Consider the following 72089-nt stretch of genomic DNA (forward strand, 5'->3'; position numbering starts at 1 on the left):
AGATAATGGAGTTTTACATGAATTCATGCAGTTTTTGAGCTCAGAGTTTTACATGAATGCATGCAGTTTTTGAGCAAAGTACAATGTAATCCTGCAAGTAGAAATTTACCCCACAAAATATATGTATGTATGTGGTCTTCGTCTGTGTGTGTCTGTCTGGGTTGGGGGTTGTGAGTGTGAGAAAGTGTATGTGTGTAGTGAGTGTAGAGTGTCTTAAGTCTGTGAGAGGGTGCATGTGTGAGTGTGGGAGTGTGTGTGTCTGTAAGGGGGTGTGTGGGTGTCTGTGTGCGCGTCTGTGTATATGTGTGTCCATGTGTATGTGTGTATAGGAGTGCCTCTGTGTGTGTGTGTGTGTGTGTATAGTGCAATTGTGGTCACCTGTAATGTGGCATGAACTCATACACGCACTCATTCATACGTACATACGCACGGACACACATATACAGAGACGTGCACACAGACACCCACACACCCCCTTACAGACACACACACTCCCACACTCACACATGCACCCCCTCACAGACTTAAGACACTCTACACTCATTACACTTTCTCACACTCACAACCCCCAACCCAGACAGACACACATACACACAGACAAAGACCCACATGCACACATATATTTTGTGGGGTGAATTTATACTTGCAGGGTTACATTGTATTGTACTTTGCTCAAAAACTGCATGCATTCGTGTAAACCTCTGAGCTCAAAAACTGCATGAATTCATGTAAAACTCTGTTATCTCACTTTTTAGATTAGAATCAATCTAAACATCATGGCATAGACAGAGAACACAGGGGGCCAACACCTTCAACATATTGTCTAGTTATCATCCATTGTTAACAGCTAACTTGAGAATGCAACTCTGAAAAAAATGGTTTTGTGATTTACACATGAAAGAAGTGAAACTATCATGGTATTCAAACAGATGAAAGACTTAACAATCAATTTCTCAATGTATAATTTCAGTTACATCACACTGTAAATTTTTGCTATAAATTCTGTGTGTTAGGATCGAGCCCTCCACTACCACCTGATGAAGGAGCGACGCTCCGAAAGCCAGTGTGCTTCCAATTAAACCTGTTGGACTATAACCTGGTGTTGTGTGATTTTTAACTGTTAGGATGAGATGTGAAGGCTCAGTTAGGGCGCTTGAGGGTTACAAGGTAGCCAGGAAAGACCTAAAGAGAGCTCAGAAGAGCCAGGAGGAGACATGAGAAATTGTTGGTGTATAGGATCAGGGGTAAACCCTAAGGCTTTCTATAGGTATTTAAGGAATAAAAGAATGACAAGAGTAAGATTAGGGCCAATCAAGGATAGTAGTGGGAAGTTGTGTGTGGAGTCAGAGGAAATAGGGGAAGCACTTAATGAATATTTTTTGACAGTATTCACTCTAGAAAACGACAATGTTGTTGAGGAGAATACTGAGATATAGGCTACTAGAGTAGGTGGGATTGAGATTCACAAGGAAGAGGTATTAGAAATCCTGCAGAGTGTGAAAATAGAAAAGTCCCCTGGGCCGGATGTGATTTATCCTAGGATCCTCTGGGAAGCCAGGGAGGAGATTGCCGAGCCTTTGGCATTGATCTTTAAATCGTCATTGTCTACAGGAACAGTGCAAGAAGACTGGAGGATAGCAAATGTGGTTTCCCTGTTCAAGAAGGGGAATAGAGACAACCCTGGTAATTATAGACCAGTGAGCCTTACTTCGGTTATTGGTAAAGTGTTGGAAAAGGTTATAAGAAATTTATAATCATCTAGAAAAGAATAATTTGATTAGGGATAGTCAGCATGGTTTTGTGAAGGGTAGGTCGTGCCTCACAAACCTTATTGAGTTCTTTGAGAAGGTGACCAAACAGGTAGATGAGAGTAAACTGGTTGATGTGGTGTATATGGATTTCAGCAAGGCGTTCGATAAGGTTCCCCACACTAAACTATTGTACAAAATGCGGAGGAATGGGATTGTGGGAGATATAGCAGTTTGGATCAGTAATTGGCTTGCTGAAAGAAGACAGAGGGTGGTGGTTGATGGGAAATGTTCATTCTGGAGTCCAGTTACCAGTGGTGTACCGCAAGGGTCGGTGTTGGGTCCACTGCTGTTCGTCATTTTTATAAACGACCTGGATGAGGGCGTAGAAGGCTGGGTTAGTAAATTTGCAGACGACTAAGGTTGGTGGAGTTGTGGATAGTGACGAAGGATGTTGTAGGTTACAGAGAGACATAGATAAGCTGCAGAGCTGGGCTATGAGGCCCAGGCTCACTTTCACTGGGTCAAATTCTGAGATTCCCTCCCTAAGGACATTGTTGGTCAACCCACAGCAGGTGGCCTGTTAAGATGACAGGCTCATCACCACCTTTTCAAGGGAAACCAGGGATGGGCAATGAATTCCACCCAGCCAGCAATGCCAATATCCCACAACTGAATAAAGAAAAAGAGCTGTAGATTAAGCTCTCAAAGTTGGGAGAAAAATCAGAGACCTTCCAGCTTGAGAGGAAATAGCTAGCTGCAGTAAAGTGTACGTGGCTGAGAGAGTAATTCAAAGTGGAAGTATCTTCTCACCAATTTTTTCATAACTTTAATTTAAGAACACAGGCGTAGGCTTCCACTATAAGAGTCGATGGGAGGTGGAATGGAGCAGGAGGTGACATCTCTGTACAAGATGGTCTTTAGTTGTACCAACACAATAGGCAAAGAGGGTCTCTAGGTCTGCCTGGAGTACTGGCACTGCAGCCTGCCAGGGGGTGTCTGGTTCCAGGGTCCATCTGTCTAGCCCTGTAGTGAGGGAGAATTTGTGATGAGGGCAAGTCTGTGAGACTGACAGCGTCTAGTCAAGAAATTTCAAGTAAGATGGTGCTGGAGTAGCACTTCTGAGCCCCAGGCTTGTCTGCTTCATCTGCTTTTCTTTTCATCTCTTTTTTTCTCTCTTTGCTTTTTTTCTCTCTTTGCTTTTTTTTTCTTTTTTACTATTTAATTTTACTTATCACTTGGCGAAGAGCTGGGTTGTGGTGATGGCATCGGCGGCAATGAGTGAGCCCAGCGTGGACTTGAGTGTGCCCAAAGTGAACTCGTGGTAGAAGCTTCGAAGGCAAATTTGGGTTCCCAGCGGTTTCTGGATCGCTGGGGTGGTCCTCGTGTCAGCTCGTGGCTGCAGCAGATGTACGTTTGGGTTCCTGGTGGCATCCATGTCCAGTGCAGGTTTGTGGAGGTGTCAACAGAGATGATTTCGCGAAACACGGTGACATCAACAATGGCTGCATCGGCGAGGTAGGCCCAAAGGGACTCATGGTCACTGTGGAGTCGACTTTGGGTTGGTGTGGTACCCAGTGGCATCATTGGCATCTGCATTGGCGAGGACAAATGAGGATTCATAATGGCAACATGGCAACAAAGAGTGGTGATTTTTGTTTCAGTGGTGACACAATGAAGGGGATTGGTGCCCATGGCCCTTGAGCCATGGTGGAGCACTTAACAAGAAATAGTGTAAAGTTGAACACTTTTCTTTATTTCTTCAATTTTTTGACTTTATAGCCAACATTCTAGTTTATTTTTCTACATTCTAGGATAGTGCCAGAGCGTGGTGATAGCACTTCTCACTGTATTTTGCAACAAAATACACATGACAATAAATAAATCCATTTGAATTAAAGAATCTGCATACTGATGACATTTGCATGAAGGCCGTTTGACACTAACGTTGGGACAGAAGTCTTCCGGCGGCAGCATCTGTGACTGAGCAGCAGTTTCCGGACACGGTCTGTCCACCCCAAGTGGGGAGAGGTTAGGAAAAATACCCTAAGTTAGACTATCTCCCATTTTCCTGACCAGAGAAACACACACTTGTGGGATCACCACCTTGGTGATCAAATAAAGAAAGTTTTAGATTTTCAAACTTGGGATGTTAGAACACTCATGAATAATCTCAAATCATTATTTGGTTAAAAAAAACAAACTGCAATTGTATCATGTGAGCAGTCAAGAAGCCGAGCTGACATTGCTGCTGCAGTGCCTTCCTAGAGGAGTAGCTAAAGGAACAAACAAAGGAATGCACCTCTTACTCAAATGGAAAAATTGACAGAGGTTCTTATGTTTACAGAACTGGCGTTCCCACCTTGAACAGGATCTTGCATGGTTCACTGGAATTTCCGAGTTTTATAAATGGAGGGCAAATGAATCCTCCCCTATCACACAGCCATAGCCAATTTGCCACCATCATCAGCATTTTTGCCCTGACCTTTGACTCCAGTGAATATGTTAAGGATGTTCAATATTCTGAATTTGGTGATGTTCTCAAAGGAGGAAAAGACTACCTTTCTGGGGCCCCCTTAGTGACTGGGTTGGTAGGAAATCTAATATCTAGAGCAGAACCACTCGGGAAAAGAAATTGGGAAAAGCAAATGTAAGTGGCATCCTGCTGTTAACAAGTGTGCTCAGCATGATCTTATTATAAATACCATCTTGAGACAGAAAGAGAAATGGTAAACCACATGAGGATATCCTAAATCTGCTGGACAGAGCAGACTTGTTCAATAGATGATAAATTTCCATAAAGCACCAAGACATCGCAAGACCTGCAAGTCCAAGAGGAAGATCAATGTCATTGCACTAAAGCAGCCTAATCAGCCAGTCTGCAAAATGCTCAAATACCCAACATGATTCCAGAAGTTTGGGATCGAATAAAGTTGCAGTACCAGACAGCTACGCTCAGGCCATTGTGTTTCAATATCATCATCATTATCATAGGTGTGGTTTGATGAAGAGAGTGCTGAAATATGCAGCCTCTGAGAACAAATATTCGTGATCTTAAAATGCCTCGCAGACCAACCTAAGGTCACAAGTCAAGAAGGTAGCATCCTAAAACTCTAAGCTGATGCTAAAAAGCAAATCTGGAAGATAGAAGATGTGTTGTAGAAAGACAGCCTAAGGGATCCAACTGTCTGTCGACACTCATGATATGCAAACTTTTTTAGATGTCAACTTGGCACTATGTTAAATGAACAAAATCCCCTTTACTCATAGATGGTGTTTCTTCTCTGAGGGAAAACAATTCCAGGAAGAAGCTCGCCAACTGAATCTATGGCTAATTCTCTTCAGGCTATTCTGCAGTGGAATCCATGGGCAAACCATCATTGATGGTGCCCTATATTCAGACCAATACAGAGATGACACTAGTTTCTAGCAAGTTTACTTACAGGAATTTACAATTATCCCTGTGTTTGAATATCACAGATGAGAAAGCTGCAATAATCAATCCAAAATATGAGAATAAACAAAGCCAGTAACTTTAATGGCATTCTAGTAGTCTTTAAAGCTGTTGAAACTTTGCACATATTAAGGCTACGTATTGCGGTGCCATGGTAAATATTGTTATCTCAAATCCAGAAGTTCTAGGTTCAAATCCTATTTACTACGGCGATGTGTTATAACAAGCCTGAAAAGGTTAACTAAATAAATTTTTTCAAGAAGTGCTAACCACTGAGCCACCGTGGTTAGCACTGCTGCCTCACAGCGCCAGGGACCTGGGTTCGATTCCCACCTCGGGCGACTGTCAGTGTGGAGTTTGCACATTCTCCCCGTTTCTGCATGGGTTTCTTTCGGGTGCTCCAGTTTCCTCCCACAATCCAAAGATGCGCAGGTCAGGTGAATTGGCCATGCTAAATTATCCATAGTGTTAGGTGCATTAGTCAGGGGTAAATATAGGGTGGGGTAATGGGTCTGGGCGGGTTGCTTTTCGGAGGCTCAGTGTGGACTTGTTGGGCCGAAGGGCCTGTTTCCATACTGTAGGGTATCTAATTTTGTGCCTCATCCTACAAACTTGGCAGAATAAAAGACTTCCTGCTCCGCCCCCTCCAAATTCAGGATTCTATCTATCTTCAAGAAGGAAAGTAAATCGGTGCTGTGGAAATTGTCCTTCCCTCTTGTCCATAGGAGGGAAAATCCAAACACATATTCTCCTGTATTGTGTGCTGCTTTCAAAGAAACTGTTACTTGGTCTTTCTTCATTGACAAATCCAAGAAAAATGTTGAGAACACCACCAGACCTTTTCATTACATTAATTGAACTGGCCAAAGCCAGTAAATGAATAATAATAAAAAAGAGGCTCTGTGCAATCTGCTTGAAAGATTTGAATGTCTAAGAAACTTTTTTATTCATTCACAGGATGTGGGCATCACAAGCTAGACCAGCATTTATTACCCATCCCTAAATGTGCTTGAAAAGGTGACAGTGAACCGGTTACTTGAACTGCTCCAGTCCCCATTACACAGGCTCACCCTGAAGTGTCATTAGGGACTGAGTTCCAGGATTTTATTCCAGTCATGGTGACAGAATGGTGTATAATTTCATGTCAGGCTGGTGAGTGGTTTGGAGGGGAACTTCAGATGATGGTATTGTCATTGAACTGCTGTGTTTGTCCTTCTAGATTGTAATGGTCCTGTTTTCAAAATGTGCTGTCTAAGGAGCCTGTTGAGCCTTTGGAGCATACCTTGCAGGTGGCACAGTTTGCTGTCAGAGAGCATCAGCGGTGGAGGAAGTGAACGTTGAAAGTGATGGACGTGGTGTCAATCAAGTGGTCTGTTTTCTCCTGGATGGTATCAATTGTCTTGAATGTTGTTGGAGCTACATCCATCCAGGCAAGTGGGGAGCATTCCATCACACGCCTGATTGTGTCTTGTAGATGATGGACAGGCTTTGAGGAGTCAAGAGTGCATTACCTGTACAAACATACAGATTAGGAACACAAGTAGGCCGTTCAACCTTCTGAGCCTGCTCTGCCATTCAGTATGACTGATCTGATTGAAACCCCAAATCCACATTCCAGCCTAACCTGATAGCCTTTCACCTCTGCGTTTAACAACAAACAATTTACCTCAGCTTTAAAAAGATTCAAGGACAGTGCTTCCATCGTATTTTTAAGGAAAGAGTTCCAAAGATTTGCAACTCTCTCAGAGAAAATATTTCACTTTATCTCTGTTTTAAATGGGGAACATGTGATTTTGTAACCAGACTCAAAATAGTGTGGTTCTGGAAAAACGCAGCCAGTCAGGCAGCACCCGAGGAGCAGGACAGTCACATTTTGAGCATAAGCTCTTCATCAGGTATGCGGAGGCGGAAGGCTCAAGGGGGTTGAGAGATAAATGGGAGGGGATGGGGATGGGAGGAAGGTAGGTGGGAATGTGATAGGTTAATGAAGGTGGGGTGTGATGGTGATGGGGGAGTAGATATTTGGGAAGAAAGATGGACAGATAGGACAGTTCAAGACGGCAGTGCCGAGCTGGAGGGTTGGAGCTGGGATAAGGTGGTGGTGTAGGGGGGATGAGGAAAGTGGTGAAATCGACATTGATCCCATGTGGTTGGAGGGTCCCGAGGCCTGCTCCTTGGATGCTGCCTGACCAACTGTGCTTTTCCAGCACCACACGTTTTGACTCTGATCTCCACCATATGCAGTCCTTACTTTCTGCATGTGATTTTGTAACCACCACAGAAATGTGGCCAATGATCTGCTCTTGTACCCATGTGATTTTTATGGCTGATCCACTTCAATGTCTGGAGAATAGTAACTCCCAGGATGTTGATGGTGAGATTCAGCAATGATATTTTCCTTGAATGCACAAGCGATGATGTTTAGATTCTTTCGTCTTGGAGATGGTCATTGCCTGGCACTGTGTGTGCCACTGATCAACATAAACTTCACTTTGTCCATCAAGCTGCATCTAGCTTTGTGTCACAACATTTTAGTAATGAGGCAGAGTGGCAGCAGAGAAGGAAAGGAAGGAGGCAAATCCTGACTCTGTATTCATCAAACTTGTTGGATATCCTGCCTCATATATTGAATTGTATACAGATCAAGAGTAACTCTGTTCAGTCACAGCAAGAACTATTGCATAAACTTGTGATCCTATATGGACATTACCCTTGAACTGAGGAGAATCTGACAATAATGATCATTGTGTGCACTGTAAGACATCAGTCTTTGAACTTCCAATACTTCTTTGATCTTACCTTAACACCGTTCCACCTGGATGGAAGTCTACCATGTGTTTACAATCCTCCCGGTGAAGAATCAGATGAGATGTTTCCAGACTGAGCAAGGTTTTTCAAATTTTCTTTATTAAGTTCTTTAATATTACATGGGGCTTTTGTTAGTTAAGTCAGCATTTGTTGCCCATTGCTTGGGATGTCATATTAAGCTTGGTACAGGATGTTGGTGAGGCCTGTTCTAGAGTATAGTGTGCAGTTCTGGTGGCTCTGCTATATTAAAGATATTATTAAACTAAAGAGGGTTCAGAAAAGACTTATCAGGATGTTGCTGGGAATGGAGGGTTTGAGATATAAAAATAGACTGGAAAGGCTGGATTGTAGAAAGTTAAGGGGTGACCTTAATGAGGTTTATAAAATCATGGGGGTACAGATAAGTGAGTAGCAAGAGTCTTTTCCCTCGGGTGGGCAAGTTCAAAACTAGGGGCATATTTTCAAGGTGAGAGAAGAAAGATTTAAAAAGGATATGAGGAGCAAATTCTTTACACAGGGAGTGGTTTGTGTGTGGAATGAACTGCCAGAGAAAGTGGTGGATGCAAGTACAGTTACAACGTTTAAAAGGTATTAGCATAAGTTCACAAATAGGAAATGTTTGGATGGTTATGGGCCAAGTGCAGGTAGGTGGGACTAGTTTAATTTGAGAACATGGTCGGCATGGACTGATTGGAATGAAGGATCTGTTTCCATGTGGTATGACTCTATGACTGTATCCCAGCTGTGGGCGGCACGGTGGCACAGTGGTTAGCACTGCTGCCTCACAGCGCCAGAGACCCGGGTTCAATTCCCGCCTCAGGCGACTGACTGTGTGGAGTTTGCACATTCTCCCCGTGTCTGCGTGGGTTTCCTCCGGGTGCTCCGGTTTCCTCTCACAGTCCAAAGATGTGCAGGTCTGGTGAATTAGCCATGCTAATATTGCCCGTAGAGTTAGGTTAGGGGTATGGGTGGATTGCGCTTCGGTGAGTCGGTGTGGACTTGTTGGGCCAAAGGGCCTGTTTCCACACTGTAAGTAATCTAATCTAATCTGTAAGTAATCTAAACTGTCATTGAACTGCTAGGACCATCACAGAGGGCAGTTAAATGTCAACCATATTATCCACCATACAGCAGTATGTTAGAGGACAAAAACCAAAATATTACTGTCCCTTAAAGTGACCCATTTAGTACTTTGTACTGGAGTAACAAATCCCAGATCCTAGTGGGGAAACAGTGGCTCAGTGATTTGCCTTGCTGCCTCACAGCACCAGGTACCTGGGGTTGATTCCAGCCCTGGGTGAATGTCTGTGTGGAGTTTACACATTCTCCCTGTGTCTGTGTGGGTTTCCTCCGGGTGCTCTGGTTTCCTTCGACAGTCCAAAGATATGCAGATTAGATGAATTGGCCATGCTATTTTGTCCATAGTGTTCAGGGAAGCATTAGTCAGGGGAAATGTAGAGTAGTAGGGGAATGGGTCTCGGTGGGATGCTCTTCGGAGGGTCGGTGTGCACTTATTGGGCCAAATGGCATGTTTCCACACTGCAGGAATTCTATGATTCTCTGACCCCCTTTGAGAGAGAAAAAAGACATATTATCACTACAAGTTTTTACAGTTACAAGTTGCCATTTCAACAACTTTCACCTCAGTCGACCTCCCTCTCAGGGTACAGACCTATAACATATCATTGGCAGCTGTGCCAGCAGACCAATGCTTTTGCGATTAGATCAGTGGGTAAACACATACACGACAAACAAGAAAATTGGCAAGAGTTAATGACAGCTAGCTCCACCCCAATTCCCAAAAATCACTTGAGCAGACGTGAACACAGGCAGTTATGAATATAATTTTCCTCCCAGCACACTGACGCAAGATGACAGACTGCAAATATCTTGTTTGGACTTGTCATAGTATACAGTGGAGGACCATCCAGCATTTTATCATTTTGATTAGAGGACAGCTCTGCTTTTGGCTGTAGGGCTTTTAGAAATTACTTTCAGGAGACACAAATGCTCGACACATGAGATTTATTTTCCAGAAGAACCTGGAGCCATCCCCAGAAAATGTCAAAAGATGATTGCAATTCTCCCTTATGAGCCAAAAATAATGAATAATACTTTCATTTTGAAAGTAAAAGCAACTCTATGTACTTTGATGCAGATTCAGTAAACCTGATTCCTAAATGCTTGATAATCTGTAATTTGAAACCTTTACAGCAAACATTCACAATACTTTTAAGCAGCAGTGCACAAGGCAAAATTAGCTCAACATCAGAATCTCTTTCTGTTCTTGATCCTTCAGCAGCCAGGATGTGGATACTGGATTATATGAATTAATAGCATACTGATCTGACTAGTTGAAATAAGTATCTTTTGTTTCTAAGTAGCTTCAGGAAGGAAACATATGAGTCAATGTCATCAAACTAAAACATAGAACTGGGTTCTGATGAATAGTCACACCCAATGACTAAAAGGAGAATCACTTGAAATGGGAGATTAACAGAAAAAGGGATTGGAAGGTGAGAATGGAAATTTAAGGATGTGGTTGTCAGGGGATTGGAACAATCCTAAGGATTGGAGGTAATAAACTGGGATGCAGAGGGGAGAGTAACAGCGATAAAAACAACAGGACAAGGAAAGGTGGGAATCAAGATTAGGTAAAAACATGTCTAGTGGAGGGAGAATAATGACAGCTAATTGCTGAGTATGGCATCTCAATGAGAATGAAATGAGAGGAATAGTAGAAATAGTAAGGGAGACAATGAAAGAGCTGCTAGATGTAGGTGAAGACTGAAGAAGAGTATAGAGGATTCCAGAAGAGAAGGAGAGGATTGTCAGCAGTTATGAGATAGGGCAGTGTACATGAAAAGGAAAGGATAGAGGATGAAGCAGCTGGGGAAACAGTTATCCATCACTATTGTCAGCAACTGCATTTCCCAAAAGAAAGAAAGAGAATGTGCAGTGCAAGAGGCAAACAACCCAGACCTGATTTTGTACATTATCCTGTACAACACAAGCACACTCAACTTAGAGACTCAAAACAGAGACTGAAAAAGAACTCAGCTTGTTAGCATTCAGCGAAGGCCTTTGAACTGAAGGGAAGCAATTGCTGCAGAATAAAGGTGAATAAGATCGAAAGCTGCCAATAGTATCCTCCTAACCATATCCTGTCATTATTAACTTTTGATAAGAGGACAAAGATTCATCAGCAGTACTGATAGTACTTTTGGCTGGGGTGATGGTGGCTGACTTTCACATTTGACCATTCACAGGTTCTTGAAAATGGAAGTTAAAGACTTGGGAATAATATTCATTGTGTGGGTTGTAAATTTCACAGTTGTAGGGCTGCATTACAGGATATAATGCAGGGAAACAAGAATCACATTGTGCTAGTTGCCACAGGAAGGAAAACAAGATAACAATAAAGGACACAAATGTCTTGCACATGCAGCATCAGGAAGAGGAACACTGGTCATGGGTCATGGATGGTGCACTACACAATGGAGAGGTGTTGGAAGGGCAAGCTATCACTCAACATATGAGCAGTCTGATTAGGGCCCAAAGGTTACATTGACAACATCAACATCTCAAATGAAAAGCATCAATCACCTTTTTGCTATTTTTTCTTAGCTCAGGATTTCCATGCCTCATGTTTGATCTACTTAACTCCACAGTTGTCTTCATTTTGCTAGGTCTAAAAGGAAGAAGGAGGAGAAAAAGGGAAGGTCAATAGCAATAGGATCAGAGATAAGAGGCTCCTGGACCTGCAGCTATGAATGTGCAGGAAGAGGAGGTCTTCAACACTGCTGAGCTGTCTATTGAGGAAGGGATTCTAGTTGTTTACAGATGAGTGAAAGTCAGTGCTAAAGATATCTTTGCCTGGCGAGAGAAATTGGCACTTCTACCTGCTCCTTCTGCAAGTTGCTCTGTGCCTTGGGAGGCGGTGCTGTGTTGGTGCTGCTGAAGATCACAGCAGAACTCAACATCCTCGCCACTGTCTCCTTTCAAACCTCAGCTGAGGATGTGTATTTAAGGTGATCCCATTTAAGGTGATTCTCCTTTTAGTCATTGGGTGTGACTATTCATCAGAACTCAGTTCTACGTTTTAGCTTGTTGACATTGACTCATATGTTTCCTTCCTGAAGCTACTTAGAAATAAAAGATGACCTACAAATGCAATTGGGAGTTCAGTAAATGCCTTTTATAGGGAGTCATATAGCTTTTCCAGGTCACCACTGGCTTGACAACTAAGGCAGATGACCTGTTGGGATTACAGCAATCAGTGGGTTCATCAAGTACAAGGGATTATCAACAGTACAGATGTGGCATTCAGTGCATGATACAGCCAAATTCCTGAATAGGAAGGGATTTCACCCCCTCAATGTTTCTCACTTGTATCCCCTGATGGGACTTCTTGCAGGTATACACCCGCTGTTCAAAAGCTATTATAATGCTTACATTCTAAACAGCTCCAACATTCCTAGAATGTTTGCCTCTCTACATTATCTTCAGAACTGACTCATGAGTGACAAAATGTAGATCCAGAAAGCATAGCTAATGAGTCCAATATGCGACCCTCAGATTGATGTTGCCCAAGCATCCATCAGAGCCATGTTCAAATAGATAATTGATCTTCTGACCATGTGTTTCCATTGTTTCAGGAGGAGCAGTCCAGGACTCACTGGATGGGATCTCCAGGAGGATGCTTGTTTGCTGAGCAGCCCTGCACAACCTTGCTGGAGTGAGAACGTGGAAGACCAGCTTCCTAATTCCCCCGTGAAAGGAGAAGGGGAGTCTGATGGAGTCGCTGAGGGAACCTTTGCTGTTCATGAGGATTCTGAGGAGTCCAGGGCAGTAGTGAGATGAGGCTGACAGGCCTGAGAAAACCCAGTAGTGGCTAGATTGGAGACTGAATGGCTTTGCTTGAATATTTGTGGACAATCAGAAATCATAGCCAATTGTAGGGTAGATACATTTTTGCCCTTAAAGGAGTTTTGTTTCTGAAATGTTAAAGATTAAGATACTTTGATTGTAATTGAATTTGTTCCCTTTGCACCGATAATCTCCTGTTCAGTTTGTTGGTGATCAATATGTAGTTCTGCAGGATAACATGGAGTCTGTGTAAGACTGACTCTGCTGTTCTTTGGAAGGGCCATCCTTCTATCACGGAATTAAAGGTACTGATTGAGCACTGAAACAGAACCATCCAGTTTAACTTTCCATTTTCCAGAGGTTACACTCCTCCCAATGGACAATAGTGAATAAGAGCCCCAGCATTCTTTGCACTGCTGCAGATGATGTGCTTGAGTGCGTCTCAGATAATCTTCCTCAGGAAAACAAGAACAGTCAGACGTCTAAATAGATTGAAGTGGACCAAATAAATTCAATACAAAATGCTGTAATGGTTTCAATTGTAGCTCTGTATAAAAGATGGCATCTATACACCCAAAGCAACTTTATTGTTTAATCTTTCTTTTCCTATCACTACTTCTTGATAACCATATTTGAGCTTGAGGAAGTTTGCTGACTGCATTGTTGCTTTGTCTCTGATGACGTTCATGGCAGTCCTCTGTTGGGCTGGGTTTAGAGAGCTTTGGATTGTTGGGGATGTTTTGCACAGGCATAGGTGCAGTCTCCTTAGCGTGACCTTCTAGAGGTGTTTGATTTCCTGTCGGGGACTGGTTGTGTGTCAGTGTGTGACAGTATAATTTTGCAATGTCCTGAGATGACTATCATTGGATTCCTACAATTACTTCTTCCTGTCGTTGTGCATTGGCATCTCCCTCACCCCTTGAGGGCTAGGGTACTTGGAGGGAGATCAAGATCCCTCAGCCCCAACTCACTGAAACTGTGCATGAAACCATTTGCGGCTTAAGTGAGGGAGTGAAGGTGCCCATGCACGTTTGGCAGGTAGTGATTGTTCTGCTGCATTTGTCTAGCCACCACATCATGGAAGCAGCAATACACTCATATGATATCAGTCTGAACTTAGATGTTCCTCTGTAATGCCTCTGCCCTTTGCCCAGGCTGCACATGATTGGGCACCTCTGTCAAATATTTACCTTCTTGTCCCTGGAGCTCCATCATTTCATTAATGGTTGAGTTTAAGGGTTCCTTTTGTGCTAGCCTTTGTACTGCCCTGTTTTCCAGCACTTCTCCCAGTGTCAGGGACCCTGGGCATCCCTTCCTCCCCTAGCTGCGGGTTGGTGGCAGTGCTGTGCTCACAAGAATGCAAGCCCGAGTCCACTCTACCTCCATTACCCACTGAGGTGAATGTCTCTGCACTGGTGGGCAGTCGGGAGAAAATCTTAACTGTGCTTCCTCTGAAGGTCCAAATGTTTCTTCCTCAGAAGTATGCTGTGGAGCTGTTAGAGATGGGCCTGGGCTGCAGCTCCTCTTGTTGTCTTTTTCCTGCCTTGACAGTGGGGTCCAGAAACTGCAGAGAAAAACAGAAAGATTTGTTAGAATCACGGGTCATGACCATTATCAAAGATTTCACTAAGTATTTGGCTCTTGATGAGCAGCTGGGAGTAGCAGTTTAGAATCTTTCTCACTAGATAGCTGCAGGTATCAAATCTTCAATTCAGCACAGAATGTTTCCCTTACTCTCTTGCCAGTTCAGTGGCCTACTCCTTAAAGAGGATGAGGCACTTTATGTCATGCATTTTCCCCTGTCAGTGCTCATTGGCACTTACTGTGTACATTCTTCTCTTGGACCAGCAGAGCAGTATTAAAACAGATTAACATTGGTTAATGAGCACTGTGCCTGGATTGATAGATACAAATGTAGATTTGTGATCGCGGAGCTGTGATTATGTGTGTGTGTGTTACTTCTAAGCATAACATGGTGTGCAGAAAGCCAGGTGTTAATAGATGTTAAAGGGTTCTGATTGAAAGATGGTTCAGTGTCATTAAAGAGCTACTGCTGTTTGAAATCAATAACATTTCATATAATGGGATATCCAGGGAGGGATTCATCCTGAAGACATATTTTGTGGTTGTGACCTTGTTCCAAGAAAAGTTGTCAGATGTTTACATTCTGCTGGTTTTGATGAAAGGTCAGCAGCTAATGATAATTGTTGCAGCTCTTTTTATGCTTTAAGTATAAACCTTAGCAGATATGTAGAGGCAGTAAGAACTGTATTGCAAGCAGAGTGAGGCATTGATAGTTGTAATGAAGTGAGAAATGTTGATTGTATATGAGGCATTTAATCTTTCGTATGACAGTCCTGTGCAGTGACAAACTTACAATGCCTAATCTAATTCATAGGAGCATGAAGGAGACTGGTACACATCCTGGCAGATCGGTTATCCACATTTTGTACTGGAACCAGAATTTCTTGAGCTGCCCATGAGCACTGATCCATGTGACCATCTCTGTCGAGGTTGCCTTGGTCATTCTGGATGTCCTCGTATTTTCATCTCCTCGAAAGATCTCTTCTCTCCCAGATCATCTGCAGAAGGACATGTAGGGAGGTGTCTTCTAAGTGTGAGACTGCCTTTTGCCCGGACTCCAAAACCTCGAGGGGAAGTAGGGTAATGTTTGAATGATACTCCTGGGTTGCAGAGAGTGGAATGCTGTCTATATTCTTTATAAATATAAGACCCAGATGTTAGAATCGGCAAGTTCTGGGAAGAATCTAATCTTGTGGAAACCCAACCTGCCACTGACAGGAAGCCCTCTTTACTCTGTCTTTACAAAAATAAGAAATTTCCTTCCCTAAACTCTGATATGTTTTTCTAGCCATAGTATTTATTTAGCTGGTCCAGTTCAGGTTCTTGTCATTAGTAATCTCAGGATGTTGTCAGTGGGGCATTCAAGAAAAGTAAGGCCATTAAATTTCAAGGGTGAATGGTTCAACTCTGTCTCAGAGACAGTCATTGCTTGACACTTATTGTAGAATGAGTGTTAGTCATCACTTGTTAGCCTAAGGCTGATTGGTGTCCAGGTCTTGCTGCATATGAGCATAGGCTACTTCTTTGTCTGAGAATATCTTACACTTTATGCATGCTTCAGCTAGCTGTTTTTATAATTCTTACCTTTAATGTACGTCGATAAGAAAGCTTTGCATTCAAACCTACTTGTCTGATCTTTATCCTTGCCACAAACCAGAAAAGAACCAAGCTAAACACTGCTATCAGTTGCGAATATCAGAAATTTGCTGCTCTTGATTATGAAATCATCATTCAGGTCCCACGGATGCATTGGTAGCCCGTGTTGTCCTTCAGCTCATTGTACGCAGCCTGCCAGCACTTGATGAAGAGGCCATCTAAACTGAAGATTTGGGGTATTAGCATTGAACCAAATTAAATACGTCATCAATTCAGGGAAATGAGGGGGATCTGCTGATATAAGGTCAACTAGCATTGCATATCTCGCTTTATAAAAGAAAGAATGTTACTCTGAGTAATTACATGGCACTGGCTAAACTTAGTGAAGAACAAATGGATGGCAATAACTGTAAAGGCATTGTGGTACAGTCACTGGATTGGTAATCGAGAGGCCTAAACTGATGCTCTGAGGGCACGGGCTCAAGCCCCACCAGAAGAGCTAATAGAATTTAAATTCAATTAATATTTCCTGAATATAAATCTAGTTTCAGTAATAGTACCATGAACATGCTGTCAATTGTCATAAAAAGCAAACTGGCTCACTTATGTCCTTTAGGAAAGGAAATCTGCCATTCTAACCTTGTCTGGATGACATGTATCTTTAGATCAATGTGGTTGGCCTTTAATTGCCCTTTGTAATGGTTGGCAAGTCAATTAGTTCACGGGCAATTTACTGGCCTTCCCAGTGACACCCATAGCCAATGAAAAACAAATATATTTGGGTATGGCTAACTAAGCAAGAGAATATACAGTGAATGATAGGATATGAAAATGTGTAAAACATCAAACAGAATCTGGAATGGATATTGAGAGATTTCTGGAAGTAACAGGACATGTAGGTAAAGTTGTCAAGAAGACACACAAGATACTTGACTTTCTTGATTGAGGCCTGGAGTATAAGAGCAGGGAGGTTATACTTGAATCATAAAAACACTAGTTAGATCACAGCCAGAGTGCTATGGACAGTTTTGTTCTCCATGTTACAAAAAGGATGTAATCATATTAGAAAGGAGGCAGAAGGGATTCACAGGGATCAGAAGGCTGAAGAATTTGAGCAGCTTTGGAACTTTGGAGTGACTGCATTTGTTTTCTTTACAATAGAAGAAGTTGAGGAGATTTAATCAAAGATACAGAATGACTAAGGCCTAGATGGTACTCTTTCCTGTATCAAAGAGGTCAATAAATGGGGAACATAGATTTAAAGTAATTAGTGGAAAAATTAGAGGTGAGTTGAGAAGTTTATTTTTCATCTAGTAGATGGTGAAGTTTGGGTCTTGCTGCCTGAGGGGACTGTTCAGGCTAAAACTTTAAGCAACAGTCATATCTGAGCTTGAGATGACATAACCCACAGGACTGTGGATCAAAGAGTTGGAGGCACGATTTGGTTGGATAGCTTTTTTTGGCTGGTGTGTTCACATGGGCTGAATGGCCTTTTCAGTAAAATTTTCCATGTTTCTATGTTGGAGAAAAATCCTTAATGTTCAGTTTTCATACACAAAAAAACATTTGACTACACTGCTGTATCTATTACAGAACAAAAGCTTGTTTGTGAACCAGCGATGCCAATTGATGGATTGTTGTTGCGCAGCCCACAACATGTCGTTTACAGGAAGAATATAGATATTTTGTATCAGTGTAAGATCCAGATTAAAACAGTACAGATGACTGATTTCCTGAATGTTACTAACCCTCCATTAAACTTGGACCTTCAGTGAGCACTGTTTACACACAACTCAAACATGTCAAAGGTGGAGGCTGAGTCTGTATTGTGCTGATGGGGCAAGGGCACAGATGGCTTAAGCAGCTTAACATTCATCCTGTTCACGAAATCAATCTATTTCTGGGGTAAGTCACGTGATTTAGGAGCATCTGCAGATTAAAGGCTGGAGGATTTATGGAGTATCTAATATTTGTACAACCTTTCATCTGAAAGCTTCAGCTAGTGTTACTAGTCCCAAGACCTCCCTAAGAAAACAACATGTACAAGATAGTCCTGCTACACAAGAAAGAACACTGGGGCTGAGTTGAATAACCTTGAATTGGGTTTGTCGGGGTGGTCACGCGCAATTATCCAACACCAATCAAAGTGATTACTGAAGGCTCGAGGGACCTGGTGGCCTATTCTGACTCTTGGGGATGCTGCCTGAATTGCTGTGCTTTTCCAGCACCACTAATCCAGGATCTTGTGTTTTTGTATCTAAGGTAATGCAGCAGCTCACTAGCAGGGGACAGGCACAATTATGTATAATGGCCCCCACTAGGAGACGGTTCTAGGAGTTGTTGGAGCAATCATGATGACTGAAGTCAGAACGATATGTATCTGTCTGTACACCTTCTCATATTCAAATACATCCTCACCCTGTACTTCGTGATGACGCGTAAGCTATAGATAGTACAACTAAGCTTCCCTTTGCAATTCACCTTCCCTCTCTCCAACCCTGTTCTTTTACATTTTATGCTGCCAGTTAGTTAGGGGAGCTGCTGCCTGGCCAATCAGTAAAGAAGGCCTAGTTGGAGGACAGCGTGAGCAGGAAGAACACTGTCAGCTGACCTGATACTTGCAGTGTGAACATAAGAACATGAGAACATAAGAACTAGGAGCAGGAGTAGGCCATCTGGCCCATTGAGTCTGCTCTGCCATTCAATAAGATCATGGTTGATCTGTTCGTGGACTCAGCTTCACTTACTCGAGTAGTAGACTCACCAACTTTAAGGGCATTTAAATGGTCATTGGATAAACATATGGATGAAAATGGAATAGTGTAGAAGAGATAGGCTTCAGATTGGTTCCACAGGTCAGCACAACATTGAGGGTCAAAAGGCCTGTACTGCGCTGTAATGTTCTATGTTCTATATGCTTGCCCACTTAACATTGCCCTTAAGTTCTTCACTGTTCAAAAATCTGTCTATCTTTACCTTAAAAACATTCAACAAGACAGCCTCAATAACTTTACTGGGCAGGGAATTCCACAGATTCACAACCCTGGGTTCCTCCTCAGCTCAGTCCTAAATCTGCCCCCTAGTTGTAGTTTCACTATCACCTGATCTATTCGGGTCATAATTTTACATGCTTGTATAAGATTCCCCCCCCCCCCCCACCCCCCCAACCCACCATTCTTCTCAATTCCAGAGTGTATAGTCCCAGTCTGCTCAATCTCTTCTCATAAACCAACCTTTCAATTCTGAAATCAATCAATCTAATGAACCTCCTCTGCACCCCCTCCAGTTTCAGTGCATCTTTTCTCAAGTAAGGAAACCAAAACTGTACACAGTACTCCAGGTGTGGCCCCACCAGCACCCTTTACAGCTGCAGCATAACCATCCTGTTTTAAACTGCATCCCTCTAGCAATGAAGGAAAATATGCCATTTGCCTTCTTAAATACCTGTTTCGACTGCAAACCAGCTTTTTGTGATTCATGCACAGGGACACCCAGATCCCTCTGCACTGCAGGATGCTGCAATTTTTCACCATTTAAATAATAGTTCATTTTGCTGTTATTCCTACCAAAATGGATGGCTTCACATTTACCAACATTGTACTCCATCTGCCAGAGCCTTACCCATTCACTTAACTGTCTATATCCCTCTGAACACTTTCAGTATCTTCTGCGCACTTTCCTCTACCACTCACTTTAGTGTCATCTGTGAACTTTGACACACTATACTTGGTCCCAATTCTAAATCATCTATGCAAGTTGTAAACAATTGTGGTCCCAACACTGATCCCTGAGGCACACCAATAGCCACTGATCGCCAACCAAGAAAACACCCATTTATTCCCACTCTTTACATTCTGTTAGTTAACCAATCCTCTCTTCATGTTATTACGTTACCCATAATACCATGCACCTTTATCTTATGCAGCAGCCTTTTGTGCGGCCCCCTTATCAAATGCCTTCTGGAAATCCAGATACACTACATCCAATGGTTCCCCATTGTTCACCGCGCTCATAGTACCCTCAAAGAATTTCAGTAAATTAGTTAAACATGACCTGCCTTTCATGAACCCATGCTGCATCCTGGCCAATGGGACAATTTCTATCCACTTGTCTTGCTATTTCTTCCTTGATTTTAGATTCAAGCATTTTCCCCACTGCAGAATTTAATGCATAACTTAAGAGCGTAGCACTGGGATGGGAGCAGCATCTGGTAATCACAGGAGTCACAGCACTGGCATTATGCAGTTAGGGAAGTGGTAGAACAAAAATGGAGTCTGTGAGCTCACTGTGTCTGTCACCACTGGTCAAGGAGCTTAGAGGAGTCCAATTCCAACTTTGTACAGAGATGGAGTTCGTCGTTTCCAGAGTGGACATGCCAATCAATTACACGACAGCACTTTCAAACCCGACCATGACATAGAAACTGACAATAGGTCTCAGTTTCCACTGCAAAACAAACCATTCAATGTCTCAGCATTGCAATGGAAGGTCAAATAGAGGTCATGCCATCAAGGGTGCCGATGCCTGTACTGAAAGGGCCTTGCAGGATCTCTCTCACTCACAGTATCCCAGCAATCTGTCCTTCTGGAGACAGCTAGGTTTTTATTTTATTCATTCGTGAGACATTTAGTGCCAATCGCTAGTTGCCTTTGAGAAGATGATGGTGAGTTGCCTTCTTGGACCCCTTCAATGTACGTGCTGTGGGTTGACCCACAATGTCCTTAGGGAAGGATTTCCAGGATTTTGACCCAGCAACACTGAAGGAACAGAGCTATATTTCTAAGTCAGGATGATGAGTGACTTGGAGGGGAATTTGCTTGGAGGTTGTGGAGTTTAATATCGCTGTTGTCCTTGTGCTTCTAGACAGAAGTGGTCAAGGGTTGGAAAGTGCTGTTTAAGAATCCTTGGTGAATATTTACAGTGCACCCTGTAGATAGTACATACCGTTTGTAGATGTGGTCTCAATCAAATGTACTGCTTTGTCCTAGATGGTCTCAAGTTTATTGAGTCTTGTTGGAGTTGTGACCATCCAGGCGAGTGGAGAGTATTCCATCACAGCCCTGACTTGTGTCTAGTCGATAGTGAACAGGATTTGTGGAGTCAGGAGGTGAATCAGTTTCTGCAGTATTCCTAAACTCTGAACTGCTGTTGTAGCCACTGTGTTTATGTGGCGAGTCCAATGTGTTCCAGTGATGTTGACAGTGGAGGATTCAATGATGGGTAGCAGCACTGAATGTCAAGAGGTGGTAATTAAATGGTCTTTTATTGGTGATGGTCATAGCCTGGCATTTGTGTTGTGTGAATGTTACTTGTCACTTGTCAGCCCAAGCCTGGTTATTGTCCAAATCTTGTTGTGTTTGAACATGGACTGCTTCACTGTCTGAGAAGTCTCAAATGGTGCTGAATATGGTGCAATCATCGGTGAACATCCTTACTTCTGACCTTCTGGTGGAGGGAAGGTTGTTCATGAAGCAGCTGAAGATGGTTGGGCCTAGAACACTACCTTGAGTAACCCCTGCGGATGTGTCCTGGAGCTGAGGTGACTCACCTCCAATAACTACAGTCAGATGTGCCAGATATAACTCCAACCAGTGGAGAACTTGCCCCCTGATTCACATTGATTCCTGTCTTGGTAGAGCTCCTTGACGCAACACTCAATTTAATTTGGCTTGATGTCAAGGACTGTCACTTTCACCTCACCTCAGGTTTGATGAACCGCTGCCCCTTTGAGAGCAGCAGTTGCTTTGAGGAGCATGGTTCCCTCTGGCCCAATCTCAAAATGGCAGCGATGAAACCTCTACCACTGCCATACCAACATTGTCTCTACTGTTGTACCTTAACCAGCCATCTCAGATTGCTGCCACCCATGATAATTGTTGTAGCATTGGACTGGACCCTCACCCACAGCTGCTTGACGTCCATCTACAGCCTCCCTAATAAAAATTAGCCAAAATAGTGGCTCATGAAACTTTGGGATCAATTAGAACTCAGGATCAATTCTTTACAAAGTTCAGGGTCCATTAGAAGAAGCCATTAACCTTTCTGTTAAAAAAAGCACTGACATTCCAAAATTTCAATTACAAAGTCAAATTAAGCAATATCAAATGACTCCTATTTTGGGTCAGTATCTTCATATGATTCCCTAGCAGCTTAATTTGAAGCCAAGGATTGAGTCACATATGTTTGGAAATGAATGAATAATCTCACTCAGGCAAAATTTGAGCGACTGAAAATATTCTTCTTGCGAGCTTGGAAGAAAAATGCCTTGTCTCCATTCTTCATTTCCATTGCCATTCTGGCATTGAGACTCAAATTGCATCCATAATTAACACAATCCAACACTGACCAAAGGAGCTAAATTTAAGTAAATTCAGAAGATCCTTTGGGCTTTTGGATAGTTTTTCAGAGTCTGACTGCATGGCCAGCTCTTGTGACATTACATCAGCACATGAGCATTACCAGTTTACAGAAACCCCATTAATTCGGGATTCATTTTTCATCAATGTGTGAGATTCATATGGACTGACTCAACTCAAAAGGTTTTGACATAATAGTGATTTGTGAGGTGGATGTATGAAACTCTGTTCACCTCAGGATTCCAGCTAAATTTGCCTTCTAATTATTTTTAGTTGTTGTGAATTTTGAGCTCTTTAGTAGGAGAAAATAAGGACTGCAGATGCTAGAAGGCTTATGCCCAAAACTTCGATTGTCCTGCTCTTTGGATGCTGCCTGACCTGTTGTGCTTTTCCAGCACCACACTCTCCAACTTTGAGCTCTTTAGTGTTGATTTTTTTAACTGTTTGAATACTTTCAGGAAACTGGCTGTCTTCCTCCACTTGGTATAATGAATCTCCTGGCCAATGAATACAAGGCACCCAGGTTCCTACTAGTGGGCAATTTGTGGAAAAATTTGAGTAGATGTAAACCCCTCTCTCCCCATTCTCCTTTCTTGAGTCACCCAGCTATTTGAAAGCCCTTGGTGCAGAAATAACGACGAATACTTATGTAGCACCTGATGGAAACATTCCAATCCACTTCAAAAGAGCACTACAAAACAAAAGATGGAAACTTATAGATTTCTGAGGTACATGGACTAAAGCAAGGCATATGCCACAATGAGGAAAGAGGTCTGGCAAAATCATCTCAACACATCTGCTGTGCTTTTAGCAAAATGCAGAGTGAGATTCCCAACAGGCATTGCTCGTGAGCTACCAATTGACCATAGAACCCATACAGTGTGGAAGGAGTCCATTCAGCCCATTGAGTCCACACTGTCCCTCCAAAGAGCATCCCACCCACACTCAGACTCTATCATATCCCCACATCTACCTGGTTAATCCACCTAGCCTGCACAGCTTTGGACTGTGGGAGTAAACCTGAGACAGGGGTGAAGTTGGATAATGTCATGGAGGTGGAAATAGGTGTTCTTAATTGTTATAATTGCTGCTGGGGATAGTGGACAAGTCAGTTCTGAGAGTGAGCCTGGCTTGATAGATCATAAATTTTATTTTGTTTTTATTTACTGTGAATGTCAGTCACTGAATATAGTCACATGAGGCTGCCAATGCACTTTTGTACTGTGTACAAAAACAATTGGAACTACATCATTACAAACATAAGAAAGATAGATTCATCCATTTTATTCCAGCAATTCCTTCACTAACATTCAAGCATCAGTGAAGAATCACCTCACCTCCACACTAAACCTTTTTGCTGAACTGACACAGCTGTAATCGGCTTCCTTTCAACTTCTACTCAATGTTTTTTTTTTCAGTTAATCTCTATCTTCAAGCCTCTTAAAACTAGCTGTTAATTCAGCTCAAATATTATTTAATACAAGTTCCTCAAACTCACATCTTCACTAACCTTGGAGAATGTCTTCACTGCTAACAACTCCGACAGATTGAAGCTTCCAGAACTTTCTTGTCACTGACTAAGGGTAGTTAAGAAGATGTTTAGCACGCTTACCTTCGTTGCTCAGACTTTTGATTATAGGAGATGGGATGTCATGTTGAGGTTGTACAGGAGTTGATGAGACCTCTTCTGGAATACTGTGTGCAATTCTGATCATCCTGCTATAGACAGGATATTGTTAAACTGGAGAGGGTTCATAAAAGATTTAACAGGATGTTGCCACAAATAGAGTCATAGAGTCATAGAGTCATAGAGATGTACAGCATGGAAACATGGAGGGTTTAATTTATAAAAAGAGGCTGGGATGTTTTTCACTGGAGTTTAGGGGGTTGAGGGGTGATCTTACTGAGGTTTATAAGGTCATGAGATAAGATGATTAGCAAGGGTCTTTTCCCTAGGGTGGGGGAGTTCAAAACCAGGGGGCATATTTTTAAGGTGAGAGGAGAAAGCTTTAAAAAGGACATGAGGGGAAGCTTTTTTACACAGAGAGTGGTTAGTGTGTCAAATCAACTACTAGCAGAAGTGGGTGGATGTAGGTACAGTTACAACATTTAAAAGACATTTGGATAAGTACATGAACATGAAAGGTTTGGAGGGATATTGGCCAAATGCAGGCAAATGGGACTAGTTTAGTTTGGGAACATGGTTGAAGTGGACTAGTTGGATGACTCCAAGACTCTATGATAAAATTCTCAGGATTTCTTTCCTTCCCTAACTGCTTGGAGACCGCTATTAACAATAGCTCTGCTGTTGAAGTGTCGACACAGATACCACCATTATACATGGAGACACCACCCACTATGTACGCAGCAGGTACTCATGTGACTCAGCCAATGTTGTCGATCTCATATGCTGTAGGCAAGGATGCCGTGAGGCATAGTACATTGGCGTAACGGAATCTACGGCAACAGGTGAACGGACATCGCACAACAATCATCGGATAGGAGTGTTCCCTCCCAGTTGGAGAACACTTCAGCAGTCCAGAATATTTAGCCATGGACCTTGGGGTGACCATCCCCCAAGGCGGACATCAGGACAGGTAACAACAAAAAATGGCCGAGCAGAGGCTGATAGCAAAGTTTGGTACCCATGGGGATGGCCTCAACCGGGACCTTGGGTTCATGTCACACTACAGGTGACCCCATTGCACCATACACACATACACACACACACGCTCTCTCTCTCTCTCATATGCTCGCACACACACACCTCCACACTCACACCCACAAATGCAAGCTATCACAGACTTATACTCCATTAAACTCACACACAGACAGAAACTCTCTCATAGACACATAAACCTGCACACACACCCCCACATGCACACACTCTTTCAGTCTCCCCTGCACATACACATACGTATAAGTTTGTGGGGTGAATTTGTACTTGCAGAATTACATTTTATTTGGCTCAAAAAACTGTATAAATCCATGCAAGATTCTGTAACTCCCACTTTAGAAATAGAATCAGTCTGACCTAACATTAGGGCACAGACAGACTTTAATTTCACACCTTCAATGTATTATCTGAGCTGAGAAGACACCTATTGTTAAAAGCTTTCTCGAGAGTGTAACTTTAAAAAAGTTCCGGGATTCACAAATGAAGGAAATGAAACTAACATGGTCATTCTAAAAGATGAAAATGTAGGCTAAATTTGTTTAATATTACATTCTGCGACACTGCAATCCTGTTGCTATAAAGTCTGTCTCTTATGATTCTGCTCCACAACCACCTGATGAAGAAGCAGTACTTCGAAAGCTAATGATGCCAAACAAACCTGTTGGACTATAACCCCTGGTGTTGTGTGATTTTGAACTCTGCTTTTAAAGGCCTCTTCTCTTCACATGGACCATTTCTGACCCCCTCTCTTCTACTGGATCACAAAACGCAAGTTAACAAACATCTTAATATTTGTCTCCCCAGTTGACATATTGGTCATTTAGCTGAAAAGACATGACTTTGTAAATTTTGTTTTTAACTCACTGCTCAAAATTACTTTCTAATCTTTTAAAATAAAGATGCCATATTTTCCCAGAACTGAAAAATTAAAAGCTATTTTCCTTCACTTTCAAATTGAATTACCCAAATAATTATGAACTTTCATCACATACTGATGGCAGAGATAGGAGATTGGGAACTCATCTCAGGGTCAGTTGTGACATCAAGGTGACACACTGGTTTCACATCTGACTGTTATCAGGAAGAGGGTTGGTGTCGATAGCTGGGAATGAACTTAGAACAGAAATTGAAAATAACCATTTTTGTTTTCTTGATTTTTAAAATCTGATTCTTAGTCATTCTGCAAAAATCAAATGACATAAACTCTTATTTCCTTAAAATGGACCTGGCTTCAATAATTAAGGGAACAGACTAGCACTTCTGCAGCCACTGACTAAATTCAGGATGTTACTTTCCCCCTTTGTCTCAGGTTCAAAAGCAGGACATCATTGAAAAAAAATTGTTTCCCTTCTATGCAGCCAGACAGAGGGTTTGACTGGAATGGAATGGAATGGGCAACAATTACAGCAAAGAATTCCCACCTTAAGTGTAGTTCCAGGAAATGAGCAGGCATCAATTTATCGAGGAGAAGAGACGTTATGATCAGGAGGAGAGAATGGCATGATCATTGGAGGAGCTGAAGGGAGGCAATGTGGTGATTCTGGGGGAGAGGCCATACTGGAAGGGAGGAGAGAGATTGGCAACCAAGAAAAGGAGTGAGAGTCTTCATTTCAGGAGAGGGATGGAGGTCATGATCAGGTATATGGGGAAGTCAGGCATTCAGATGAGATGACACTGAGGGAGGGGGTATTGATGGTAGGGGAAACAGGTAATTGTGTCTGTATAAGGTTGGAGCCTCCTTTAAGGAACTGGAAGGGAACCCTTACTTCTGAGCCCACAACAAATGCTGAAAAATACACTTTGCTCATGGAGTTGGCAGCACATGCCTTCCTTTCACTACCTTGGGGAAATAGTCAACATTAAAACAGGTTCCCAATTGAATGCACAGAAGCAGGAGCATCGGCTTTTTCCATTGCAGAGTCGAAGAGTGTGGTGATGGAAAAGCACAGCCAGCCACACAACATCCGAGGAGAGGAGAGTCGACGTTTCAAGGATAAACTCTTCCTGATGAAAAGCTTATGCTCAAAACATTAACTGTCCTGCTCCTCGGATGCTGCCTGACCTGCTGCGCTTTTCCAGCACCACACTCTCCAACTCTGATCTCCAGCATCTGCAGTCCTCACTTTCTCCTTTTTCCATTGCTGGCCTGAATTGCATCTGCTTTGTGATGCACTCACTTTCTGTAATACCCACAGCATACAGGAACATGGAACTGATCATTCATCAAATATTTGGCAGATTGTTGGATATCTGAACAATGTTAGCATTGTAGTTTGCTAATCTATACAATCAACGTGAGAACTTCTTTTCTCCCCTCCTCTCTTTAAGTCGTGAAGTCTTAATAATTAAGAATCCAAAACAAAATCATAAATTGCTTAAGACGCTCAGCAGGTCTGGCAGCATCTGTGGAGAGAAAGTAAAGTCAATGTTTCAGGTCCAGTGAGCCTACCTTCGAACAGATAGTAGCTAGGAAAAGGTGATACTGCTGCTGATGACAGGGGGTGGAGAGGAGAAACAATGAGTGGATAGGTGAAGACAGAACCCAGAGGGCACGAGAACGTTAGGCAGACCAAGGGATAGTCGGCCCGGGAAGGAGAAGAAATTTCAGTTTTCTTTCAGATCTTCAGCATCTACTGTTCTTTCTTTTATTTTAATTAAGTATCCGAGCTCTCCAAGCAACGTCACACAATTTTTTAGAATTCATTCACGGGATGGGAGTGTCACCAGCTAGCCCAGCATTTATTGCCCGTCCCTAATTGCCTGGAGAGCAGTTAAGAGTCAGCTGCATTGCTATGGGCAGAAGTGAGGACTGCAGATGCTGGAAATCAGAGTCTAGATTAGAATGGTGCTGGAAAAGCACAGCTGGTCAGCAGCATCCGAGGTGCAGGAAAATCGATGTTTTGGGCAAAAGCCTGATGAAGAGGAGCTGCTTTGCATTGTTATGGGTCTAGAGTCACAGACAAGGTAACGATGCCAATTCCCTTCCCTACAGGGCATGAGTGAACCAGATGGGTTTTTCCTAACAATCAATTCATGGTCATCATTAGATTTTTAATTCCAGAGTCTTTTTTAATTGAATTCAAATTCCACCATATGCTGTGGTGGGATTTGAACCCAGGTCTCCAGAACATTATCGGGATTTTTCGATGAACAATCCAGTGATAGTACCATTAGGCCATTGCCTTCCTCCACGTGTCGCAAAATGTGCTGTTAGCTTGTGGGTGGTCTTCTGGGATTGTGTTCCCTAAGGTAACTATTTAACTAACCTCTCCTCCACCCCTCTAGCCATTATTATGAGGAGTTAATATCAAGCCATAAATATTAAATGCTAAAGGACTCAATTATCCATGAAACTGAATCTTAGTCTGCTTTTGTGGTTTAAGGAAGGGACAGAATAGGGTGCTCACACTGTTTGACAGATTATCAAACTACATGCTGACTACTGTCTTCCTGACAGTCAGACATTTTGCATTATCTCCTTTGCAAGATGTGATTGTATGTGACCCAATTTTTACCAATCAGTGAGTCAGAAAGCACAACATTTGGAAAAACAATCGCACATTATTTACCCTCCTAGCAGTATTTGAGGAAAACCTATTTCTATTCTGAATTCAACCTTTTCAGTTTGGAGGTGAACCAGCTAGCCTAGCACTCGCCATTCCCCAAATATCTTTTCAGCCTAGGGACAGGGTCACAGTCAGTTCTGTGACACCATAGTAGCCAGTCTGAGGGGGCACAGAGCTAATGTGGGCATGATGATGTATAGCTAACAGCCAGGAGTAGGGGCACTTCTTATCCAGGGCTTTTTGGGTTGGGTCATTCAAGGGTGTGGGTCACAGTCAGACCATCGGGCCTGTCCAAAGCAACAAAGGGAAGGTGGAGTGGGGATAATGTGGTTCAGGGAGCACTACTAAGGCAAGGAGACTCAGGAACCTATTCATGGGGATGGGCGCTGCAGGCTGGAGAGAAGAGGGGGTGACAATTGTGAAATGGGGGGGGGGGGGTAACTGTAATTAGAAGGGAGGAGATTTTAAAGCAGGGATAGGAATCGAGAATTGTAAGATGGTTCAAGAAGGGGACAGACACTTGGGATGGTCACTTTGTATGCCAATGTCTGGGGACAAAGGTGAATAGTGATAGTCATATAGACTGCTTGTATGGGAACCTGAGAGGTGTGAAGCAACAGCAGGCTCTCAACACAGACATTGATCCATGGTAAGTCCTGTCACATGGGGCTACATAGAGACTCAAACAGATGTGCAAAAACAATCAAATTTCTACAAATGCAAGACGACACATAATGCTCAATGTCACTGAATGCCACCAAAGTGCCTTCAATAGGTTTCCTTCATCCTTCTGCAGCTGGGGAGGAGGGGGTCTGCCTGGAAATGCTGCCCATTGACCCTGGAGGTTTAGTGGGTGACCCCAGGGTGTTTGTGTTTCAAAGACTCAGGCATGCTCAGGACCTTGCCAGGGGCAAGTTGACCCCCCTGAGCTTGATCTTTTAAAGGTTAGAGGTGGGGCAGGCAGGATGGAGATGTGTGCGGCTTGGACTCTCTGGTGTGTCCTTCTGGTGTGACTTCTGAGGGGCCTGAGTGCGGTTCCTCACCCAGATGGCTGCCTCCAGGCACTGCATTGGCTCCTTGTGAAGACAGGCACTGCACCAGGTTCCCTGGTCCGCTGGCACCTGCCTTCTGTCCTGAGGACCAATGGGACGACAGAGATTGGGTCAGTGGTCCTTTCCAGCAGACCCTACGAGTACTGGGCCTGGTTCGCCATGGGAGCTGCAAGCCTGTTCATGGAGGCAGTGAGACGGGCGTATGACTTGCTGCACTGCTGCAGCTTCTGGGCATTGTGTTCCCCACCCGGTCCCCCATTCCTGTCTACTGCTCCTGTCCCTCCTTGATCACATAGACAAGATTCCTGATTGCTGACAACACAGGGTGCTTTCCCGCCTGGAGTTGAGCAGGTACCTGGTCTCTCGTTGTCATCTGAGTACCAATAGCCTGGAGGATTTCTTTCCCAGCCAGGTAAGCAACTGTCACAGTGAGATCTTCACCAGCGTGTGCTCTAGGACTGTCTGAGGCTAACATTACCAATAATGTGTCAGTCTAAGAGCAGGGAGGGACTCAGGGTTAGTGATTGGCATTGAGTATGGGTGGCAGTGAGCAGGGGTGGCAGTGAGTGTGGGTGGCAGTGAGTGTGGGTGGTAGTGATTGTGGGTGGCAGTGAGCAGGGTGGCAGTGAGCAGGTGGCAGTGAGTGTGGGTGGCAGTGAGTGTGGGTGGTAGTGAGTGTGGGTGGCAGTGAACAGGGCGGCAGTGAGCAGGGTGGCAGTGAGTATGGGTGGCAGTGAGCAGGGGTGGCAGTGAGTGTGGGTGGTAGTGAATGTGGGTGGCAGTGAGTGTGGGTGGCAGTGAGTGTGGGTGGTAGTGAGTGTGGGTGGCAGTGAGTGTGGGTGGCAGTGAGTGTGGGTGGTAGTGAGTATGGGTGGCAGTGAGCAGGGGTGGCAGTGAGTGTGGGTGGTAGTGAGTGTGGGTGGCAGTGAGTGTGGGTGGTAGTGAGTGTGGGTGGCAGTGAGCAGGGTGGCAGTGAATGTGGGTGGTAGTGAGTGTGGGTGGCAGTGAGTGGGTGTGGCAGTGAGCAGGGTGGCAGTGAGTGTGGGTGGTAGTGAGTGTGGGTGGCAATGAGCAGGGTGGCAGTGAGCAGGGTGGCAGTGAGTGTGGGTGGTAGTGAGTGTGGGTGGCAGTGAGTGGGTGTGGCAGTGAGCAGGGTGGCAGTGAGTGTGGGTGGCAGTGAGCAGGGTGGCAGTGAGTATGGGTGGCAGTGAGCAGGGTGGTAGTGAGTGTGGGTGGCAGTGAGTGTGGGTGGTAGTGAGTGTGGGTGGCAATGAGCAGGGTGGCAGTGAGCAGGGTGGCAGTGAGTGTGGGTGGTAGTGAGTGTGGGTGGCAGTGAGTGGGTGTGGCAGTGAGCAGGGTGGCAGTGAGTGTGGGTGGCAGTGAGCAGGGTGGCAATGAGTGTGGGTGATAGTGAGTGTGGGTGGCAGTGAATGTGGGTGGCAGTGAGCTGGGTGGCAGTGAGTGTGGGTGGCAGTGAGTGTGGGTGGTAGTGAGTGTAGGTGGCAGTGAGCAGGGTGGCAGTGAGTATGGGTGGCAGTGAGCAGGGTGGTAGTGAGTGTGGGTGGCAGTGAGTGTGGGTGGTAGTGAGTGTGGGTGGCAATGAGCAGGGTGGCAGTGAGCAGGGTGGCAGTGAGTGTGGGTGGTAGTGAGTGTGGGTGGCAGTGAGTGGGTGTGGCAGTGAGCAGGGTGGCAGTGAGTGTGGGTGGCAGTGAGCGGGGCGGCAGTGAGCAAGGTGGCAGTGAATGTGGGTGGCAGTAAGCAGGGTGGCAGAGCAGGATGCCAGTGAGTGTGTGTGGCAGTGAGCAGGGTGGCAGTGAGTGTGAGTCGCAGTGCATGTGTGTGGCAATGAGTGTGTGTGGCAGTGAGTGTGTGTGGCAGTGAGCAGGGTGGCAGTGATTGTGGGTGGTAGTGATTGTGGGTGGCAGTGAGCAGGGTGGCAGTGAGCAGGGTGGCAGTGAGTGTGGGTGGCAGTGAGTGTGGGTGGTAGTGAGTGTGGGTGGTAGTGAGTGTGGGTGGCAGTGAGCAGGGTGGCAGTGAGTGTGGGTGGTAGTGAGTGTGGGTGGCAGTGAGCAGGGTGGCAGTGAATGTGGGTGGCAGTGAGCAGGGTGGCAGTGAGTGTGGGTGGCAGTGAGTGTGGGTGGTAGTGAGTGTGGGTGGTAGTGAGCAGAGTGGCAGTGAGCAGGGTGGCAGTGAGTATGGGTGGCAGTGAGCACGGTGGCAGTGAGTGTGGGTGGCAGTGAGCAGGGTGGCAATGAGCAGGGTGGCAGTGAGTGTGGGTGGTAGTGAGTGTGGGTGGCAGTGAGTGGGTGTGGCAGTGAGCAGGGTGGCAGTGAGTGTGGGTGGTAGTGAGTGTGGGTGGCAGTGAGTGGGTGTGGCAGTGAGCAGGGTGGCAGTGAGTGTGGGTGGCAGTGAGCGGGGTGGCAGTGAGTGTGGGTGGCAGTGAATGTGGGTGGCAGTAAGCAGGGTGGCAGAGCAGGATGCCAGTGAGTGTGTGTGGCAGTGAGCAGGATGGCAGTGAGCAGGATGGTAGTGAGCAGGGTGACAGTGAGTGTGAGTCGCAGTGCATGTGTATGGCAATGAGTGTGGGTGGCAGTGAGTGTGTGTGGCAGTGAGTGTGGGTGGCAGTGAGTGTGGGTGGCAGTGAGCAGGGTGGCAGTGAGTGTGTGTGGCAGTGAGCAGGTTGGCAGTGAGCAGGGTGGCAGGGAGTGTATGCCGCTGTGTGTGTGTGGCAGTGAGTGTGGGTGTCAGTGAGTGTGAGTGGCAGTGAGCAGGGTGGCAGTGAGTGTGAGTCACAGTGCTTGTGTGTGGCAGTGAGTGTGGGTGGCAGTGAGTGTGGGTGGCAGTGAGTGTGGGTGATGGGAGATGTTGCATGTGATGGTGACAGATTAGCAGAGCATGAGCCCTTGGTGCAAGTTGGGTGCTGGATCAGAGATAGAGTGAGTGTGAGGTAGAAGAGAGAACAGTGGTGGACTTACTATTGTGGAGTGGAGAAACTAATTGATTGAAGAGAAAAAGAAAATTATTTCACTATAACACAGGTCTGTGAGGCTGATTGGTGACGTCGTAATGTTCTCAGGGCAGGGTGATGATGACTCTCGGATCTTGCACCTCCATTCTCAATAAATACTGCAAGTGAGTTCGCGGGTTACCTGTGTTCACTAATATTCTGCCTGTAACATAATTTATGGGGCAAATGACCTGATTGGTGTAGGGGTAAGGCACAAGAGAGCAAAGCAAGCATGGTTTTTGTTTGTTGCTTCAAGTGATTGTGTTTCAGGTAAAGGAGCAACCAATTGTGCTCCTCTTCCGGTTGAAATACTTGGCAACTCTGATTACACTGGAGTGAAAATGAATGGAAAATGTCTGCATCCAGGATTGTTAATTTTCAATGATCACTGAGGAATAGCGCAAAATAATTTTCACGTTAAAGGCCAACCACACCTGCCTTGACAAGTGAAATTGTGCCTCAGGAGGAGCTAATGTCTTTAGCAGAGGAGGGTTGAATCATGCACCATCCTTTAGCTAGAAACAGACTTCATTCCCATGCTTGCTATGCTGCAAATTGCTGCATTTGGAAACAGACTAATGCTACATTAGAACGATACTTCCACATTTTTTATTCCATTTCAGCTTTCCAGCCTTCTTACTTTTTTTTTCAATTATTGCAATCTTAACCAGACATGACAGATACAATCCAAAAATAAACATCTGGAATATCATTGACCACTTACTGAAAGTAGAGTGGTGAAATTGGAATTTTGGGCTTGCCTTTCTCCGAACTCAGTTGTTTTCGGTGCAGAGTGACACTAGAGACCCGAACTCTGATAACTGAGAGGGAAGGGATTCAACTGAGCTTCCTGCTGCTGGCTGCTGGTACAAGGAAGACAGGAAATTGACTGGCTCTCACATTGGTCCAGCTGGGCATGTCAGGCAAGGAGTGAGTGTTGGGGTATGACGGGAAAAGCCTTTCCTGCTGCCGGGCAAGCAGGAGAGACACACATGGCATTTATGGGGGTCGGAAAGCGAGCCTCTGCTCTTCCCATCCATCCTTTTCAAATTAACTTTGTTTGCCCTTTTCTCGAGTCACCGACAGCATTGTTACCAACTGTCACTCAATTTGTGGAACTTGTTCATTCAGGGTTGTGAGTTTGTGCTGGGGGCCTTCATGTGACTGAACAGGCCGATTCTCAACCGGCAAGTCATAGGAGTATGGGCTCGCAATATGCAGTTGCACCCCGAGGGTGTGGCTTGTTTTCTTTTGCTTCCCTCTCTGCCTCACCATGAATCCATTGTAAGAATGTGACATTACCTGTTGGATAACAACGGCAGCAACAAACTCTTGTCATTACTTGAAATGCAGAAGCATTGCCTTCAAGGTTTGTATTGTCAGCATGGGGGCATAGTGGTTAGCACTGCTGCCTCACAGTACCAGGAAGGGGTTCGATTCCAACCTCGGGTGACTGTCTGCATGGAGTTTGCACATTCTCCCCGTGTCTGCGTGGGTTTCCCCTGGGTGCTGCGGTTTCCTCCCACAATCCAAAGATGTGCAGGTCAGGTGAATTGGCCATGCTAAATTGTCCATAGTGTTAGGTGCATTAGTCAGAGAGAAATGGGTCTGGGTGGGTTACTCTTTGGAGGGTCGGTGTCGACTTGTTGGGCCAAAGGGTCTGTTTCCACACCGTAGGGAATCTAATCTAAATGTTCTCTTTGCTCACTTCTGAAACATTGGTCATGCCAGTGTTGGGACTGGGAGGGGAAATTTCATTCAGCCATTTGATTTTGCGGGCTTTCTGCCTGAATACTATAGACATGGCATTAAAGAGGATACTAGCCTGACAAGCATAGTCTGGGAGGACCATAGATTAGGTGTGGAGTTTACCTAAAAGGGCAAAAGAGCAAGACAATTGAAAAAAAAAATTAGGGAAAGAGGCTAGCAGGAGAATCTTAAGACTTTAGATGATTAGGACTCAGAATTTAAGCTGCTGCATTGGTTTATTACAAATATTTTAGAAATGGACAATTTGTTTTTGACCATGAAAGGCAGGAAAATATTTATTTTACTTGTGAATAAATGATAAACCTTGCTTTGGCACAGAAGGCTAGAAAATAAAAACCCAGCAGGCATCTTGATTGTTGATAAAAAAAAATCAGGAAAACATAGTAAACAGGATGGAGATAGAATATTGCTATTCAACAGAATTTAAAATGTGATGGAAGAAACACAATACCATTTTCCCCATAAACTGGATTTAAGCTTTAATTAAAGAATTTCACACAATATTGGTATAATACAGATTTTAAAAGTTTGCAAAGAAAACACTGCAGCATTGTTATATTACAGAAGTAGTCAGACTTTAAGACCAGTATTTAAACAGCACTGATGTAATACAACAATGCAAGCTTGAACACAACAGCTTATGAACTGCATTTAAAATTTAAAGAGTGAAAGTGAGTTAACACATTGAAAATGAATGATCGGAAAAATAACAGATGGAAAAACACTCAATGTCAGAGATGGGTCAAGCAGAACACAGCAAAGGACAGGACATCTTGGAGAAAACAATCCTTGAAATCCAGGGCAATTCTTTCTGCTGCCCTGGGTGGTTAGGGATCGTGTTTATGGAGCAAATTGGAAAATTAAGGCAAAATGGAAAATCAGATTCTCAAACCCAAGAAAAATATTTCAATTTTCATCTTTAAGTTACCAGTGATGATTTCAGAATCCTGCTAACGAATGGTGTTTACCTAGTTCCATGCATTTGTGTCTCATTATTAGCCCAACTTGCTTCATTACCATGCAGCTCCTGATCCTGCTTCCCCTGGAAACTTGGTGGTGCCAAATCCCGATGTGAAAGTCAGAGGGTTACCTGACATCAACAGCTCACCACTTGCCTCACTTGGCCTTCATCCAACTCTGGACTGGATGGTGCTGAATCAATTACACAGAATAAGACCTGGGAGCAGAAGTAGGCCACTCAGTCCATCGTACCTGTTCTGTCATTCACTAAGGTCATGGTTGATCTGAAAATCCTCAACTCCATTTCCCTGTCTTACAGCTATAACATTTGATTCCTTTACTGAGCAAAGTGATTAAGTAGAAGCTTAAATCTCATAGAAATTATTTTCAAATGAATATAATCTTTGCACAGTAATACATAATTATTTTATGTTTTGTCTCACTTATGCTATTAACTTAAAATAAATTATAAAAATTGACAGCTATCCCTGGAACAGATGTTAACAGCTTCTCTAAGTTAAGACATGTTGTCTCAGACATAAATTGAGCTTTTTGCAGATCAGATCAAATATCTAAGAAGCCTCTGGCTTTCCAGGAACCCATCCAAATATTTGTTGTTTTATTCAAACATTTGTAGCATTGTCTCCAAAATCCATCCACTGCATTCCCATTGCTTACTGGTCTGGATGTCATATTTCCACACAGGATGCCTGTAAGTCATATGTCTTTCCCAAGTAGTGGAAGGAAATGAATGTGGTTGGGGGAATGCTGATTGTTGCCAAATGCTATCTTAACTCATTCCCTTATAGGGAGCCCAATTAAGCATGTCTCAAGCGATATTTCTGCCAGTTGTTGGCGTAATTTGTTGGTAGAACAACTGTTCTTAACAGGAATCGACAGTTTAATGTGAAAAAAATTGTCGAGAAGTCAGTAGAATTCCTTCAGTAGAAAGTGACCTGAAGTGAACTCTTCACTGGATTTATTAAAGCAACAGATACTTGAAATTTCTTGCATCTACTTTGAATGCAAGCATGGTATTTAATAATGTAGAATATGAAGTTACTGTTCACATTTGCTTCCATTCTTATGTTTCAAACTGTGTCACATGCTATTATCCTTCTTTCATGCTTTTGTCGGATATGGGATCTATTGTCATGTGTTGCTGTTCCCCATAGAATCCCTGCCATGTGGAGGCAGGCCATTCAGTCCATTGAATCCAAACCAACTGTCCAAAAAACATCCTACTCAGATCTATCCCATCCCTGTAACCCTGTATTTCCCATATCTAATCCATCTAGCCTTGGACACTATGGGCAATTTAGCATGGTCAATCCATCCAACTTTTACATCTTTGGACTATGGGAGGAAACCACAACACCTGGAGGAAACCCACACAGACACAGGGAGAGTATGCAAACTCCACATAGAGAGTCACCTAAGGCTGGAATCAAACCCAGGTCGCTGGTGCTGTGAGGCAGTAGCACTGAGTCACCATGGCAATGGCGTGTTAGTGAAATAATGTACCATCTCCAACCACCAAATATAACAGTTCTCTTTCAAACCTGTGTCAGTGCCTGGTTTCATGAGAAAAGTGTATAGATGCCTTTTTCTGCTTTTATTGCTGTGAATAAATGATTAGTGTTCACTCCACTGTGCAGCTGTGTGAAATTACAGAAGCCCCATGGTTCAGAACATGATTTATCTTGATGGCACATTCATTGTTGCTAACTGTCCAGGCCAAAAATTGTGAGCCAACATCTATTCTGAGGGACATTATACAACTATTCACTGTTTGCTTAGTCGTGCATCATAGTAAGTTTGGATTTAGTTTTCCCAGGCCCTGAATGATATGGGCAATGGCAACTCAGATGGCAAAAGATGGAAGATTGGACAGATGAGATTCTCAATGTTAATAAAACCTTATGTAAATTTGCATCCAATGTTTAAACGTCAAGACTAGAACCTTGCTAGTGGGTATGCATTAACATCATGTTATTTCCTGTTCTTGCTTCATTTATATGCCATTTGCTTTTCTCATGTGAAACTGAGACTTCCCAATATGACAGTCAGAGCAGGTACCTGGCAGCCTCAGTTACTGCTTTCTCCTCCAGGTCTCTGTGTTTGCTCGCAGTCCCCACCATCTCAGGCATGCTTCAAGGGCAGTGTCCTCCTGCATCCCCATCACTAGAGATTGGAATCAGTCATGCAATAGTTTTAACACATTCCCATGGCACATCTTTGACTCACTTTAGAATACTACAGTCAGTCCTGCAGGTCTAGTGCTATCAGTCCAAGGATTAGTCGTAAATCAGTCAGGGAGTTACACAGAGGTCAGTCAGGGGCCTGGTCACTCATCAGTCAGTGCTGTCTTTCCAAGTCAGTAGAGGGATGGTCCATGGACAGTTGAGGGGGGGGGGGGTCTCTTCACTGCAAGTCAAAGCTGTGATGGGCAAGTCTGGAAAGTCAATTGTGAGAAATGGAGCCAGCCTGCAGCAATGTAGAGGGGATAATAATTGTGAAGTATGGGAAACATAATGTATCAGGAAGGGATATGATAGAGCATGGGAGGCCAAGGGATACTGAAGGAGATAGTACACTGACAATCACCAGCACTCTGGCTTCGATGATGGAATAAAGTAGGCAGATGAGCAGTTAAATAAATGGATTGTGTAGGGACATGGAGAAGGTCAAAGCCAATGGTTGTCCATTTAAACCATAGAGGAAGTGAAGTTTTTCTCTTAGAAGGTCATGCATCCTTGGATCTCTTTTCCTGAAAAGGTGATAGAAGCAAACCCTTTGAATATTTTGAAAGCCGATGTGGGCAGATTCCTGTTAAGCAAGGCAGTGATAGAATATCATGGATAGGCGGGAGTGTGGATTTGAGGTTGCAAACAGATCAGTAAAGAACTTATTGAAAGGTAGAATGGGCACAAGGTGTTGCTTCTAATGTATATGGTCATATTGATTACTCACCTCCTGACTTCTCAAAATCTGCCCATCATCTCCAAGAAATAAGTCAGCAGTGTGATGGGATACTCCGCTCCTGTCTGGACAAATGTAGCACCAACAATACTCAAGAAATACAACATCATCCAGGACAAAACAGCCCATTTGAGTGACATCCCCATTCATTGCTTTTAACCATCAATCCCTTCACCACTGACACACAGTGACAGTAATTTATACCATCTGCAAGACACATTACATCAACTCACCAAGGCTCCTTCAACAGCTCCTCCCAATTCCTCTACCACCTAGAAGGCCAAGGGCAGTAGATGCATAGGAACCCCATCATCTGTAAGCTCCCCTCCAAGGCATGCACAAGCCTGACTTAGAACTACATCACTGTTCCTTCGTTGTCACTCGGTCAAAATCCTGGCACTCCTTTCATAGCAGAAATGTGGGTGCACTTATGCTGCTTTAACTGAAGCAGCACAAGAAGATAGCTCACCATTCCCTTCAGAGGGGCATTAGGGATGGGTGATAGAGCATGTCCCAGCCCCCAACGCCCACATGCCATGAATGAATAAATAAAGTTAGGTCCCACAACAGAAATCATTTGAAATTGCCACAATATCAAAGAAGTTACAGATACTTTTGACTATGTTTTAAAAGCTTTTGATAATTACTTGGAAAGGAGTACTTTATTTAGGGATAGTCCACACGATTTTGTGAAGGGTAGGTCGTGCCTAACTAATCTTATTGAGTTCTTTGAGAATGTGACAAAACAGGTGGATGAAGGTAAAGCGATTGATGTGGTGTATAATGACTTCCGTAAGGCATTTGATAAAATTCCACGCGGTAGGCTATTGCACAAAATATGGATTTTTGGGATTGAAGGTGATTTAGCGGTTTGGATCAGAAATTTGCTCACTGAAAGAAGACAGAGGGTGGTGGTTGATGGGAAATGTTCATCCTGGAGCTCAGTTACCAGTGGTGTGCCTCAAGGATGTGTTTTGGGGCCAGTGCTGTTTGTCATATTTATAAATGATCTGGGGGGGGGGGGGGGGGGGGGGGGTAGAAGGATGGGTTAGTAAATTTGTGGATGACACTAGGTAGGCAGCGATGTCGATAGTGCCAAAGGATGTTGTGGGTTCCAGAGGGACATAGATAAGATGCAGAGCTGGGCTGAGAAATGGCAAATGGAGTTTAATGTGGAAAAGTATGAGGTAGTTCACTTCAGAAGGAGTAACAGGAATCCAGAGTATGGGCTAATGGTAAAATTCTTGACAGTGTAGATGAACAGAGAGATCTCGGTGTCCAGGTGCATAAATCCTTGAAAGTTGCTATCCAGGTTGATAGGATTGTTAAGAAGGCATATGGGTTCCTTTTGTTTTTGGCCACTCTGGAGAAGTCTATTCCTCGACTGATTCAAACAATTAATCCACGTGGTGGTTTCTCGGGTTACAGGATCATTTTTACAAAATCGGAAGCCATGCTGGTAGGGAGATTAGTGGAGGTGCCCAATCTGAAGGATGAAATGCAATTCCCATTTAGATGGTTGTCAAAAGGTTTTTTGTATTTGGGAATTTTTATTACCGCTTCTTTCTACCAGCTCGATAAAGTTAACTATGTACAACTACTAGAGAGGATAAAACAGGATTTGCAGCGGTGGAAGGGATTACCATTATCATGATTGGGCCGAATAGCCCTGATTAAGATGAGTGTTCTTCATTGACTGCTGTACCCCATGAGAATGCTCTCGTTGTTGTTACCCAGACAAATGTTACAGAGGCTCAATAATTGGCTAGGGTCCTTTATTTGGTGCCACAGGCGCCCTCTAATTAAATTCACTAAATTGCAGCTTTCACAGGGTGAGGGAGGAGTGGATCTTCTGGATTTGAAGAAATATCAAATAAGTGCTTTGTTAACATATGTTGGTGACTGGGTACGGAGGAATGCGGAGACAATTTGGCTTGATATTGAAGCCTCACAGCCGAGACGTCCTTTAATTAATTTATTATTCATGATAAAATCCGTGACCCAGCAGCATAAGAGCCCAATTATTTTAAATACAGTGAGAGCCTGGATGATAATGAGGCAAGATGAGAGCAATTGGTCTAAGACTTTGCCATTTGCCAAGAGGTGCAAGGGAGGAGCGAAGGACTTCTGGGAAGTCATATATTTGTGTGGTTGCATACCCGAAACACTACTCGGGTAGTGACTCCCACCCATCCTCCTCTTCGAACTAAAAAAAAGGTTCTGTGCACCAGATTGGTAAGGTAACGAGTTTATTTTTATTCCTTATTTTTGAAGAATCTCTTTGGGAATTTAGAATAGTGGGAATGGAGGTTAGGGCAGTTGAATGTTCCTCCTGCAGAATGTGGGAGATAAGGGTCACCACTAGTGTCCCTGCTGACTATATCTGCGGGAAGTGCACCCAACACCAGCTCCTTGAAAACCACATTAGGGAACTGGAGCTAGAGCTGGATGAACTTCAGCTCATTCGGGAGGCAGAGAGGGTTATTGAGAGGAGTTACAGGGAGGTAGTCACTCCTCAGGTACAAGAAAAAGGTTACAGTCAGGGGATGGAAAGGGAACCGGCAAGCAGTGCAGGGATCCCCTGTGGCCATTCCCCTCAACAATAAGTATACCGTTTTGGATACTGTTGGGGGGGGGGGACTTACCAGGGGAAAGCAGTGGGGCACAGTGCTCTGGCACAGAGTCTGTCCCTGCTGCTCAGAAGGGAAGGGGGAAGAGAAGCAGAGCAGTAGTTATTGGGGACGCCATAGTTAGGGGGACAGATAGGAGGTTCTGTGGGGACAAGAGAGACACATAGTTGGTGTGTTGCCTCCCAGATGCCAGGGTTCGTGATGTCTCCGATCGTGTTTTTGGGATCCTTAAGGGAGAGGGGGAGCAGCCCCAAGTCGTGGTCCACATAGGCACCAACGACATAGGTATGAAGAGAGATGGGGATTTAAGGCAGAAATTCAGGGAGCTCGGATGAAAGCTTAGAGCTAGGACGAACAGAGTTGTTGTCTCTGGTTTGTTGCCCGTGCCACGTGCTAGTGAGGTGAGGAATAGGGAGAGAGAGGAGATGAACACGTGGCTACAGGGATGGTGCAGGAGGAAGGGTTTTGGATTCTTGGATAATTGGGGCTCTTTCTGGGGTAGGTGGGACCTCTACAAGCAGGATGGTCTTCATCTGAACCAGAGGGGTACCAATATCCTGGGGGGGGGGGGGGGGGGGGGGGGGGGCGATATTCTCTAAGGCTATTGGGGTGGGTTTAAACTAATCTAGCAGGGGGATGGGAACCAAAATTGTTGTTCGAGTACAGAAAAGGTTGAGAGTGGGGAGGTCCAAAATCAAGTTTCAGGGACACAAGATGGCACCGGCAAGCAAGACGTTGGTTTGAAGTGTGTCTACTTAAACGCCAGGGGCAGCTGGAATAAGGTGAGTGAACTTGCAGCATGGGTTGGTACCTGGGATTTCGATGTTGTGGCCATTTCGGAGACATGGATAGAGCAGGGACAGCAATGGGAGTTGTAGGTTCCAGGATTTAGATGTTTCAGTAAGAACAGAGAAGATGGTAAAAGAGGGGGAGGTGTGGCATTGTTGGTCAAAGACAGTATTACAGTTGCAGAAAGGATGTTTGGGGACTCGTCAACTCAGGTAGTATGGGCTGAGGTTAGAAACAGGAAAAGAGAGGTCACCCTGTTGGGAGTTTTCTGTAGGTCTCCGAATAGTTCCAGAGATGTAGAGGAAAGGATAGCAAGATGATTCTCGATAGGAGTGAGAGAGACAGGGTAGTTGTCATGGGGGACTTCAACTTTCCAAATATTGACTGGGAACACTATAGTACGAGTACTATAGATGGGTCAGTTTCTGTCCAGTGTGTGCAGGAGGGCTTCCTGACACAGTGTGTAGACAGGCCAACAAGGGGCGAAGCCACATTAGATTTGGTACTGAGTAATGAGCCAGGTGTTAGACTTGGAAGTAGGTGAGCACTTTGGTGATAGCGATCACAATTCTGTTATGTTTACTTTAGAAAGGGATAGGTGTATACCACTGGGCAAGTGTTACAGCTGGGGGAAAGGCAATTACGATGTGATTAGGCAAGATTTAGGAAGCGTAGGATGGGGAAGGAAACTGCAGGAGATGGGCACATTGGAAATGTGGAGCTTATTCAAGGAAAAGCTCCTGTGTGTCCTAGATAAGTATTTACCTGTCAGACAAGGAGGAAGCTGTAGAGTGCGGGAGCCGTGGCTTACGAAGGAAGTGGAATCTCTGGTCAAGAGGAAGAAGGCGGCTTATGTTAGAATGAAATGTGAAGGCTCAGTTAGGGCGCTTGAGGGTTACAAGGTAGCCAGGAAAGACCTAAAGAGAGAATTCCGAAGAGCCAGGAGGAGACATGAGAAGTTGTTGGCGGATAGGATCAGGGTAAACCCTAAGGCTTTCTATAGGTATAAGGAACAAAAGTATGAGGAGAGTAAGATTAGGGCCAATCAAGGATAGTAGTGGGAAGTTGTGTGTGGAATCAGAGGAGATAGGGGAAGCACTAAATGAATATTTTTCAACGGTATTCACTCTAGAAAACGACAATATTGTCTAGGAGAATACTGAGATACAGGCTACTAGACTAGGTGGGATTGAGGTTCACAAGGAAGAGGTATTAGAAATCCTGCAGAGTGTGAAAGTAGATAAGTCCCCTGGGCCGGATGGGATTTATCCTGGGATCCTCTGGGAAGCCAGGGAGGAGATTACTGAGCCTTTGGCATTGATCTTTAAATCGTCATTGTCTACAGGAATAGTGCAAGAAGACTGGAGGATAGCAAATGTGGTTCCCGTGTTCAAGAAGGGGAGTAGAGACAACCCTGGTAATTATAGACCAGTGAGCCTTACTTCAGTTATTGGTAAAGTGTTGGAAAAGGTTATAAAAGATAGGATTTATAATCATCTAGAAACGAATAATTTGATTAGGGATAGTCAGCATGGTTTTGTGAAGGGTAGGTCGTACCTCACAAACCTTATTGAGTTCTTTGAGAAGGTGACCAAACAGGTAGATGAGAGTAAACTGGTTGATGTGGTGTATATGGATTTCAACAAGGCGTTCGATAAGATTCCCCACAGTAAGCTATTGTACAAAATGCGGAGGAATGGGATTGTGGGAGATATAGCAGTTTGGATCAGTAATTGGCTTGCTGAAAGAAGACAGAGGGTGGTGGTTGATGGGAAATGTTCATCTTGGAGTCCAGTTACTAGAGTACCGCAAAGGTCGGTGTTGGGTCCACTGCTGTTCGTCATTTTTATAAACGACCTGGATGAGGGCATAGAAGGCTGGGTTAGTAAATTTGCAGACGACACGAAGGTCGGTGGAGTTGTGGATAGTGATGAAGGATGTTGTAGGTTACAGAGAGGCATAGATAAGCTGCAGAGCTGGGCTGAGAGGTGGCAAATGGAGCTTAATGCGGACAAGTGTGAGGTAATTCACTTTGGTCGGAGCAACCGGAATGCAAAGTACTGGGCTAATGGTAAGATTCTTGGTAGTGTAGATGATCTCCAGCATCTGCAGACCTCAGTTTCTCCTTCTTGGTAGTGTAGATGAGCAAAGAGATCTCGGTGTCCATGTACACAGATCCTTGAAAGTTGCCACCCAGGTTGACAGGTTTGTTAAGAAGGCATACAGTGTTTTAGCTTTTATTAACAGAGGGATTGAGTTCCAGAACCATGAGGTTATGCTGCAGCTGTACAAAACTCTGGTGCGGGCGTACTTGGAGTATTGTGTACAGTTCTGGTCACCGCATTATAAGAAGGATGTGGAAGCTTTGGAAAGGGTGTAGAGGAGATGTACTAGGATGTTACCTGGTATGGAGGGAAAGTCTTATGAGGACTTGAGACTGTTTTCGTTAGAGAGAAGAAGGTTGAGAGGTGACTTAATAGAGACATATAAGATAATCAGAGGGTCAGATAGGGTGGACAGGGAGAGCCTTTTTCCAAGTATGGTGACGGCGAGCACAAGGGGGCATAGCTTTATATTGAGGGGTGATAGATATAGGACAGATGTCAGAGGTAGTTTCTTTACTCAGAGGGTAGCAAGGGTATGGAATGCTTTGTCTGCAACTGTAGTAGATTCGCCAACTTTAAGTATATTTAAGTCGTCATTGGACAAGCATATGGACGTACATGGAATACTGTAGGTTAGATGGGCTTCAGATTGGTATGACAGGTCAGCGCAACATCGAGGGCCGAAGGGCCTGTACTGTGCTGTAATGTTCTATGTTCTATTTACCCTGTTGGTGGGAGCCCAAGAATTAAAACCTGGGGCAATGGACTCTGGCATAAGGCAATGGAATAAGGCAATCTCCTGTCTAGGAAATTTATTAGAAGTGGGGGGGTCCTGATGTTATTTAGTCAGTTAAGGTCAGAAATATGGATTGTCTAATATGGACCTTTTCCGATACTTTCAGATAAGGGACTATATACAGAGGAAGACCATGCTCCTGGTCCAGTGTTACACATCAGACGTGGAGAAAAGAATACTCTGGTGTATGGGTGCTTTTTTACTCAGTACTTTATATCATTTACAGAAAGGTTGCTCTCGGGGGCGGGGGACATGGAAGGACTCTATAGGACGTGGAATCAAGAGTTAGGAGAGGATATTTCATCGGAGATATCAGAAGACATTTGGGAAATGTAAGGAAAATTTCAGTATGTAACAGAGCGCAGGGCATGCAATTGAAGATTTTACACAGGGCTTATAAGGTGCCAGAGAAAGTAGCTACGTTCAAAAGAGGAGTGCCACCAGGGTGTCCCAAATGTAAAATTACTATAGGCACTCACACACACTGCTACTGGTCATGTTGTAAGATCCAGAGATACTGGAATGCTATAGTAAGGGAGCTAAAGGACATCCTGGGGATTGAAATTAACGTGGATCGGGTAATTCTTCTTCTGGGGTTTGCAAGTTTGCCGTCTCTGGAGGAACACGGGAAGAGATTGTGTAACATTCTTACCCATTGTGCCAGGAAGAATATTCTACTGAATTGGACGTCAGAAAAACTCCCAGGTCTTATGGGGTGGTGTAGGCTGGTGATGGAGCATCTCCCCCAAGACTACTGCACAAAATAGAACAGCTTCGCAAGATGTGGCAGCCCTTTGTAAATTATATTGGCACAGACTTATCAGCAATATTAATTAGGGCCATGATATAGCCATGGGAATCAGTATGGGTGCCTGTGGGGCCCCAGGAGGAGGAGACTGGGGGGAAAAGAATACGGGTACTGTAGATAGTGCTCCCAGGGATGGGAGCCTCAGTGGAGGTGTAATGAGTGAGGTAGAATAAAGTAGGGAGATATTATTCAATTTAAGTTACTTGAATTTAGTTTAAGTTAGTATTTATTTAATACGTTTGTAGTTTAGTTTAAGTTAAGTAGATGTGTTAGAATAGTAAGTCGTTCATTAATAATAGTACTGCGTTATGGCTTTGTTGTACTGCCTCTATTTTTCTGTTTTGATGATATTTTTTGTATATAGATGTTTTGTAAAAAATTTAGAAAGGCTTTCAATAAAAATATTTATATAAAAAAAGAAGGCATATGTTGTGTTGTCGTTTATTGGTCGGGTTTTGTAACCACGAGGTAATGCTTCAGCTGTACAAGACACTAAGGCCGCACCTGGAATATTGCATACAGTTCTGGTCACCGCATTACAGGAAGGATGTGGAAGTTTTGGAAAGGGTTCAGAGAACCTTTACTAGGATCTTGCCTGGTATGGAAGGAACATCTTACAAGGAAAGGCTGAGGGAACTGAGGCTGTTTTCGTTGGAGAGAAGAAGGTTGCGAGGTGACTTAATCAAGACAAATAAGATAATCAGAGGGTTAGATAGGGTGGAGAGTGAATGGTGAAGGCTAACAGGAGGGGACATAGCTTTAAATTGAGGGGTGATAGAGTTAGGACAGATATCACAGACTTCAGGGGTAGTTTCTTTACTCAGAGAGTAGTAGGGGTATGGAATGGCCTGCCAGCAACAGTAGTAGACTCACCGAAGTTAAGGGCATTTGAATGGGCATTGGACATACGCATGGATAATAATAGAACTGTGTAGGTTGGACGGGCATCAGATTAATGTCACAGGTTGGTGTAACATCGAGGGCCGAAGGGCCTGTACTGTACTGTAATGTTCTATGTTCTAAATTCTATGTTACTTCAATTACAGAAGAAATAAAATCCTTGAAAGAGCTGATTTAACAGAGACATTCAGCTTCCAGGGCAATCTGCAGATAATTTTATTAATGATATTTCATTAATGATATTACTTGAAAACTGTTAACTATGATGTTTTGGAATCTGAATTCATAAGGGACCTGAGCTGGTTTTTACTCTGGGTCAGTTTTGGTCTGCATAGAGGGGTTCCTTTCCAGTCTACACATGCTTTTCTTCCTTACCTCTGTCTACCACCCAGAAACAGTCTGGCATTCCATCCTGCCATCCTACAGTGGCAGAGGTCCACAGTAGAGGGTTTCCATTATGGGAATTCTCAAATAGCACTTCATTGGCACTTGGTTCCAATAGATGTGAGCTGGGAGCAGTGATCATTCAGTGATTGCAATTTTGTTGTTACTCAAAAAGAACTGAAAAGGTGAAAACAAGGACTGCAGGTCAGTTCATGAAGCAATTGCAGATTGTGTTCTTTACTTCTCCATTTTTCCTGTTATTCAATAGAAGTTAAAATTGTCAACTGTTTTTCTAACATGTGATTCTCCCATATTGAACAATGAGATGTTATGCTACGCTGGGCATGAGGGGAACATAGCACTCCCTTACATTGGGTTTTAACATGGTATGGCACTCAGGACAGGTAGCCTTTGTAGCTTCATTTTTGCAACTGAAATTACAGAAATAGTCAGTCAGACAGATGTGAATGGCTGGGGTTGGGGGGGCTTGGTTTAGCTTAGTTGGCTGGACAGTTGAATTGCAAAGAAGTGTAATGCCAACAGTATGGGTTCAATTCCCATCACTGGCTGAGGCTATATGAAGGAGTCTCCTTCTCAACCTCTCCCCTTGCCTGAGGTACGGTGGGCCTCAGGTTAAATCACCACCAATTGTCTTTCTCTAATGAGAGAACAACCTTATTGTCTGGTAAGACTATGGTGCCCAACAATCTAACATGACAATAAACTTACAAATGTGAGATTCCATTTCCCAATTATCACTTGTGCCCTTTCGCTCCTGCTATATGGTCTGTGAAGGACTGCTCATAGAAGGAGCGGATAGACGTGTGGTGGAAATGCCAGGAGGTTCTGGCGTTATCTCTATTGTTGGTGAGTGCACAATGACATGGGCAGGCTGCCACAGAGGAGCGGTGTACATAATGGTGTATATATAGTGGCATATGTAATGAGGTGAGCAGCAGAGAAGTATGTGAGAAAACTTACAATTCACAGACAGCATCTCTCTGTCAACATCCATGATATTGACACTAAAATGATTTGTGGCATAATTCAGGTCGGAGCCTGCAGTGTTCACAATCCTCACCTTTTAGCTGTCCCCTGTCTCTTCTCGCCATGTACAAGGTTTTGGACTGAGATGAGACGTTCCATTGACAGTCACTCAGTCATGATAGCCACAGTACCACAATCACACACTGTGTAGTTCATAAACCGCTATGTACTTACTGATAGTGTTTATTTGTGACTGAGAATAGAAACAAGCTTTATTGCCAACACACACATTTTTATATACCATTCCCATGCTATAGCATTAATTTTCTTCTTTTCCATCAGCCAGCAAAACATTAATTCTCAGTTAAGTAGCACTTTTTATTTTGTCAGGATGTCAAAAATGCTTTGTATTGTAAGTTGTAGTCAATGGGCCTTAATCTTATATTTTTTGGGTCCAGTTGTTTTGGAGGGGTTTTCACAGCAAGGCCGAGTGAGGTTTCTCATTGTATCTTCCAAAGCTTGCCTCCTTAACTACCTACCCCATCCCTATGGTGTCCATCACATCCAATTCCAGTCCCATCTTATCCTGGTCCTGGAATAACTTGCCACTGCCTAGATATCCCTGAATTGACTGGCATTCCTGCTGCTAGCACCATCTTTTAAAGGCTGCCATATGCCCCAATAAGCACAGCTGTTCTGTATCATTCCTGACCTTTACCCTGGACATGGCAGACAAGGGAAACTCCACCTTGTAGGCAGGAATCTGAAGTTCCTGCTGGACTGGCTCATGCTCTGATGGTATGTCCTGTCCCCCCAGGAACACATTAGGACATCACAATACCAGTTTGTGCCTGGCTGGTCCATGGTTATCTCCTGGGCCAGTATAGTCTCAGCTGCTTAAACGAATGCCCAGCAATGCCCAGGAAGATGGTCAAAACCAGAGCCAGTGTAAGTGGCATGATCTTCTCTCCAATACTTCGCACACAATCTATGCCTGTGATCATCCCGCCTCCCACCACAGTATCATTGCTGCAGCATTAAAGTGGTAGCCAATCAAGTGCAGACACGCATTGCAAATGGATCAGAGATGTGCCATGAGGGTTGTCAGAGGCTGGCACATATTGGATGCCATTGCCCCCGGCTGGAGGACAAATATGGCCTGTACCCATTGAGCATGCCCTGAGAGGTTTGTGTCTGGCGTCCAACATAGAGGGTCTTTGGAGCAAATGGGAGTTGAGTTCACCAAATACCTGCTCTGAATTCTAAGTTAAGGATTCTGAATGTATAGCTTGCTTGCTGCATTTGGTAAGATAGGAGAGGAGTTGTAGCGTTTAGAAGGTATTTAACTATAATCCCCTTTATTGGCATCACCCTTGCTGAGTGTGAAATTTGCCTCAGCACTGTGTAGGTGTATAAAAGATGCAGAGAGTAATTCTCGATGACGAGATAAGCCTCACCAAGTTTGGTGCATGATTTTACCATAGCCCTCATCTTTCAGAAACTTACATGATTCTGCCCACTTTGTCTGCAAATTCAGCTGCCGATTCACACACAGGGGAGTTTGAAATATGAAACTCTCTTCCTTGTATATCTGTGAAAGCTGGAAGATCCAACATTTTTGAGGACTGATTTTCATGTGGTTTTATTAGCTAAGGGTAGCAAAAGATATGGAGAAAAGGTAGGTAAATGGAGTTGAAGTACAGATGAAGTAATTTCAGAATGACGGAAAAGGCTTGGTCAAGTTGCAAAACCTGCTCCTAATTCCAGGGCCCAGGTAGGAGTGATGTAGCATTTTACTGCATTTTTTTTCCAGACACCACTACTTTCTTTGAGGCAGGTACAAACCATCACCATTCAATTTTAGGTCAGGAATCCATTCGATGTGGAGAGCCTAACCAGGCAGCTACATTCATGAACAACCATAATTATAAGTAAGATTGTGGAACGATACCAAAATTGTGTTTAAGAGAAGTAATGAAAATATTGTAGCAAAAATGAAATTCTAGCCAGTGCAATCATGCTTTCTGTGCATTGAATCAAGCCTGAAATGCAGCTCCTGTAAAAGCTTTGTGGTACAGCCCATTACAACATCAATCCAAACAGGTAAGAAATTCCTAGGGTGGTACACTAGGCTTCAGTGCTTCTGTGCCTCGACAAGGGGAGAAAATTCATTTGCTACTCCTTAGTTTCATCCAAAGGCTGCTCCTAGAAAGGCAGAAATAGTTTTACTTCTTGAATAGTTAACCAATAGTCATCATATAGAGAAGAATAACCACATCAGACCCATCACTATCTGTAGGGAAACCTACAGCAAAGATAGTGTATCAGGTGCAGGAATAACAGGGCAGAAAACATCCACAGATGAACAGTCAATCACTAGGAAAAAAAAAGGTCAATTTATGATTCTGAATTTGTGCTTAATTGTACTTCAGGCAACTGTTCACATCCTGAATGAAGATGCAATTGCATATTTGGGAAGATTTGAGTGCATGGATTTGCTCATCTCTGAGTTTCCACTTCATCTTCCCACATGCCATTTTGCAGAACAACATACCAATTAATGGATTGCCCAGAAATAACTGGCATCCCTTGCACTTGTGCAATCTTTAAAAGCCCAGATCCAGACAAACCTTACCATTTTGGAAGACTCAGACAGGTGGCTTTCTGCCCATCATTCAGTTTCTCACCCCTTATGATAAGAATGTCTTGACTTTGTGGCCCTGGGCAAGATCTAGATTGGCATTGATGGCTGCTTTTGACTTAGACTGCGGGGACCCTCTGAATGAAAACTGTCTTTCTTGACTTGATTGAGACCTGCTGACAACTATGACAAGCTTCCTTCCTTTGTGCCTGTACTAAATAGCATGGCAAGACAATAATAACTTGAGTCTGGTATCTCTGACAGATGGGGAAAAGTGCAAAAAGATAAGGTGACTCAATGGAAGGCAGGGATTCTCAGAGCACCCAAGTGGGCTCAGAGTGAGTGAGAGTTATGACAGTGAGTGAAGAGCTTGGAGCTGTAGCCTGGTCCAGTCCATAAGCTGAGTGTGTCCCCCTGATGACACAGTGGTCTTGTTACAGGTTTATAATGATAGTTATCGGTGCAGACCAAGGTGCAATATTGAAGTGCAGTAGTGTCCTGTTGGTAGCATGAGATGTACCAGGGTGGTTCTTAGAGGCTGGCACATGTCCAATATCAATGTCCATGGACAGTGTCTAACATTGAGGTTATTTGGAGCAAGTGGCATGCTGAATTTCCAACATTAAGCTTGTCTGGCAACTTTGGTAAGATGGAAAGCTGAATATTAATGAGGTAAATTGGGCTGTCAATAAGGTGCTTAATAAAAAATAATTACCATCAAATGACAATGTCCTGCTGCCTCGTGAGAATCTCACCCCGTTAACATAAAGCACAAGTACATAGCACAAGTCACTCCCAACATTGACACTGCCTGACCACACTTGTCGTCCAATTCTGCCACACATCTTACCATAGTTGCTCAATCTCCAAAAAAGATTCAGCCCAATGTGTCCTGAAAATAGACCAGATTCAACAACCACAGCGGAGCAGGTCGGAACACAGGGCTTCCTGAAGCAAATGCTTGATTTTCCAGCTGTCAGTGCATCAGCATATTAGAGAACAACAGAATAAATGAGAGAAGCTGATTTTGTGGCAAGGTTGCTATGTCTTGAGCCAAGATTTTGTAACATGGGTGGTTTCAAAATGATAATCATATTTACAGTTTGAACATTATATTCTTACAGCATATTTGCTCTTTTAATGTAAAATATTTGCCCCATTGCATGGAATAATTAGTCTTACCAGTGAATATAGTTCAGTCAATTGCTAAAATAACTTTGGGAATAGGGTAAAGAAGAGAGCAGATATATCTCCTTGGACTCACAAATGTGAAGAAGAACTTGGCATAGTAATCAGTATGGGAGTGGTTCAGTTACTGGAACCAAATGAATATTTAAAATGCAGCCAACATTAATTCCATATGTTCCTTTTCCTACCTCATATGGCTCAATCTGAACTGTCATGTCTTTCGCAATTTTTCTTATTGAATGCACTATTTTTATTTTGATTTACTAATGCAACTTTATTGATGCAATTATTTTTTCTGGGTAGGCCTCAGTTTAACATTTTTTACCTTGATACTTTGCTTACTAACATGTATTCTGGAACAATCTTGTCCCCAGTATTGAAAGGAAAATGGGGAAGGTGTGAGGCAGTGAGTCAGTGGAGCCCTGCTGATCTGGCGAGCACAGCTACATTTAGATAATCTGTGGCAAATTTCTGCCCAACAACTGATCAGGTTAGGAGCTGGTACATAAGTGAGCAACAGGAAGGATGTTAATTAGGTCTTTCGCCTGCCTCGCTATAGATGGCCTGATTACTGTTTTTGAAAATATAAACAATTATGAATGGGGTCAGGTTATTGACTCTGGGTATTTCGTGCCTTGATCCCTTTATTTGTCAATTGAGTGGCAGCAGCAGGAGAGGGAAGGAGGTAAAATAGAAGTCCAAGATTCTAAAGGTGCCTCTTTCAGGGCATTCTGGATAACAGGCCACAATACCGCCTTGCCATTACCCACCCCTCTCACAGCAGACCCCTTCCCCACTTGCTTTGGGCATGCTGGGGAAGCCCCAGCCCCAGCCCCTGCTCTTAAGGACCACATATGACCAGAATGGCAGGGTCAGAGGTCAGAAGGTGACGGTGGAGAGTTGGTTTTTGGACTGGAGGCCTGTGACCAACGGTGTTCCACAGGCCACTTTTCTTGTCATTTATATAAACAACTTGGATGAGAATATAGGAGGCAAGGTTAGTACGTTTTGTGGATGACACCAAAATTGGTAGTGTAGTGAAGAAGGTTATCTAAGATTACAAAGGGATCTTGATCAATTGGGTCAAGGGTTGAGAAGTGGCAGATGGAGTTTAATTTGGATAAATGCGAGGTATTGCATTTTGGTAAAACAAACAAGAGCAGGACGTATACAATTAATGGCCGAGCCGTGGCTAGTGTTGTAGAACAGAGAGGCCTCAGGTTCAGCTACATGATTCTTTGAAATTTGCGTCACAGTTAGACAGGGTGGTTAAAAAGGCATTTAGCACATTTTCCTTCATCGGTCAGAACTTTATGTATAGAAATTGGGATGCCATGTTGAGATTGTGCAGGATATTGGTGAGGCCTCTTCTGGAGCACTGTGTAAAGTCTGGTCGCCCTGTTACAGGAAGGATATAATTAAACTGGAGAGGGTTTGGAAAATATTTACCAGGATGCTGCTGGGAATGGAGGGTTTGAGTTTTAAAAATAGGCTGGATAGGCTGGGTCTTTTTTCACTGGAGTGTAGGACATTAAAGGGTGACCTTATTGAGGTTTATAAAATCATGAGGGGCATAGATAAGATGAATAGCAAAGGTGGGGTGTTCAAAATTAGGGGTCATAGGTGAGCGGAGAAAGTTTTAAAAAGGACATGAGGGCATTTTTGTTTTAAACAGGGAGTTGTTTGTGTGTGGAATTAAATGCCGGAGGAAGTAAGTGGTGGATGTAGGCACAGTTACAACATTCAAAAGACATTTGAATTAGTACATGAAAGGAAAGGTTTAGAGCGATTTGGGCCAAATACAGGCAAGTAGGACTAGTTTAGTTTGGGAACATTGACAGTGTGGACTAATTGGATTGAAAGGTCTGTTTCCATGCTGCATGACTCTATGACTCTGACTATAATAAGCTGTCCAAACTACACTCTGTGAGTCACATATGGGACCCTGCTCTTGATCCCTTTTATCTCTTACTTCCTAGCTTGCTTGAATTTAGTGAAACCAGAAGCTTGCCGCTGTCGCCTTGAATGGTTAAATTCTAAATCACATCACCAAGATCTGTTAGTAACAATAACTTGAGAAAGAAAGTGGTTGATTAAAGAAGTCTGTTCAGACATATTATGACAAACCCAGATCTGCTGACCCAGAGGTAGAGACACTAACACTGCACTACAAGTGATTTAATTTAAGATATATACATTTGTTTGGAGCTTGGATTTAACTCCAGAAACTCTGTGATTCTGAACTGTGCAATTTTTGTCCTGAACGTTAAATCGAACTCTGTTAATCAAATGTTTCTTCACACCTTGTACAGAATCTTAAATCCTGGGAGAATTATAATTTATGGCAAAGCAAAATAACCTTATTACAATTTTCATAAACATGTAATATAGATTTAGAAGTGAAACAATGCGCTTCTTTCTTTATTTTTGGAATTGACTGATCGATTTGTTGGATGAGTATTACGGGTACTCCTTCTTCAGCCAGTACTCTGCACCTGAGCAAACAGACCTGTGGCACTGACAATCTGTCTCCTCAATTCTCTTCCGAATTGCCACCAGAGTGTGAATAGTCCTTTTGTGCCTTACTGATTATAGTTAAACAATGCTGGGTCATCTCACCAGGCCATTATGTGACTCCTTGTGAGTTTTGTTCAACATTTTTGACTCTATCATTCAGCTGGAGTTTAATTTAGATAAATGTGATGCATTTTGGAAAGACAAATCAGGGCAGGACTTACCCATTTAATGGGGAGTATTGCTGAACAGAGACCTTGGAGTGAAGATTGATAGCTCCTTGAAAGTAGAGTGTTAGGTAGACAGGATAGTGAAGAAGGCATTTGGTATGCTTGCCTTTATTGGTCAGTGTATTGAGTATAGGAGTTGGGAGGTCATGTTGAAACTGTAAAGGGCATGGTTAGCCCAATAACAATAACAGTATTTTGCAATACTACATGCAATTCTGGTTTCCCTGCTATAGGAAGGATGTTGTGAAACTTGAACGGGTTCAGAAAAGATTTACAAGGATGTTGCCAGGGTTGGAGGGTTTATGCTATAGGGAGAGGCTGAATAGGCTGGGGCTGTTTTCCCTGGAGCAATAGAAGTTGAGTGGTGACCTTAGAGAGGTTTATAAAATCATGAGGAGCTTGGATAGTGTAAATAGACAAAGTCTTTTCCCAAGGATGGGGGGAGTCTAAAAAAGGTGAGAGAGAAAATGATTTAAAAGGGACAAAAGGGGCAACTTTTTCAAACAGAGGGATAGCAGCCCAAACACTTCTGCAAAAAATGTGGCTGGACCTGGAGCAGCAAATTGGCAGCAACTGAAACCAGGAACTTCTCCACTGGGTTCTAAGCAAACTGCCTCCAGTAAAAAAAAAACACACAGTAGATTACTTGCTATACTGGGTCCTAAGCAGATCCTCTGTAAAAATACACTACACTACAACCTACCTGCTCCACAGTGTTCTAGGAAGGATCACTTAACTGGAAGCAGTCACAATTCACTCCACCTTAACACCGGACACTCAAATGTAAGAAACCTGCGATGAAGCGGGGCAAGTGTACCGGCCTGCTAGTAAGACTGAGACTACGCGGTTTCAAGACCCCCCTTCCTAGCTTGCTCCGAGCAAATGTACAATCTCTGGAGAACAAGATGGTCGAACTCAGATCACGGCTCAGCTTCCAGTGTGAACTGGCGGGACTGCTGCACACTCTGCTGCACAGAAACCTGGCTCAACCCATCCATTCCTGACTGCGCACTTCAGGCTGATGGTTTTTCTATCCATCGTATGGACCATACAGCTTCCTCAGGTAAGACAAAGGGTGGAGGGGTGCGCTTTTTAATCAACAACTTGTGGTACGCGGACAGCCATTGCTCCCTAAGCCTTGAATTCCTCACCATTAAATGTTGCCCCTTCTATCTGCCATGGGAATTTACCACTGCTTTACTAACTGCTGCGTACATACAACCACAAGCAAAGGTTGAGGAAGCTCTGGATGTGCTGTACTCCACCACCAACACCCTGGAGATGGAACACCCTGAGGCCCTGTTTCTTGTAACTGGCAACTTCAATCAAGCCAATCTAAGGAAGGTGCTGCCCAAGTATCACCAGAACATTACCTGCCCCACCAGGGGCCCGAACGTTTTAGACCACTGCTACACCACTGTGAAAGATGCTAACCACTCCATCCCCTGCCCTCATTTTGGGAACTCCAACCACAATGCCGTGTTTCTTCTTCTGCCTTACAGGCAAAAGCTCAAGCAGGAGACCCCTTCGTGGCTACAGGTCCACTGCTGGTCAGAGGAGGCAGAGGGTCAACTCCGGTGCTGTCTGGAATCAGCTGATTGGGCCATGTTCAAACAATCTGCAGATACCTAGGATGAGTACCACCATCACAGACTTTATCAGCAAATGTGTGCAGGACCGTACACCGAAGAAATCAATCCGACTGTTCCCCAACAGGAAACCCTGGATGAATCAGGACATACAGAACCTGCTAAAAACCAGGCATAAGGCCTTTAGATCAGGAAACCCACTCAAATTTAAGGAATCCAAGTATGACCTTCGCAGAGCCATTAACACAGCCAAGGACCAATACTGATCCAAACTAGAGACGCAGACAGACACCCGGCGACTATGGCAAGGACTGAATGACATCACAGGTTCTAAAAAGAGACATTGCAAGATAGCAGACGATGACGCTCCCAAATTGTCTCAACACCGTCTATGCTCGCTTTGAGCAGAATTTCAGCAGACAGGTAACATCTATTCCAAAAAGTCCTGACGAACCTATCCCAACAGTCACTGTATCAGAGGTCAGATCAGTTTTCCTTTGTGTGAATCCAAGGAAAGCGATGCGACCAGATGGAGTACCAGGCCGAGCACTCAGAGCATGTGCAGGTCAACTGGCAGAGGTCTTCTCGGACATCTTCAACATGTCCCTGCAGCTGGCGACTGTTCCTGCTTGTTTGAAGAGGGCCAACATCATCCCTGTGCCTAAGAAAGCTCATGCAGCATGTCTCAATGACTACTGCCCTGTGGCCCTAACTTCAGTGGTCATGAAGTGCTTTGAAAGGCTGGTCATGGCATTAATCAACTCCAGCCTCCCCACAACTCTTGACCCACTCCAATTTGCCTATTGGACCAATAGATCCACGTCAGATGCCATATCACTCGCCTTTCACTCCTCCCTAGAACATCTTGACACCAAGAACAGCTACGTAAGAATCCTACTCATTGACTACAGTTCACTCTTCAACACTGTTATCCCCTTGATATTGAGTACTAAACTTAGTGATCTCAGACTAAGCCCCACTCTCTGCAACTGGATCCCCAGTTTCCTGACCCAAAGGCCACAATCAGTGAAGACTGGGGACAATATTTCATCCTCATTAACACTGTAGCCCCCCAGGGATGCATACTCAGCCCCCTACTGTACTTGCAGTTACCATGTCACCAAATACCAGATCAATGTCATTTACAAGTTCACTGATGACACCACCATATTCAGATGGCGACGAAACAGACTACAGACAGGAGGTGGAAGACCTAGAAAAATGGTGCACTGAGAACAATCTATCTCTCAATGCCAGCAAAACCAAGGAACACATTAATGACTTTCGGCGGGATGTTACTCATGCCCCCCAACACATTAACAGTACCGAGGTGGAACGAGTGGAGAGTGTCAAGCTCTTGGCAGTGGTCATCCACAACAACCTTTCTTGGATTCTTCATGTGGACGCACTGGTTACAAAGGCCCAATAACATCTCTTCTTCCTTAGGCAGCTGAAGAAATTTGACATGATGGCGAATACCCTTGCCAACTTTTATAGGTGCGCCATCAAGAACATCCTGTCTGGATGTATCACTACCTGGTATGGCAACTGTACCATTCAAGATTGGAGACAGTTACAGGGAGTGGTGAACTTGGCCCGGACAATCACAAGGGCCAACTTCCCATCTATAGAATCCATCTTCCAGGCCGACTGTCAAGGAAAGGCCGCCAGCATTCTCAAAGATCCATCCCACCCTGGCAATGTTTTTCTAGAATCTCTACCATTGGGATATCTATGCTACTTAACTATGTGATCTGCCTGTATTGCTCACCTCAGTACACGTGACAATAAATTCAATTCAATTCAATTCAATTCAACTCAATTCAATTCAATGAGCTGCCAGAGGAAGTGGTGAAGGCTGGTACAATTACAACATTTAAAAGGCATCTGGATGTGTATATGAATAGGAAGGGTTTAGAGGGATGTGGGCCAAGGGCTGGCAAATGGGACGAGAGTAATTTATAATTTGGAGATGCCGGTGTACAAAGTTAAAAATCACACAAACCAGGTTATAGTCCAACACTATGGACAACCACCTGAAGCAGGAACAGCGCTCAGAAAGCAGGTACTTCCAAATAAATGGGTGGAACAGTGGCACAGTGGTTAGCACTGCTGCCTCACAGAGCCAGAGACCTGGGTTCAATGCCCACCTCGGGCAACTGTCTGTGTGGAGTTTGCACATTCTCCCTGTGTCTGTGTGGGGTTTCCTCCAACAGTCCAAGGATATACAGGTTAGGTAAATTGGCCATGCTAAATTGCCCATAGTGTTAGGTGAAGGGGTAACTGTAGGGGAATGGGTCTGGGTGGGTTGCTCTTCAGAGGGTCGGTGTGGACTTATTGGGCCGAAGGGCCTGTTTCCACACTGTAAGTATTCTAATTCTAAAAACCTTGATGGACTCTAACCTGGTGTTCTGTGATTTTTTTAACTAGATTAATTTAGGATATCTGGTCAGCATGGACGAGTTGGACCAAAGGGTCTGTTTCTGTGCTGTACATCTCTATGACTCTAAATTTCTACTCGCTTTGTTGACTGCGATGGGTCGAATGGCTTTACTTCCACTCCTATTTCTTATGGTTCTTGTGGATATGAGTGCGCTAAGGCTTGAGTAACTTCACCATTAGTTCTCACAAACCATTCATGAGGTTTCTATTCTCCTCATTTTGAAGCGAAATGCTACAAATTTACTATGATAATTTCTTTTTTCAACTTGCGTTCTCAATTATACCTTTTGTCTGACAAAAGTTGCAGTTCTGGAGAATCCTCCTGTGTTTCAATTACTCAACCTAGATTGAGTGATCTGAACATTTAACCAGGCTGCATTACATTTTTGAATCTAAGTTACTCTAATTTGGAAATCTGATTCCATCTCAGCATAATTTCTCTAACAGGGACTTTTTCATTCACGTACATCAGGCAATTTCTTATTGAAGCAATGATTAACTCAAGTAATATATTTTCCCATGGAACATTACCATGGTGCCGTTTGGAAGTTATACACCTTTACTCAGATCAGTTAAGGTTTAGTTTCATCCAGAAAATCTCAGAATTGGCCTGGAGATCTGCCTATTCTGCCTCCATGTTAATTATTGTTTATGAAGTAAGAAAGGTAACTGTGACACTGCAGTTTGAATATTTGTTCGAAAATCCAGCTTCAAATTACATTTATTAGATAGGCTGAACCTTAAGTTTTTGGCTAAGTTTAGATTTGCGGGTTTTTTGCTGTGGGACCCTCTCTTACTAAACCTGCCTGGGTAATTACCTACCATGATCATGTGATGTCTGTCATGTCCAATTTCCACTCCAACTTACCACACACCATTCCCAGAACAATTTGTCACTCAGCAGGTATCTGCCGAAACATTAGCATTCTTGTTCCCGTGCCATCTTTGAAAGGTGACTGTGCACTTGAACAAGGGTTGGCAATCCAGCATTGCTGCTCACTGGGAATATCATGACCTGTTGCCCATGACATGTAGACCACATTGCTGAAACTCCCTTGCAACTCAATACTATTCTATTCTCTGTGTAACCAACAGGAAACACATCTTATCTGCCTTTAGCCACATCCCATCTAAACATCCTCTTTATGTCAGTATTAAACTGCCGCACTGTCCACTGTTGGCCTGCAACTTGTCATTGCCCAGCACGGTGGATCAGGGCTTATCACTGCTGCCTCACAGTGCTAGGGACCTGGGTTCAAATTTACCCTTCAGTGACTGTCTGTGTGAGGTTTGCACATTTTCCCCATATTTGTGCATTTCCTCTGGGTGCTCTGGTTTCCTCCCTCATTCCTGAAGAAGGGCTAATGCCCGAAACATTGATTCTCCTGTTCCTTGGATGCTGCCTGACCTGCTGCGCTTTTCCAGCAACACATTTTCAGCTTTCCTCCCACAGTCCAAAGATGTGCAGGTTAGGTAGATTGGCTATGCTAAATTGCCCAGGGAGGCACGGACTAGGTAGATTAGCCATGGGAAAAGCAGGATTACAGGGATAGGGTAGGAAGTTTTTCAGAGGTTCGGTGTGGACTTGATGGAGTAAATGTCCGCTATCACATTGTAGGGATTCTATGATTCTATCATCGATAGACCAGCAGTCGGACAATTGCAACCACAAACATGAGTTTTTCTTCACTGAAAGGGACAGAGAGTAGAAATAAGGTCACAGAGGTTGAACTTCACCCTGACAATGCCAACCAGATTTAGCCTTCATGACAACAAAAAATGAATCAGTCAATGATTCTCAGCTGCAGCCAACTCTTTTCTATTGGAAGTGGATGTCAATAAGGTTTGGTCTGGCCTATAGCCACCATCACAGTTCAGCTCTCTCATGGACAGCATCCGCTTCCTCCACAGCAATTAGCTTGTCACCCTCCTCAACAGAAAAAGTCCAAGATGGATGTATACTGGAGCAAGTGATGAGCTGAATCTGTCAGGTACACTCTCTGGTAGCCCTATTGGGTTTTTTCACTATCTAACTTATTTGGTGTGTTTGGTATGATGGGAGTCTGAATATTAGTCAATTGAGGTGTTAATAAAGTGTCTAACAAGTAATAATAACTATCAATTGGCATCTCACTGCTGCCTAGGGATATTCTCTCCACTCTGCCTGTGAAAAGCATAAACAATGGAGCAAGATGACCATCAAGATGGCACTCAATGTGCTTGCTACCTGCCTCTGCCACACATCTCATTATAGCCCCCATTGCTCATAAGATTCTTGTTTTGAAATAAACCAAATATGGTTATAAATGAAAAGTTTATTCTTTTAGACTTGAATATATTTTTGTTGTAAGCAGAGTTAAAATATTCCTTTCTTATTTAAAAATGACATCTACACTCAGCTCATCCATCTGCAAAGAGAAATCACTTATGATTTGGTGTTTGATGATGAAGTGTGAAATTGTACGTAAGGCAAGTGATAATGGTTTAGCATATTTGAACATTGGTCTTGTAATGATCATGAAAATCCCTGATGGCATTTTCCAGATCATAACCTTTTAAATGATATTCTATCACATGTTTATATCATCATTTAGTTTCATAGGAGGAGTGACTAAGGAGTAAGAAAAGAGATTGCTCTTCTTGTTACATCTCAAAATAATGTTTTTCCTTTTGGTTTGTAGGATCTGACATCTTAAGGATTTCACCTTCTGCCATGTTTACCTGGGAGACCAGTGTTGAGTCATCATTACTGGTTATACAGAAATTAATTTTTGTGGGAATCAGTGTAAAAAAAAATGCCAAGCAGTTTAGAAAATTAATTTGAAGTTCTTAAAGAGACAACTTTTGTGGGGATGATGGAAATTGCAAATTCCACTCAGCAAAGTTCCTCTCTACATTAAGCAGGAATTGAGAAACAGAAACTGTAACCTTTACAGAACTTTATTTTCAAGATTTTATATGGTATTGTCCATTTAATTTGTTTTCTTGTTTTAAGTTGTAAGTTAATCTAGTCATTCATGTTATTCCATGAATGACTCTGACACTGTATTTAACATTTAGAACAAATGGATATTAAATCAATTCTGAAAGATAGAGCTTTGCATTGTTAGGTTTTGAAACTTGTTTGATCTTTAGTTAGTTTTAATCAATTTTGGCAGTGGAAATTATCTTAATCAGTGTGAATAGGAGACACATGGATGGAAACTCATTCATGTAGTACAAACAGCTTTGAGATATCATGTGGCATGGCACGTGGGAATCTATACATGGATACTGCCTCGCGTTGATGCTTTCCCTAAGGAAGTATGTAATGAATGAATTTCTCCCTAGAGCATTAACATAAAGGCAGGAATCCTGTTATAATTGTATCATTGGGCAGAGACTTATAAGCCCTGGATGACATGGTAAGAAATCTGGGACAATTGTGTGAAAAGGCCAGAGAGGCCATTTTTGTCATCAAGAGCAATGAGCTGCAATTTCCAACCATGTTTCTTGCACAACAATAAGATGCCTATTATTGGGGATTAGTACTGTTATCAGCTGCAATATCTGCACATCTCGCCTCACTAATATGCAGCAGTATATCCTGGAAGGAAAGTAAACACCAATAAACGTGGTATGAAAGTCAAAGCAGGTACCTGGGAAACTTCAGTAATACATGCTTCCATGGACTTCCAGCTTGGATATTGGTATCAACAACTCTTGGCATGCACTGGACCACCAGTGGCATTTGCCTCAAATCCTCAGAAACTTGGATCCCACAGTTCCCAATCTCTCAGGATTCTCACGGCAGCTCTCCAATTCAGTTGCGGGATGCTTCTGCACTTTAAAGATGCACCTTGCGGTACAACCACGGCTAGTGTTAAAATGTTGCTGCAAGGACAGTTCACTCACAGGGACAGGTACCCAGCTCACAGTTTGACCAGGCAACATCTCAGAGCTTCTCCCTTGCTTTCATACTGCTCCCTCACTTTGAGCCTCCCTATATATTTGTAGCATTGCTATCTTGTCCTTTTACACTTTCCTATCTTACCCCGCTCCCAGCCAGAGTTACCATGCTCAAAGTTCTTCTGCCTTGTCTTACCGTTTGGCACATTCAGAAAGCTAGACATGGTAATCAGCAGTCTTCCGACAAGTCAAGGGCGAAAGCTTGCAAGCAGAGGCTTCAGGCACAATAAGTCAAGGACGGCATCTGATATCAGTCCAGAGGACTTGTCATTGTCAGTTAGCTGCTCGATATAGCCAAGGTCAGGATCCTCCCCTCATAGGTGCTGAATATCAGGCAGTCCACTGCCCATCATACCTCTTTAGTTCCTATTGTGGTTTGTTACCTTCTGGAATGAGGGAAAGGGAGGGAGTCCATCATGCTTCCATCCACTGACTCCATCTACACTTCTCGATGCCTTGGAAAGACAACCAACTAATGAAAGACCCTTCTCACCCGGTTATGCTCTCTTCCGACCTCTTCTGTCAGGCAGAAAATACAAAAGCTTAAGCAAATGTACCAATAGATTCAAGAACAGCTTCTACCCCACTGTTATTAGACATCTGAATGGACCTCTCAGATATCAAATTTAATGTTGACCTGCCTCATTGTGCACCTTCTTTGCAGCTGTAACATTGTATTCTTTACTTTGTTCTATTACCCTAATGCACTCTGCATAGTATGATTGGCATTACTGCATGCAGAACAAAACTTTTCATCATACCTAGGTATATGTGACAATAATAAATCAAATTAAAATTTAAAAAAATTGTATGAGATAAAGTGGTTGGCACAGCTGTTAGTGCTGTGCAGATGGGGTAAAGTTGGGGGGGGGGTGTCCTGAATGAGGGAGGACGTAATGAAGTGGCCATGTAGGGTTAGTGCTGTGGGTGGGAGATTGGAGTGGGCGGGAGTGAGTAAGGGAAGGCATTGCATGACATCGTGAGAATGACAGAACATGAGACTTGATGGGAGATGGATGCAGGAGAAGAAATTAGTGAGTATCAGGTCCTGGAGAGAAGGTGGTGGCACTTACCCTCGCCAAGTGGTCTTCACTACTATGCATTCCTCCAGATAACTGAGACTGCAATGAGGAGGCTGGCAGGGCCCAGTGTCATGGCCTCATCTGCTGGCGCTGGGGTGAGAAGATGCTCCTGCTCCACTCCACCCCATCCATCAGGACACCGAGATGGCGGTCTGCAAAGTGAATTGTCAATTTCCCCATATCTGCCATTTCTAGGGCAAATGTCATGAACGATGCAGGGCAACTCTAGACTGACTGACAATAACCTTTTAAAGATGGATCAGATGTTTGGGATGCCACTCCTCAGAATATCCCAGCAGGGGTGAGCTCTCCTAGCTTCATCAAGTGTTAGAAACAATGAGCATTGGAGAATAGAGTGCTGTAGGGGTGGGGTAGATAGTCAATGAGGCAAGGTTGACATTAGTACACAAAAACCCACTCTGCCTCACAAAGAGAAACCCTCCATGAAACACCCTGAATTAGCCAAAAGAAGATTCTGCATTTAATTTAAATAAGGAGGGATCAATTTTCTTAAAAAAGCACATGCAGACATAATACTTGAACAGAAACCTTCCAAATAAAATAAATTCCATTTTTTAAATGTCTGGTAAAGAAGAAAAACAGTTTTATGTGGTTTAGTTTTTGTTTTGTTGTTTTATGGTGTAAAATGCAACACTTTTGCTCATACAATGATGAATGCAACCAACCGAAATTTATTTTAAAGACATTGCATTTATCATTAATCGTACATCTGACTGCTATGTTTAAATGATGGCGAGAGATAGAGAGAGGGAGAAAAGGAAGTAAGAGAGGGGTGAGGAACAAGGCAAAAAAGATAATGGATACCTATTAGAATCAGAGTGCCTGAGATATTCATATCTATATTCAGGGGTGTCATTTGCATTACTGGATCTGGGACCCTTGTAATTTCCCTCAATGCATACAACATGAGAATAAAGTCATAAAGGACAAAATCACCTCATGGAGTGCAGTGAAATCATTGAACAATAGAACGTTTTTAAAAAGTATAGCACTCATGGAATGAAATAATTAATTGTTTATTTAAAAAGTACTGATTGAAACTTACAGACTGCTGAGAGGCCTGGATAGAATGGACGTGGAGAAGATGTTTGCACTAATAGGAGAGTCTAGGACCCAAGGACACAGCCTCACAGCGAAGATATAATCCTTTAGAATTGAGAGGAGGAGGAATTTCTTCAGCCAGAGGGTGGTTAATCTGTGGAACTCATTGCCATAGAGAAGGTAAGAGATTAGGTTTGAAAAACGTATCAGTCATGATTGAGTAGTGGAGCAGACTTGATGGGCCAAATGGTCTAATTCTGCACCCATATCTTATGTGTTTATGATATTAGTCATGTACTTCACTGGGTTCAGGCACAGAAGATGCCCAAAGAATTGTCATTAACTTTTCCTGTATTTGCTGTTAGTTTTTAAATAGCCATATGGATACTAACCCCAAGAAAACCTCAAGGAGATGTTTAATGGCCACAGAAATAATGAATAATGTCAGTATTAAGAGATAAAGTTAACCTTTTATGAAGCACAAAACATACAACCATTTAACATTCAAGCCAATATTTGATTGACTTCATTTTCTACCAGCAATGTAGACCAACCTGATTCCCATAGCCTCTAACCACAGCTCTGAAACAAAGGTTTATTTGTTTTGATGGAAATGTAAATACCAATTCCTGCTCAGACTGGACTCAGGATTATTCTTTGATTCTTGGCTGATTTCCAAACTGCAAATTAATGTGTATATACAACTGCTGATGAACTCAGCTCTGCAGAGGGATTGCCCCTGATGTGTGAAATGGGTGTAGATGAATTTTTTTCCTTACATTAGCAATACGTGGAAACCAAGAAATGAAAGTCATGCTGGAAAAATCAAATGAGCAGCAATTTAAAGTACTAATTATATTATCTCAGGGAAAGTTACAGCATGATGCTCCAGTAATATGAATCTGGAGATTGATAATTTTGAAGAGAAAGATAGAACATAGAACATTACAGCGCAGTACAGGCCCTCGGGCCCTCAATGTTGCACTGACCAGTAAAACCAATCTGAAGCCCATCTAACCTCTACTATTCCATTATCATCCATATGTTTATCCAATGATCATTTAAATGTCTTTAAAGTTGGCAAGTTTACTACAGTTGCAGGTAGGGCGTTCCATGCCCCTACTACTCTCTGAGTAAAGAAACTACCTATTACATCTATCCTGTAGCTATCATCCCTCAATTTAAAGCTATATCCCCTCATGCTAGCCATCACCATCCGAGGAGAAAGACTCTCACGGTCCACCCTACCTAACCCTCTGATTATCTTATATGTTTCAATTAAGTCACCCCTTAACTTTCTTCTCTCTAATAAAAGCAGTCTCTCAAGTCCCTCAGCCTTTCTTTATAAGACCTTCCATTCAAACCAGGCAACATCCTAGCAAATCTCCTCTGAACCTTTTCCAAAGCTTCCACATTCTTCCTGTAATGCGGTGACCAGAACTTTACGCAATACTCCAATTGCGGCCGCACCAGAGTTTTGTACAGCTGCAGCATGACCTCATGGCTCTGAAACTCAATCTGTCTACCAAGAAAAACTAACTCGTCGTATGCCTTATTAACAACCGTTATCAACCTGGCTAAAAACTTTGAGGGATCTATGGACATGGACACCGAGATCTCTCTGTTCATCTACACTGCCAAGAATCGTCCCATTAGCCCAGCACTCTTTATTCCTGTTGCGCCTTCCAAAGTGAATCACCTCACGCTTTTCCAATTAAGCTCTATTTGCCACCTATCAGCCTCCAGATTTGCAGCTTATCTATGTCCCTCCCATACCTGCAACATCCTTTGACATTTTCCACAACTCCACTGACCTTAGTGTCATCCACAAATTTAACTAACTAACGCTTCCACGACCTCATCCAGGTCATTTATAAAAATGACAAACAGCAGTGGCCTCAAAACAGACCCTTGCGGTATACCTCTAGTAATTTTACTCCAGTATGAACATTTCCCATCAATCACCATCCTCTGCCTTCTTTCAGCTAGCCAATATCTTATCCAAACCATTAACCACGCTCAATTCCATGCCTTCATATTTTGTGCAATAGCCTACCGTGGGGAACCTTATCAAAAGCTTACTGAAATCCATATACACCACATCAACCACATTACCCTCATCTACCTGTTTGGCCACCTTCTCAAAGAACTCAATGTGATTTGTGAGGCACAACCTACCCTTCACAAAACCATGTTGACTATCCCTAATCAACTTATTCATTTCTTGATGATTATAAATCCTATCTCTTATAACCTTTTCTAAGACTTTACTCGCAACTGAAGTAAGGCTCACTGGTCTATAATTACCAGTTCCTACTCCCCTTCTTGAACAAGGGAGCAATATTTGCTATCCTCCTGTCTTTTAGCACTATTCCTGTCGACAATAAAGACATAAACATCAAAGCCAAAGGTTCTGCAATCTCCTCCCTAGCTTCCCAGAGAATCCTAGGACCATTCCCATTCAGCCCAGGGGACTTATCTATTTTCACACTTTCCAGAATTTTTAACACCTCCGCCTGTGAACCTCAATCCCATTTAGTCTAGTGGCCTGTAATTCAATATTCTCCTTGACAATATTGTCTTTTTCCAGTGTGAATACGGATGAAAAATATTCATTTAGTGCTTCCCCTACCTCCTTGGATTCCATGCACAACTTCCCAATACTGTCCTTGATTGGCCCTAATCTTACTCTAGTCCTGATATACCTATAGAAAGCTTTAGGGCTGACCTTGATCCTATTTGCCAATGACTTCTCATGTCCCTTCTTTGCTCTTAGCTCTCTCTTTAGGTCTTTCCTGGCTAACTTGTAACTCTCAAGCACCCTGTGGGCCTTCACATCTCATCCTAACATAAGTCTTCTTCTTGACAAGAGATTCAACTTCTTTCGTAAACAATAGTTTCCTCGCTCAACCACTTCCTCCCTGCCTAACAGGTACATAATTATCAAGGACATGCAGTATCTGTTCCTTGAATAAGCTCCAGATTTCAATTGTGCCCATTCCCTGCAGTTTTCTTTCCCATTCAATGCATTCTAAATCTTGCCTAATCACATCATAATTGCCTCTCCCCCAGCTATAACTCTTACCCTGCAGTATATACCTATCCCTTTCCATTGCTAAAGTAAACATAACTGAATTGTGGTCACTATCACCAAAGTGCTCACCTACCTCCAAATCCAATACCTGGCCAGGTTCATTACCCAGTACCAAATCCAATGTGGCCTCACCCCTTGTTGGCCCATCAACCCTCCTGAACACATTGGACAGAAACTGACCCATCTAAAGTCCTCGAACTATAGTATTTCCAGTCAATATTAGGAATGTTAAAATCTGCCATAACAACTACCTTGTTCCTCTCACTCCTATCCAGAATCATCTTTGCTATCCTTTCCTCTACATCTCTGGAACTATTCAGAGGCATATAGAAAACTCCCAACAGGGTAACCTCTCTTTTCCTGTTTCTAACCTTAGCCCATACTACTTCAGTGGCCAAGTCCTCAAACATCCTTTCTGCCACCGTAATACTGTCCTTGACTAACAATGCCACACCTCCCCCTCTTTTACCACCTTCCCTGTTCTTACTGAAACATCTACATCCCTGAACCTGCAACAACCATTCCTGTCCCTGCTCTCTCCATGGCTCCGAAATGGCCACAACATCGAAGTTCCAGGTACCAACCCATGCTGCAAGTTCACCCACCTTATTCCGGATGCTCCTGGTGTTGAAGTAGATACACTTGAAACCAATCTCCCTGCTTGTCGGTGCAGTCTTGCGACCTTGAAACCATATTTCTGACCTCACTACTCTCAACCTCCTGTACACTGGAACCACAATTTAGGTTCCCATCCCCCTGCTGAATCAGTTTAAACCCTCCTGAAGAGCATTGGCAAATTTCCCCCCAAGATATTGGTACCCCTCTGGTTCAGGTGTAGACCATCCTGTTTGTAAAGATCCCACCTACCTCAGAATGAGCCCCAATTATCTAGGTATCCAAAACGCTTCCTCCTGCACCATCCCTGAAGCCACGTTTTCAACTCGTATCTCTCCCTATTCCTTGCTTCGCTAGCATGTGGCACGGGTAACAAACCAGAGATAACAGCTCTCTTTGTTCTAGCTCTAAGCTTCCACCCCAGCTCCCTGAATTTCTGCCTTAAATCTACATCCCTTTTCCTACCTATATTGTTGGTGCCTCTGTGGACCATGACATGGGACTCCCTTAAGGATCCCGAAAACACAATCTGAGACACCATGAACTCTTGGGATGCAACACACCAACCATATCTCTCGCGTTCCCACAGAACCTCCTGTCTGTCCCTCTAACTATGGAGTCCAATAACTAATGCTCATCTCCTCTCCCCCCTTCCCTTCTGAGTAACAGGGACAGACTCTGTGCCAGAGATCTGTGCCCCATGGCTTACCCCTGGTAAGTCATCATCCCCAATATGGTATGCTTGTTATTGAGGGGAACTGCCACAGGGGATCCCTACACTGTCTGCTGGTTCCCTTTCCATCCCCGACTGTAATCCATCTGCCCTTTTCTTGTACCTGAGGTGTCACTACCTCCCTGTAATTCCTCTCAATAACCCCCACTGATTCCCGAATGATCTGAAATTCATCCAACTCCAGCTCCCTAAGACAGTTGTTGAGGAGCTGGTGTTGGGTGCACTTCCCGCAGGTGTAGTCGGCAGGGACACCTGCGGTGACTTTTACCTCCCACATTCTGCAGGAGGGACATTCAATTGCCCAACCTCCATTCCCACTATTCTAAATTCCCAAAGAGACTATTGAAAAATAAAGAATGAAAATAAAATCAGGAGAATTTGTGTAGTTGTTTGTATTCTTCGCTGTAATATTCAACAAGGTCCATTTCTACTTACAGTATTACTGTAATCATTATCAGTGATTTGTAAACTCAGGAAAATAATTGGAAATGGCCATTTGGTTCATCATGCTTTTCCAATAACAAACTGCATATCAATATCATCTTTGATATCGTGAAATATCTCATGGTGCTTCATAGCAGCATTACGAAACAAGGTAGTTTTTATATACTCTGATGAAGAGTCATTCTGACTCGAAACGTTAGCCTGCTTTCTCTCCATGGATGCTGCCTGACCCACTGTGATCTCCAGCACTTTGTTTTCAGTATGTTTATACAAGCCAGTTTAGGAGATTTTATCTCAGAAGACCTGGTCAAAACTTGGTCAAAGAGGTGATGAGTGTTTTAAAGGCAGGAAGTGAAAGAGAAAGGTTGGTTGGTTTAGGGAGAGAATTCCAGTGTTTAGAGCTTAAGCAACTGAAAGCACAGTGACCAGTAATGGAGTGATTAATACCAGGGATGCTGACTACAGTTAGGAAAGCAGAAAAGTCTCAATGGTTTTGGGACTGATGGAGGTAACAGGGTTATGGTGTGGTGAGGTCAAGGAGGGATTTGGAAACACTGATGGGAAAATTAATATCAATTAATAATAATGCCTGGCTAGGAGCCAATCCTGATGAAGGGCTTTTTGCCCAAAACAACAATTTTCCTGCTCCTCAGATGCTGCCTGACCTGCTGTGCTTTTGCAGCACCACTTTAATCTTGACTCTGATCTTCAGCATCTGCAGCCCTCACTTACGCCTAGGAGCCAATGTAGATGAGTAACCAGAGCTGAGATTAGGGTGTGCGAATAGGAGACTACTACAGCAAGAAAACCTATGGATCCAAGAAATAAAAAGGAAAAGCTTTGTCCAACACAAAAAATAAACCCTGGGAAAACACTTCTCCAGCCTTCCAAAGGTAACCTGAAAGCTCAGAAAATCACAGCAATTTAAGCACTCCTATTGACCCATTTTCCAAGACACAGCTTTGATATCATTACATGTTCTCCTCTCTCCTCTCCTCTATCAACAGAGGAAACAACCTTCAAAATATCTGAAATAAGAATGACAGCTTAGAATGGAACTTGGGCAGGAAGGGTAGGAAGAGGAGAAGTTGGCAAAGCAGGGATTACTCCTGATCCCTGTTTGAGCATCCTGACACATGGCTGGTTTTAATTCTGCAGGAGTGCAAGAGAATGCCAGCTGATACCAAAAAGAGATGGACTGGCAACAACAGCAAAGAAATACCAGCTTTAATGCATAAAAAATGTCCTAGGGCATTTTACTGGAGCATTGCAAAACAAAGGAATGAAGAGGGCATTCGATACATGCATACCTCTCCAATACTGTGTTCACTCAACTTTATTATAAGGAAACAGCCCCTCCACGTGGTTCCATGTGATAAGGATACGACTTGTCCAAGGGTGTGCAGGTTAGGTGGATTGGCCATGCTAAATTGCCCACAGTGTCCAGGGATATGTAGATTTGGTGGATTAGCCACAGGAAATACAGGGTTACAGTGATAGGGAGAGGGGCTGGGCCTGGGTCTGGGTGTGATTCTCTTCAGATGGTCGGTGCAGACTGGATGGGTCAAATGGCCTCTATCCACACTGTAGTGATTCTATGGTTCTATGATCCTGCAGTCCTCAGGTGAAAGTGCTAAATTGGGGGAAGATTAATTACAACAGCATTAGGCAGGAAATGGAAAAATTAGGTTGGGGGCAGCTATTTGAGGGTAAAATCTACATCTGGCAATGTGGGAGTCTTTTAAAGGCCAGTTGACCAGAGTTCAGAACTGACACATTCCTGTGAGGTTAAAAGATAAGGATGACAAAATTCAAGAATCTTTCGATGACAGGAGATACTGAAAGGTTAGTCAAAAAGTAAAAAACATATAAAAGGTTTAGGAAACTGAAATGTGGCCCTTGAGAAATATAAAGGAAACAGAAAATTAATCAGAAGTGGAACTCAGTGATTAACAGAACAATGCCACCCACTACCACAATTGACTGCCCACATGCTCACTCTCAATTCACTTGCAGACCGGACCACACCCCCACCTAACCTGACTGCTCTCCTGACCTGACTACAACCCCCCAAACTCATCCATGACCTGACTATCCCCTCAAGCCAACCTAGCTACCCTCCACCTGGAAATGACTACAGCCTTGATTCAACTTAGCTGACCAACACCTGACTAAGCTATAACTAATTAACTGCCCACCCCACCTATGTGCTCCCCTGTACTATTAATCCATCCTTCACCCATTCACCCATTCTGGCACCTCACACTTTTTTACCTCTCACTGAAAGAGACCTTGAGACCTTGCAAAACTCATCTGAGTACATCAAATAATGTCATAAAAAGGGTACGTGTTCTCTGCATCATTTATCTTCACCAGTTTTCTCCTGGATCATTCAGTCAACAAGACTGCCATTGATTGGAAGGTCTGGTTCCTCATTTACCGATAAACAGTTTGACAAACACAAGCAAAATTATTCCTTGGCAGTGATAAACAAAACACTGAGTCACACAAGGAGGTATTAAGTCAGATGACTAAAAGCTGGGTGAAAGAGGCAGATGTTAGGGAGTGTCTTTAAGAAGGAGTGCAATGTAGCGAGATATAGAGAGGGTATTCCAGAGTCAAGGTCTAAAGGCACAAAGTGTGACCATCAGTGGTGAAGCAATTAAAGCCAGGTACGGT

Source organism: Chiloscyllium plagiosum, unplaced genomic scaffold (assembly GCF_037043375.1).
Source record: "Chiloscyllium plagiosum isolate Xiang-an unplaced genomic scaffold, Cpla_swu_hap1 HiC_scaffold_8, whole genome shotgun sequence".
Classification (NCBI taxonomy): Eukaryota; Metazoa; Chordata; class Chondrichthyes; order Orectolobiformes; family Hemiscylliidae; genus Chiloscyllium; species Chiloscyllium plagiosum.